General features: G+C 44.2%; 1 protein-coding gene and 1 pseudogene across 3 annotated transcripts; both read left to right on the top strand.

The window, feature by feature from the left end:
- Positions 1–34,670: 34,670 nt before the first annotated feature.
- MRL1 (Pentatricopeptide repeat (PPR) superfamily protein) lies at positions 34,671–53,806 on the top strand. Of its 2 annotated transcripts, XM_048717773.2 has the most exons (19): positions 34,673–35,081; positions 38,023–38,704; positions 38,795–39,017; positions 39,150–39,213; positions 39,287–39,431; positions 39,513–39,628; positions 46,086–46,214; positions 46,538–46,729; positions 46,826–46,990; positions 47,087–47,227; positions 47,428–47,527; positions 48,011–48,119; positions 48,194–48,285; positions 48,455–48,545; positions 49,695–49,926; positions 50,006–50,098; positions 52,444–52,492; positions 53,068–53,161; positions 53,387–53,806. In XM_048717773.2, exons 1-19 carry the CDS (start codon positions 34,764–34,766, stop codon positions 53,613–53,615), a joined length of 3,264 nt encoding a protein of 1,087 aa, XP_048573730.1. In that variant the 5' UTR covers positions 34,673–34,763; the 3' UTR covers positions 53,616–53,806. The 2 variants fall into 2 exon arrangements, with proteins under 2 accessions (XP_048573742.1, XP_048573730.1); XM_048717785.2 differs by lacking the exon at positions 52,444–52,492 and having other exon boundaries at positions 34,671–35,081; positions 53,387–53,722.
- A 156-nt stretch (positions 53,807–53,962) lies between these two features.
- LOC125554199 (uncharacterized) lies at positions 53,963–56,389 on the top strand (annotated as a pseudogene). The gene is made up of 3 exons (XR_015599817.1): positions 53,963–54,910; positions 55,016–55,151; positions 55,581–56,389. The product of XR_015599817.1 is annotated as an uncharacterized LOC125554199 (transcript).
- Positions 56,390–72,089: the final 15,700 nt, after the last annotated feature.

Below are 72,089 nucleotides of genomic sequence, written 5' to 3'. Positions count from 1 at the left end.
CCTCCCCTCCCCAACACCTCTCCTCCTCCGCGTGAGCTTGGCGAAGCCCTGTCGGAGAACTGCCACTCCATCACCACCATGCCGTCGTGCTGCTGTTGGAGCTCTCTTCCTCAACCTCTCCCTCCTCCTTGCTGGATCAAGGCACGGGAGATGTCTCCATTCAGTACGTGTGTTGAACGTGGAGGTGCCGTCCGTTCGGCGCTAGGATCATCGGTGATTTGGATCACGACGAGTGCGACTCCATCAACCCCGTTCTCTTGAACGCTTCCGCTTAGCGATCTTCAAGGGTATGAAGATGCACTCCCTCTCTATCGTTGCTAGTATCTCCTAGATTGATCTTGGTGACATGTAGGAAAATTTTGAATTATTGCTACGTTCCCCAAGAGTGGCATCATGAGCCAGGTCTATGCGTAGATTCTATGCACGAGTAGAATACAAAGCAGTTGTGGGCGATGATTTGTTCAATTTGCTTACCGTTACTAGTCTTATCTTGATCCGGCGGCATTGTGGGATGAAGCGGCCCGGACCGACCTTACACGTACGCTTACGTGAGACTGGTTCCACCGACTGACATGCACTTGATGCATAAGGTGGCTGGCGGGTGTCTGTCTCTCCCACTTTAGTCGGATCGGATTCGATGAAAAGGGTCCTTATGAAGGGTAAATAGCAATTGGCATATCACTGTTGTGGTTTTGCGTAGGTAAGAAACGTTCTTGCTAGAAACCCATAGCAGCCACGTAAAACATGCAACAACAATTAGAGGGCGTCTAACTTGTTTTTGCAGGGTTTGCTTTGTGATGTGATATGGCCAAAAGGATGTGATGAATGATATATGTGATGTATGAGATTGATCATGTTCTTGTAATAGGAATCACGACTTGCATATCGATGAGTATGACAACCGGCAGGAGCCATAGGAGTTGTCTTAATTTATTTATGACCTGCGTGTCAATGAAAATGCCTTGTAATTACTTTACTTTATTGCTAACCATTAGCCATAATAGTAGAAGTAATAGTTGGCGAGGCAACTTCATGAAGACACGATGATGGAGATCATGATGATGGAGATCATGGTGTCATGCCGGTGACGATGGTGTTCATGCCGCGCCTCGAAGATGGAGATCAAAGGCGCAAGATGATATTGGCCATATCATGTCACTTTATGATTTGCATGTGATGTTTGTCATGTTTTCACATCTTATTTGCTTAGAACGACGGTAGCATAAATAAGATGATCCCTCATTAAAATATCAAGAATTGTGTTCCCCCTAACTGTGCACCGTTGCTAAGGTCCGTTGTTCCAAAGCACCACGTGATGATCGGGTGTGATAGGTTCTAACGTTCGCATACAACGGGTGTAAGCCAGATTTACACACGCAATACACTTAGGTTAACTTGATGAGCCTAGCATGTACAGACATGGCCTCGGAACACGGAAGACCGAAAGGTCGAACATGAGTCGTATAGTGGATACGATCAACATGAAGATGTTAACCGATGATGACTAGTCCGTCTCACGTGATGATCGGACACGGCCTAGTTGACTCGGATCATGTATCGCTTAGATGACTAGAGGGATGTCTATCTAAGTGGGAGTTCATTGAATAATTTGATTAGATGAACTTAATTATCATGAACATAGTCAAAAGGTCTTTGCAAATTATGTCGTAGCTCATGCTTTGGTTCTATTGTTTTAGATATGTTCCTAGAGAAAATTTAGTTGAGAGTTGACAGTAGCAATTATGCGGACTGGGTCCATAAACTGAGGATTGTCCTCATTGCTGCACAGAAGGATTATGTCCTTAATGCACTGCTCAGTGTGCGGAACCTTGAGCGTCGTCTGTAGATGTTGGGAAACATCTGACATACACGTTTTGATGACTACGTGATAGTTCAGTGCGTAATGCTAACGGTTTAGAATTGTGGCACCAAAGACATTTTTTTAAACATCGCAGAACATATGAGATGTTCCAAAGACTGAAATTGGGATTTCAGACTAGTGCCCACGTCAAGAGGTGTGAGACCTCTGACAAGTTTCTTAAGCCTACAAACTAAGGGAGAAAAGCTCAATCATTGAGCATGTGCTCAGATTGTCTGAGTACTACAATCGCTTGAATCGAGTGGGAGTTAATATTCCAGATGAGATAGTGATGGTTCTCCATGGTCACTGCCACCGAGCTATTAGAGCTTCGTGATGAACTATAACATATCAGGGATAGACATGATGATCCTTGAGCAACTCGCGATGTTTGACACCGCGAAAGTAGAAATCGAGTAGGAGCATCAATTGTTGATGGTTAAACCACTAGTTTCAAGAAGGGCAAGGGAAAGAAGGGATACTTCATGAAACGGCAAATCAGTTGCCGCTCTAGTGAAGAAACCCAAGGTTGAACCCAAACCCGAGACTAAGTGCTTCGGTAATGAGGGAAACGGTCACTGAAGCAGAACTACCCTAGATACTTGGTAGATGAGAAGGCTGGCAAGGTCGACAGAAGTATTTTGAATATACGTTATATTATTGTGTACTTTACTAGTACTCCTAGTAGCACCAGGGTAATAAATACCGATTCAGTTGCTAAGTGTTAGTAACTCAATACAAAAGGCTGCGGAGACTAGCTAAAGGTGAGATGATGATATGTTGGAAGTGTTTCCAAGGTTGATGTGATCAAACATCGCACGCTCCCTCTACCATCGGGATTGGTGTTAAACCGAAATAATTGTTATTTGGTGTTTGCATTGAGCATAGACATGATTGGATTATGTTTATCGCCATACGGTTATCCATTTAAGGAGAATACTGGTTACTCTATTTATTTGAATAATACCTTCAATGGTCTTGCTCCTAAAATGAATGGTTTATTGAATCTCGATCGTAGTGATACACATTTTCATGCCAAAAGATATAAGATAGTAATGATAGTACCACATACTTGTGGCACTGCCATTTGAGTCATGTTGGTATAAAACGCATGAAGAAGCTCCATGTTGATGGATCTTTGGACTCACTCGTTTTTGAAAAGATTGAGACATGCGAACCATGTCTATTGGTAGACATGCATGAAGAAACTCCATACATATGGATCGTTTGGACTCACTTGATTTTGAATCACTTGAGACATGCAAATCATACCACATGGGCAAGATGACTGAAAGACCTCGTTTTCAGTAAGATGGAACAAGAAAGCAACTTGTTGGAAGTAATGCATTTTGATGTGTGCAGTCCAATGAGTGTTGAGGCGCGCAATGGATATCGTTATGTTCTTACTTCACAGATGATTTGAGTAGATGCTGAGTATATTTACTTGATGAAACACAAGTCTGAATTATTGAAAGGTTCAAGTAATTTCAAAGTGAAGTTGAAGATCGTCGTGAAAAGATGATAAAATGTCTATGATATGATCATAGAGATGAATATCTGAGTTACGAGTTTGGCACATAATTAAGACATTGTGGAAATTGTTTCACAACTAATACCGCCTGGAACACCATAGTGTGTTGGTGTGTCCGAACATCGTAACTGCACCCTATTGGATATGGTGCATACCATGATGTCTCTTATCGAATTACCACTGTCGTTTATGGGTTAGGCATTATAGACAACCACATTCACTTTAAATAGGGCACCACACAATTCCGTTGAGACGACACCGTATGAACTATGGTTTAGAGAAACCTAAGTTGTCGTTTCTTAAAAGTTTGGGGCTGTAACGCTTATGTGAAAAAGTTTCAGGCTGATAAGCTCGAACCCAAAGCGGATAAATGCATCTTCACAGAATACCCAAAAATAGTTGGGTATACCTCCTATTTCAAATCCGGAAGCAAAAGTGATTGTTTCTAGAAATAGGTCCTTTCTCGAGGAAAAGTTTCTCTCGAAAGAATTGAGTGGGAGGATGGTGGAGACTTGATGAGGTTATTGAACCGTAACTTCAACTAGTGTGTAGCAGGGCACAGGAAGTTGTTCCTGTGGCACCTACACCAATTGAAGTGGAAGCTTATGATAGTGATCATGAAACTTCGGATCAAGTCACTACCAAACCTCATAGGTCGACAAGGATGTGTACTACTTCAGAGTGGTACGTAATCCTGTCTTGGAAGTCATGTTGCTAGACAACAATGAACCTACGAGCTATGGAGAAGCGATGGTGGGCCCGGATTCTGACGAATGGCTCGAGGCCATAAATTCCGAGAGAGGATCCATGTATAAAACAAAGTATAGACTTTGAAAGAACTACTTGATGGTCGTAAGGCTGTTAGGTGCAGATGGATTTTAAAAGGAAGACGGACAATGATGGTAAGTGTCACCGTTAAGAAAGCTCGACTTGTCGTTAAGATGTTTCCTGACAAGTTCAAGGAGTTGACTACGGTGAGACTTTCTCACTAGTATCGATGCTAAGAGTCTGTTGGAATTATGTTAGCAGTTACTGCATTATTTATGAAATCTTGCAGATAGGATGTCAAAACATTGTTTCCTCGACGATTTTCTTGAGGAAAGGTTGTATGTGATACAACTAGAAGGTTTTGTCAATCCTGAAAGATGCTAACAAGTATGCAAAGCTCCAGCAATCCTTCTAAGGACTGGAGTAAGCATCTCGGAATTGGAATGTACGCTTTGATGAGATGATCAAAGATTTTGGGTTTATACAAAGTTTATGAGAAACTTGTATTTTCAAAGAAGTGAGTGGGAGCACTATAGAATTTTTTGATGAGTATATGTTGTTAACATATTGTTGATCAGAAATGATGTAGAATCTCTGGAAAGCATGCAGGGTTATTTGAAAAGTGTTTTTCAATGGAAAACCTGGATTAAGCTACTTGAACATTGAGCATCAAGATCTATAAGGATAGATCAAAAATGCTTAATAGTACTTTCAAATGAATACATACCATGATAAGATTTTGAAGGAGTTCAAAATAGATCAGCAAAGAAGGAGTTCTTAGCTGTGTTACAAGGTGTGAACATTGAGTAAGACTCAAGACCTGACCACAGCAGAAGAGAGAGAAAGGACGAAGGTCGTCCCCTATTCTTTAGACGTAGGCTCTACAGTATGCTATGCTGTGTACCGCACCTGAAGTGTGCCTTGCCATGAGTCAGTCAAGGGTTACAAGAGTGATCCAGGAATGGATCACATGACAGCGGTCGAACTTATCCTTAGTAACTAGTGGACTAAGGAATTTTCTCGATTATGGAGGTGTTAAAAGAGTTCGTCGTAAAGGGTTACGTCGATACAAACTTTGACACTAATTCGGATGACTCTGAGTAGTAGACCGGATTCGTATAGTAGAGCAGTTATTTGGAATAGCTCAAAGTAGCGCGTGGTAGCTGCATCTACAAGATGACATAGAGATTTGCAAAGCACACATGGATCTGAAAGGTTCAGACCCATTGACTAATAAACCTCTCTCACAAGCAAGATATGAACAAACCCTATGGGTGTTGGATTCATTACAATCACATAGTGGTGTGAACTAGATTATTGACTCTAGTGCAAGTGGGAGACTGTTCGAAATATGCCCTAGAGGCAATAATAAAATGGTTATTATTGTATTTCCTTGTTCATGATAATCGTTTATTATCCATGCTAGAATTGTATTGATAGGAAACTCAGATACATGTGTGGATACATAGACAACACCATGTCCCTAGTAAGCCTCTAGTTGACTAGCTCATTGATCAATAGATGGTTACGGTTTCCTGACCATGGACATTGGATGTCGTTGATAATGGGGTCACATCATTAGGAGAATGATGTGATGGACAAGACCCAATCCTAAGCCTAGCACAAGATCATGTAGTTCGTATGCTAAAGATTTTCTAATGTCAAGTATCTTTCCTTAGACCATGAGATTGTGCAACTCCCGGATACTGTAGGAATACTTTGGGTGTGCCAAACGTCACAACGTAACTAGGTGACTATAAAGGTGCACTACGGGTATCTCCGAAAGTGTCTGTTGGGTTGGCACGAATCGAGACTGGGATTTGTCACTCTATATGACGGAGAGGTATCTCTGGGCCCACTCGGTAAGACATCATCGTAATGAGCTCAATGTGACTAAGGGTTGGTCATGGGATGATGTGTTACGGAACGAGTAAAGTGACTTGCCGGTAACGAGATTGAACGAGGTATTGGGATACCGACGATCAAATCTCGGGCAAGTAACGTACCGATTGACAAAGGGAATCGTATACGGGATTGCTTGAATCCTCGACATCGTGGTTCATCCGATGAGATCATCGTGGAACATGTGGGAGCCAACATGGGTATCCAGATCCCGCTGTTGGTTATTGGCCGGAGAGTTGTCTCGGTCATGTCTGCATGGTTCCCGAACCCGTAGGGTCTACACACTTAAGGTTCGATGATGCTAGGGTTATTAGGAAGACTTGTTTGTGATTACCGAATGTTGTTCGGAGTCCGGGGATGAGATCCCGGACATCACGAGGAGTTCCGGAATGGTCCGGAGGTGAAGATTTATATGTGGGAAGTTGTCATACGGTCACTGTAAAGGTTCGGGGGCATATCGGTATTGTACCGGGGCCACCGGAGGGGTTTCAGGGGTCCACCGGGAGGGTCCACCTCTCCCGGAGGGCCTTATGGGCTGTAAGGGGAAGGGAACCAGCCCCAAGTGGGCTGGGGCGCCAACCCCCCAAGGGCCCATGCGCCTAGGGTTGGGGGGAACCCTAAAGCCCCCCCCCCCCTTGGCTTGGGAGGCAAGCCCCCTCCCCCTTGCCCCCCCTCTAGATCTCATCTAGAGGGGGCCGGCCCCCTTCCCCCTTCCCCTATAAATAGAGGGGCAAAGGGAGGGCTGCACCACCACATCCAAGGCGCAGCCCCTCCCCTCCCCAACACCTCTCCTCCTCCGCGTGAGCTTGGCGAAGCCCTGCCGGAGAACTGCCACTCCATCACCACCACGCCGTCGTGCTGCTGTTGGAGCTCTCTTCCTCAACCTCTCCCTCCTCCTTGCTAGATCAAGGCGCGGGAGACGTCTCCGTTCCGTACGTGTGTTGAACGCGGAGGTGCCATCCGTTCGGCGCTAGGATCATCGGTGATTTGGATCACGACGAGTACGACTCCATCAACCCCGTTCTCTTGAACGCTTCCGCTTAGCGATCTTCAAGGGTATGAAGATGCACTCCCTCTCTCTCATTGCTAGTATCTCCTAGATTGATCTTGGTGACACGTAGGAAAATTTTGAATTATTGCTACGTTCCCCAACATCTCACACTCGCAAGATCAAGACTATTTAAGCTTATGGGTAGGAAAGGTAGTGAGGTGGAGCTGCAGCAAGCACTAGCATATATGGTGGCTAACTTACGCAAATGAGAGCGAGAAGGGAAGCAAAGCACGGTTGAGAAGCTATAAGATCAAGAAGTGATCCTGAAACTACTTACATTCAAGCATAACACAAGAACCGTGTTCACTTCCCGGACTTCACCGAGAAGAGACCATCATGGCTACACACGCGGTTGATGCATTTTAATTAAGTTAAGTTTCAAATTCTCTACAACCGGACATTAACAAATTCCCATCTGCCCATAACCGCGGGCACGGCTTTCAAAAGTTCAAAACCATGCAGGGGTGTGCCAACTTAGCCCATCAGAAGCTCTCACGGTCAACGAAGGATATTCCTTCTCCCAGGAAGACCCGATCAGACTCGGAATCCCGATTACAAGACACTTCGACAATGGTAAAACAAGACCAACAAAGCCACCCGAATGTGCCGACAAATCCCGATAGGAGCTGCACATATCTCGTTCTCAGGGCACACCGAATGAGCAAGACGTCGGGTTGGCATAGACCCTGGTTGCTTAGGGGGCGCCGGACATCGCTCAGGTTGGACCAACACTTAGAGAAGCACTGGCCCGGGGGGGTTAAAATAAAGATGACCCTTGAGTCTGCAGAACCCAAGGGAAGGTGATAGGTTGTTAGTGCAAATGTAAAACCAAGGTTGGGCCTTACTGGAGGAATTTTATTCAAAGCGAACTATCAAGGGATTACCATAACACCCAACCGTGTAAGGAACGCAAAATCAAGGAACATAACACCGGTATGACGGAAACTAGGGCGGCAAGAGTGGAACAAAACACCAGGCATAAGGCCGAGCCTTCCATCCTTTACCAAGTATATAGATGCATTAAATAAATAAGATATATTGTGATATCCCAACAATAACCATGTTTCAACATGGAACAAACTTCAGCTTCACCTGCAACTAACAACGCTATAAGAGGGGCTGAGCAAAAGCGGTAACATAGCCAAACAACGGTTTGCTAGGAAAGGTGTGTTAGAGTCTAACATGGCAAAATGAGAGGCATGATATAGCAAGTGGTAGGTATCACGTCATAGCAATATAGAGCGAGCAACTAGCAAGCAAAGACAGAAGTGATTTCGAGGGTATGGTCATCTTGCCTGAGATCCCGCAAGGAAGAAGAATGAGTCCGTGAAGAAGACAAACAGATGGAGTCGAACGGATCCTCACAACTCCGGAACGAAACCGAAGCTAACGGAGAAGTAACCCGGAAAGAAGCAAACAACAAAGTAAACAACCATCACATAAGCATGGCATGATGCACAACCAAGTATGATGCATGTCCGGTTTAATGAGGCATGGCATGACAAAATACACAAACAATCCTACAAATTAAGTGGAGCTCAATATGCAACTCCGTTGCATATTGACAAAACACCACGTGACTTATTTAGTACTCTCTCGTTTATGTACTCGACAATATTAAATGTTGGTTAGCATGGCAAGAGGTGAAGCATATGAAAACTACCTATCTAGGCAAGTTTAAATGAGGCCGGAACAACAAACAACAAGTACGGAAACTCCTCATGTGCATATATTAGGTTTGGTACTGCTCTGCCCTAAACCATATTTTAGAGTTGTTAAACATGCAAAGTAAGGTCACCATGATAAACTAGGAATTTTTCTACCCCAATTACATATAAAGTTTATTAAATTTGGAGCTACGGTTATTTAGTTATGAAATAAAACATTTTAACAAGTTATTTAAGCAAATTTAATCAAACATCAGTTTAAACATTTTAAACATAGATGAAAGTTGCAAATTATTACTCTACACAAAATTCTAAGCATTTTACATATATAATTTTTTTATATGATGCAGCGTTTGTGAGTTATTATATCCATGTTGTCTAGGGACTTCTCCGTAAAACTGGTAAACTCTGGATAAAAGACAAATTCACACCGCGGGGAAAAAATACATGGGCCGGAACTGAGATCTGGCCTAGGTCGCTCACCCTAGCTGGGCCTTGGCATTGAAACTGGGCCGTGAGGTGGGGAAGCAGGCGTGGCCCAAGATGGCACTAGGCGAGCGCGCGATCGCTGGATCGGTCAACGCGGGGCGGGGCGACGCTGCGAGCGGTTCGAGATCTTCTGAACGAAGCAGAGCAAGCAGAGGCCGGCGGCGAGGCATGGAGGTTGACAGCGAGGGGGAAACGCGGCGGCGCAACAGATCCAGGCGAAAGGCGAGGATCTCCGACGAGGCAGGGCTTGGCGCGGGCTCGGCGGGGTCCACGCAGAGGCTTCTCCTCAGCGCTGCATGCTGGGCACAGAGCAGGCAAGGCGGCGGCGAGGTTCAGCGAGGGGCGCAGCACAGGCGAGGCTCCACGCGATGGTCGGCAAGGCATGAAGCAGGGCGGCGGCTCCAGGGGCTTGGCGGGACTCCATGAAGAAGATGGCGGCGGTAACACTGAAGGAGGCGTGGGCGAGCTATTCAGAGGATCGATGGAGGCTGGCTCCGAGGCGGATGGGTGCGGTCAACGAGGACGGCAGGAGCGGGAGGCTCGGCCCTGACCTTGTTCGAGGGAGTTGCAGCGGCGAGGGACTCCGTCCGAAAGGGGAGGTCGCGGAGGAGGCTAATGTGGCGCGAATCCGAAGGGCGGCGACGAGGACAAATAGCGGCCATGGCAATCTCTTGCTACAGCAAGTACAGGGACAGAGAGAGATATGAGCCGACTCAAGAGAATGTAAGAGAGGGACGGGAAGAAGCGGAGGAACGGAGAGAGGAGGCGCGGCAGGTGCTCAACTTGTTGGCTGCTGGTGCTCCGGCGCCATCGGAAGGCCTCCGGCAAGCTCGAGGACGGGAGGAAGGAGGTACCCAGGGACGAGCGCTGGCTCATGTGGCTGCTGGAGCTGCTGGTTGGATGGATGGATCGATGAAGAATAGTGGGGATTGGCCGGCGTTGAAAACAAGGAGAGTGGCGGCGGATCAGGGTGATGGGATGGAATGTAGTGGCGGCGGCTGGGGAGGATCCCTAGGGAATAGGGTTAGGTCCAAAATAGACTAGGGGTAGACTAAATATATACGGGAAAAGAGGGAAGTTGGATCATCCGATCAAAATCCGACGGACGAGAACAAATATGTTAGGGAGTGCAATTAATAAAACGGGAATCTTTTGTAGATGTTTGGGGATGTTCTGGACCCATCGGTCACGACTGCTCGGGTCAGGTCCGGGATAATTTTCGGACGCGCGCGCGAGAAGGGCCGCGGGCTGACGAGAGAGGTTAGGTTGGGCCTGGCGGTAGGTAGTGGACTGTGTAGACAGTCTAGGGAGGAAAGAGAGGTGAAAGCCTGGCAACAGTTTTCGGAGACCGAAAACGTCCGACGTTTGACCGACTATAATGTCGCTGTAGTTATCCGTTGGGGCGTCAAACGAACTCCAAATGCGATGAAATTTGATAGGCGGTCTATCTACACTATAATAAGACCGCATGCCAACTTTCATCCCATTCCAAGAACATTTTACTGCCACTTATAAAATAATATTTCGGACATGCCACGGGCGCGTGCAAGTGTGGTTGGGCTCAGAACGGACAACGGGGAGAACTGGAGACCTGGACGGATGCAAGTTTTGAAAACATGATGATGCAATGCACATGATGACATGGAAAGATGCAACACACAAGCGAATGGCAAGGCGACAACAGTGAATAACTGGAAGACACCTGGCGCGTCGGATTCGGGGCGTCACAGCGCGCTCGGGAGAGGAGAGGCTGCCAGAAGTAGCACAAAGCCCCTCCGTGGTAGTAGTAGTATTTAGGGGCTATTTTGTTCAGTTCATCTTAGGGACATTTACATCTATGCCCTTAACTCGAACCCACTACTCAGTTTTGCCCCTAATTTTTAGGTATGCTCAGTTTTGCCCCTCCGCCGTTAGTTTCACTTATAGAAATGCCCTTCTCTGCCGTTACCGTCCGGTCAAAGGTCTTTGACCGTCCTGAAAAAATAGCAAAAAAATCAAAAAAATATGAAATTTGGTGGGATCAAAGATAGTCATGTCTACAAGGCGCGTGCACATTTTCATGCCGTTCGGACACTCCGGGAGCTCGTGTCAAAGGAAAACATAAATTTTGTACGCATGCGAGCAGTAAATTCAAAAAAAATAGAAAAAAATCAAAAAAATATGAAATTTCGTGGGACTCAAGATATTCAGGTGCGCAAGATGTGTGCACGTTTTTGTTGTGTTTGGACATTGTAGGAGCTCGTGGAGAAAAAAACAAATTTTAGCTCAAAAAAACTTTGAAAAAATGCACTATTTTGTTTTTTTTTCTCTAGAGCGCCCCGTACGTCATTTGATCACCAAAACTTGCAAGCACTTTGTGCACTCAAGCCTCTTTGACGCCAAATAAATTCAAATTTTTTTGAACTTTTTTGCTATTTTTTTTGAATTTACTATTCATAGGCATAAATTATTTTTGTTTTCCTTTGCCACGAGCTCCCGGAGTGTCCAACCAACACAAAAATGTGCACGTGCCTTGCGGACATGACTATCTTCGATCCCACCAAATTTCATATTTTTTTGATTTTTTTGCTATTTTTTCTGGATGGTCAAAGTACTTTGACCGGACGGTAACGGCGCAAAAGGGCATTTCTATAAGTGACACTAACGGCGGAGGGGCAAAACTGAGCATACCTGAAAATTAGGGGCAAAACTGAGTAGTGGGTTCGAGTTAGGGGCAGAACTGGAATTGGCCCTTCATCTTACTATAGATGTGTGGTCGAACTATACAACATACTTAAAATTAGCTAGTGTATATAGTTGAACTAGCTATTTTAGTACGTGGTTGGCAACAATTGGGGAGAAGTTTGGTTGGTTCAGCTGTCGAGTTGAACTGTTTGTATAAATTAAGAACGACTGCTTAATCTATGAATGAAATTTATGCTTAATTACTGAATTTTAGTTGCAAATATTAGATAGTGCTAATGATTTCTAGCTGCATATTTTGACAAATCGCAGTATTACAAGGATTAACAAATGGCAACGTTACTAGATCAACAAATGTAAATTTTTCCAGTTTGACAAATGGCAACATACCCAATAATTGTTTGTACATGGTTGCACATGGGTCATCCAAAACAACTGTTTGCGTTGAAGGGATGCACAAATCATGCGCTGCTCTCACTTTGCATACGGGTGTTCTATCTAAAACGTTTGCGATCAAGAGCTGCACAAATCCTGCTCGGCACATTTTCTCTTGGCTTCCTGGGAAAGTTGTCGGTTTGCATACGGGTGTTCTAACTAAAACGTTTGCGATGAGTGTTTTATATTTAAAAACTGAATTAAACTGGGGAAACCGAATTAAACCTGGGGAAGCTGACAAAATTTTTACCACGGCATGTTGATGCCCCTCCATGATAGCATGCCAAGTTTCATGAATTTCAGACGAGTTTTGGATTTACTAGAATTTAAGAACCAGGTATCTCAATGTTTGCGGCCGAGTGACGGTGGTAGGGTGTTTGAAATTCATTCCCATTTCTTACATGGGACCTAAGCATGCACCCAAGGACACATATTTGATTTTTCAACCAGTTTATATGCACTGGAGAATGTGCATGTAGTTCAAATTTGAATTATGCGCATAAAATGCCTCGAAAACCCAGTTAATGTAGAAAAATGTCCAAACGAACCCCAAAAATTCCAAAACTGAACCCAACACTCTTGCTGTTCTATGTTGACACTCTTTTTTTTTAAACCAATAAGAGGCAATGGATATCGTTTCGTCCCCAAAGGTGGCACGTTCCCTATCAAAACCATCACGCTTGTTGTAAGAAGCTCTGGTTTGTGAGAAGCTTATACCCAAACATGCCCCAAATTGGACAAAATTTTTACCACGGCATGTTGATGTCGTTCCATGATAGCAGGCCAAGTTTCATGAATTTCAGACGAGTTTTGGATTTACTAGAATTTAAAAACCATGTATCTCAATTTTTGCGGCCGAGTGACGGTGGCAGGGTGTTTGAAATTCATTCCCATTTCTTGCATGGGACCTAAGCATGCAACCAAGGACACATATTTGATTTTTCAGCCAATTTATATGCACTGGAGAATGTGCATGTAGTTCAAATTTGAATTATGCACATAAAATGCCTGAAAACCCCAGTTAATGTATGAAAATGTCCAAACGAACCCCGAAAAATTCCAAAATTGAACACAACACTCTTGTTGTTCTATGTTGACACTTGAAATTTTTTGAAAACAATAAGAGGCAATGGATATCGTTTCGTCCCCAAAGGTGGCACGTTCCCTACCGAAACCATCACACTTGTTGTGAGAAGCTCTGGTTTGTGAGAAGATGATGCCCAAACCTGCCCCAAATGGGACAAAAATTTTACCACGGCATGTTGATGCCGCTCCATGATAGCATGCCAAATTTCATGAATTTCAGACGAGTTTTGGATTTACTAGAATTTAAAAACCAGATATCTCAATGTTTGCGGCCGAGTGACGGTAGCAGGGTGTTTGAAATTCATTCCCATTTCTTGCATGGGACCTAAGTATGCAACCAAGGACACATATTTGATTTCTCAACCAGTTTATATGCACTGGAGTATGTGCATGTAGTTCAAATTTGAATTATGCGCATAAAATGCCTGGAAAACCCAGTTAATGTATAAATATGTCCAAACGAACCCCGAAAAATTCCAAAATTGAACACAACACTCTTGTTGTTCTATGTTGACACTCTAAAAATTTTGAAAGCAATAAGAGGCAACAGATATCGTTTCGTCCCCAAAGGTGGCACGTTCCCTACCGAAACCATCACGCTTGTTGTGAGAAGCTCTGGTTTGTGAGAAGCTTATACCCAAACCTACCCCAAATGGGACAAAAAATTTACCACGGCATGTTGATGCCGCTCCATGATAGCATGCCAAGTTTCATAAATTTCAGATGAGTTTTGGATTTACTAGAATTTAAAAGCAATGTATCTCAATGTTTCCGACCGTGTGATGGTGGCAGGGTGTTTGAAATTCATTCTCATTTCTTGCATGGGACCTAAGCATGCAATCAAGGACACATATTTGATTTTTCAACTAGTTTATATGCATTGGAGCATGTGCATGTAGTTTAAATTTGAATTATGCGCATAAAATGCCTCGAAAACCCAGTTAATGTATAAAAATGTCCAAACGAACCCCAAAAAATTCCAAAATTGAACACAACACTCCTGTTGTTCTATGTTGACACTCTAAATTTCTCGAAAGCAATAAGAGGCAACGGATATCGTTTCGTCCCCAAAGGTGGCATGTACCCTACCGAAACCATCACGCTTGTTGTGAGAAGCTCTGGTTTGTGAGAAGCTTATACCCAAACCTTCCCCAAATGGGACAATTTTTTACCATGGCATGTTGATGCCGCTCCATGATGGCATGCCAAGTTTCATGAATTTCAGATGAGTTTTGGATTTACTATAATTTAAAAATCGGGTATCTCAATGTTTGCGGCCGAGTGACGGTGGCAGGGTGTGTGACATTCATTCCCATTTCTTGCATGGGACCTAAGCATGCAACCAAGGAGACATATTTGATTTTTCAACCAGTTTATATGCACTGGAGCATGTGCATGTAGTTCAAATTTGAATTATGCGCATAAAATGCCTGGAAAACCCAGTTAATCTATAAAAATGTCCAAACGAACCCTGAAAATTTCCAAAATTGAACACAACACTCATGTTGTCCTATGTTGACACTCGAAAAAATTTGAAAGCAATAAGAGGCAGCGGATATCATTTCGTCCCCAAAGGTGGCACGTTCCCTACCAAAACCATCACGCTTGTTGTGAGAAGTTTATACCCAAACCTGCCCCAAATGGGACAAAAAATTTACCACGTCATGTTGATGCCGCTCCATGATAGCATGCCAAGTTTCATGAATTTCAAATGAGTTTTGGATTTACTAGAATTTAAAAACCAGGCATCTCAATGTTTGCAGCCGAGTGACGATGGCAGGGCGTGTGACATTCATTCTCATTTCTTGCATGGGACCTAAGCATGCAACCAATGACACATATTTGATTTTTCAACCCGTTTATATGCACTGGAGAATGTGCATGTAGTTCAAATTTGAATTATGCACCTGAAATGCCTACAAAACCCAGTTAATGTATAAAAACGTCCAAATGAACCCCCAAAAATTCCAATTTTTTGACGACCACCTATAGTTGCATGTTCACTGCAGATAAAAGTTCTAACAATTCAAACACCATCCTTTGTAGCTATGACCCCATTACGTAATTCAAATCAAGACGATAGATCAAGTAGATCGCACACAGTTTATTATCACCAACCGTGTGAGATGTAGCACAAAATATCTTGAAGCACCGTCGGTGTATAGTACGCCTATGGCTTACGAGAGAAGGTGCGTCGGCTACAGTCCACAGCCTCCTCGCCGATGACCCTCCTTCACATATCGTACATAGTTCTGAATGAGGGACTGTATCTGATGACACTTTGCGCGCCAGTTTTTTCGCTGAAGCGATTCCAAATTTTCGACTTTCACGGAAATATCTACCTCCCCGCCCCATCCCCCTTACCAAAAGCCACATTTCCCCTGTTTTCGCCTTCCTTTCCAAGTTGGAACCTTCACTCCTTGCTTGCAGCGTCGCCGCCTCCTCGCCGACGACCCTCCTTCACGCTGCTCGGCCTCGCCTATCCAGGTAGGTAATCCACACCCGACCCCCATCCTCCTCCTCCTTCCACATCCCACATGCCTCGACCGCCTGCGCAAGCGCGACACCTTCCACCCAAATCACCGACCCCTCCACCAAATAAGCGCCACCCTAAGCCATGGTGCACATAGTACAGCCAGGATCTCAAGGAGCATTTGGCAGTGGAGAAGCAAATCGTGGCCGCACACGCGGATGAGATCGTGAGGGCTGCCATTCGTGCCGACCCCCAGATCTTGAAGGAGCACCTTGCCATTTGCTAGCTACGCCGGTTAAGCATGCTCGGTTTACCCGTTGCGTGTGCTGCTCCTGCCTTTCCTTCACAAATTCTAGTGAATTTTGCTATCTAATTTTACCATGCAATCTGTTGCTCTAGTGTATATGTTATATATGTCGTGCAGTGTGGTGCTCACTTATTAACTGTTTTGTTAATTAGTTCTCGTCTTCAGTTAACTGTTTGGTTCAATGATGCAAATGTGATGTTCAATTCTTCAGGCTGCAATTTTGTATTGCCTTTCATGTGAGAAATAAATCGAATTTATCTTTACAAAATACATGAGAAACGAATACAATTGCTATATTTCCAAGTTGTGAAGCATGTTTGGTTTGGTTATACATTGTGCAATATGGTGCTCAGTTAACGTTTGGTTCATTTGTGTCATGGTGTTTAGTTAACTGTTTGGTTCAATTCTGCAATGCGATGTTCAATAGTTGTGGGTGCATTCTGTTATTGTATACCATGTGAGGAATAAATTGAATTTGGCTGTAGTAAATCTTAACCTGATGATTAACTACCTTATATGTGTTGCAGGAAAACAATGGGAAGCACTGAGGTTTACAATCAAGCTTAGCACGTGCATGGTCCGTTGTCTAATAGCACATTATTGTGCAATTGCAGGAACCATTCTAATATTTTGGTTTTTAATAATTTGGTCTTGCATATGTAGGTCCTGCTGTCAGAGGTTTTGACCCACTGTTCGACCCTTTTTGCATATGGGGAAATGAGTTGTCCATGAATATCAGTCAAGTCAAGAAACTCAGAGAGATTGTTAGGATAAATAAATTAGCGACAAAAAACAACAAGATCTTTGTCTGCACAATGAAGAAGACATCAGTTCACTACAAGATGGTACTAACTATTATACCTTGCCTTTTTATTCCTTTGCCCCATTTCCAATATAGAGAAGATATTTATGCACATCCTTGTTTTCAGGCCTTTTCAAAGCAGTTCACTGATGATTACCTCTCAAACCACATGTATGGTCAGGAGGCGAGGAAGGTATTCATACAACACCCACGGTTCAATATTGAAGTGTTCCTAAAGAGGACGAAGGATGGACGGTCAATCATCCACAGGCACTGGCCTAAAGTTACAAAGACCTTCAACATCAATGAAGGCTCAATATTCACCTTCTGCTTCAGCAGTTTTCCAGATGAGATACATCTGTCTATGTACCGTCTATGATGCTAATTTCAAAAGGTTATAGATGTTGCACGTGAAACTTGGTCCTGGTGTAGTTGTGTAATGGGGTAGCTGAGTGTTGAAGCAATATGATGTTGTACTCTGATGTATTTCAATTATGAAAATGAAATATATTGTGTGCTTAATATGAAATGTCAATTAGATTAATAAATGAATTATGAATAATCGGATAATTAGCCTGCTAATGGCGAATTAGCCTACTAATTGGGTTTTGCTATTGCAAACGGTTGTTGAAAAAATACCATGGGAGATGACCTTAGGCAACGCACACAGTTTATAGGAATAAATCGTGTTGGATCAATGAACAATCATACACGACTTTCTCTTGAAAATTGTTTGCGTTAGGCCACCTTGCACAAACGTTTACCACATAAAAACTGTGTGTGATGGACAGTATTTGCCACACAGTTTCTTCTACGGACCGTGTGTGATACATTCAATAACGCAAACGATTTAACGGGAAAAATTGTGTGTGATGTACCTGTGAACGGAAACATTTTCCTTGGAGCGACTGTGTGGGATGTACATATGAACGGAAACATTTAGCGGGGACTAACCGTGTGGGATGTACTTGCGACCGGAAACAATTTCACCGTATAATTGTATTTTTTAGCTCTACTGTACGTATTTCCATATTTGAGCGCTCGCTGGTCGCACACGACCTCATTTTGCCGAGCGTGTGTGCCAGGAGGGCATATCCCCGACGGTTTCTGGGTCGTGTGGGAAGGACCCCCCTATCGCCCACACTCACTTGGCGACGATTCCAAATGCCGTCGCGGAAAGGGGTTAAAACCGTTTGTTTAGCAGCTCACTGTACTAGTGTAAGTTCGGCGCAACTGATGTTGGAAGCGAGTTGTATGCTATGGAGCAGTTCCATGATTACAAAATGGTTGATAAACGTTCTATATTGGACCAGGCCCATGAGATACAATGCATCTCTAAGGAGCTGGAGCTCCTGAAGTGTGAGTTACCGGACAAGTTTGTCGCGGGTTGCATTATTGCAAACTCCCTCCTAGTTGAAGGAACTTTGCTACTTCTCTCAAGCACTTGAGACGTGAATTGTCTGTTGAGGATGCCATTGGTCATCTAAGTGTTGAGAAGAACTCGAGAGCAAAGGAATCGCATGTGAAAGGGGCAGAGGGTTCTTCTACCGCCAATGTGGTGCAGAAGAACTTCCATAAGTTCAAGGGAAAGAACTCTGTCCAGCAGAATACTACCTTTAAGAAGAAGGGTAAGAAGAAAGACAAAAAGAGAGATGTTTGCTTTACTTGTGCTTCAAAGGAACATTGGGAAAACAAGTGCCCAAACAAGTACAAGAAGCCAGGACAGGATGCCAAGTCTGTCAACGTCACTCTGAGCAACAATGATGGGGCATCTGGGTATGGTAATCTATTTACCGTACTTTCAGTTTGTCAGTCCACCGATTGGTGGGTTGACACTGGGGCCAATATTCATGTGTGTGCTGATGTGTCTTTGGTCTCTTCTTACCAGGTCGCACGAGATTGTTCCGTCCTGATGGGGAACGGCTCGCATGCTTCTGCTCATGGTGTTGGCACGGTAGATCTGAAGTTTACTTCAGGAAAGATCGTGCAACTGAAGAATGTGCAGCATGTCCCCGCCATCAAGAAGAATCTCGTTAGTGGCTCCCTTCTATGTAAAGAAGGGTTTAAGTTAGTATTTGAGTCTAACAAAGTAGTCGTATCTCGTTATGGACTATTTGTTGGAAAAGGATATGATTGTGGTGGTTTGTTCCGCCTTTCCCTGGAGGATTTCTGTAATAAATTCGTGAACCAAATTCATTCTAATGTAAACGAATGTGAGGTTTGACATTCACGTCTTTGTCACATAAATTTTGGTTGTATGACGCGGTTAGCTAAGATGAATCTAATCCCAAGTTTCACTTTCACCAAAGGCTCTAAGCGCCACGCGGGTGTGCAAGCAAAGCAACCTCGTAAGCCTCACAAGCCTGCAAAGGAGAGACACCTAGCACCACTAGAGCTCATACATTCAGATCTCTGTGAGATGAATGGTGTGTTGACTAAAGGTGGAAAGAAATACTTCATGACTTTGATTGATGATTCCACTATATTCTATTATGTGTATTTGTTAAATACAAAGGATGAGGCTCTACACAACTTTAAAATCTATAAGGCTGAAGTTGAGAACCAACTTGAGATGAAAATAAAACGAGTCTGGTCTGATCGTGGTGGAGAGTACTTTTCTAGTGAGTTTGATTTATTCTATGCGGAACATGGTATTATTCATGAGAGGATGCCTCCCTATTCACCCCAGTCAAACGGGGTTGCCGAACGAAAAAACCGTACTCTAATAGATTTGGCTAATGCCATGCTAGATACATCGAGTTTATCCAAGGCATGGTGGGGAGGCTGTATTGATATCATGTCATGTCCTGAATAAAGCTCCCGCGAAGGATAATGAGACTACTCCCTATGAGAAATGGGAAAAGAAAAGAACTACAATCTCTTACTTGTGCACTTGGGGCTGTTTGGCGAAAGTCAATGTGTCGATCGCCAAAAAGCATAAGCTTGGACCAAAGACCGTGGACTGTGTTAATTTGGGCTACGCTAAGAATAGCGTTGGCTATAGATTTCTACTAGTGAAATCTGAGGTACCTGACCAGAAGGTCGGTACCATTATAGAGTCTAAGGATGCTGCATTCTTTGGGGATATTTTCCCCATGAGAGATATGCAAAGCACTTCTAGACTGGAATCTGATGAGACTCCTGAACCTGCCATTCCGATGGAATATTATGAACACAAAAGTGATGAAAGTTCATCGGAGGATGACGAGGAAGCTCCTATTAGGAGCAAGAGATAAAGGACTGCAAAGTCTTTTGGTGATGATTTCCTCATGTACCTCGTGGATGACGACACTCCCAGTTCCATTTCGGAAGTTTATGCATCTCCGGATGCTGACTACTGGAAGGATGCGGTCCATAGCGAGATGGATTCCATCATGGCCAACGGGACATGGGAGATCACTGATCGTCCTTATGGTTGCCAACCATTGGGATGTAAGTGGGTGTTCAAGAGGAAGCTTAGGCCCGATGGTACTGTTGAGAAGTACAAGGCTAGGCTTGTGGCCAAGGGTTATACCCAAAAGGAAGAAGAGGATTTCTTCGACACTTACTCACCTGTGGCTAGGCTGACAACCATTCGAGTGTTACTCGCTTTGGCTGCCTCGCATGGTCTTCTCGTTCATCAGATGGACATTAAGACAGCTTTCCTTGACGGAGAGCTAGACGAGGAAATTTACATGCAACAGCTAGATGGCTTTGTAGTAAATGGTCAGGAAAGAAAGGTGTGTAAGCTAGTGAAATCTTTGTATGGCCTGAAACAAGCACCTAAGCAATGGCATGAGAAGTTTAATACAACTTTGATATCTGCTGGCTTTATTGTTAACAAAGCTGACAAATGTGTATACTATCGCTATGGTGGGGGAGTTATACTGTCTGTGTATGTCGATGACATACTGATATTTGGGACCCACCTCAAAGTCATTGAGGAGGTCAAGGCTTTTCTGTCTCATAACTTTGAGATGAAAAACCTGAGTGTGGCTGATGTTATCTTCAACACCAAGCTACTGAGAAATACTGGGGTGGAATTACACTTTTGCAATCCCACTATGTTGAGAAGATTTTGAGCCGTTTTGGATATTCGGACTGCAAACCTTCTGCAACACCATATGATCCTAGCGTGCAGATTCAAAAGTTCGAAGGCACGACTGTAGATCAATTAAAATATTCTGAAGTGGTTGGTTCACTGATGTACCTAGCTTGTGCTACTCGTCCTGACATCTCATTTGCTGTGTGCAAACTGAGCTAGTTTGTTTCCAATCCGAGATGTGCATTGGCATGCTGTTGAGCGAGTGATGCGTTATTTGCAAGGTACTGTGAACTACGGAATTCACTATTCTAGATACCCGACGATACTTGAGGGGTATAGTGATTCTAATTGGATATCTAATGCCGATGAGATGAAAGCCACAAGTGGATATATCTTCACACTTCGTGGTGGTGGTGTTTCCTGGAAGTCTTGCAAGCAGACGATCTTTACGAGATCGACTATGGAAGCAGAACTCACAACATTAGAAATATCATGCGTCGAAGTAGAATGGCTGTAAGAGCTTTTGATGGATTTGCTGGTGGTTGGTAAAACAGTCTCGGCTGTCCTTATGAACTATGACAATCAAACTATGATTGCCAAGGCTAAGAGTTCAAAGGACAACATGAAATCCACAAAGCACATAAGAAGAAGATTAGAATCTGTTAGAAAATCAAGAAACTCCGGAGTGATAGCATCGGATTATATCCAGACGGCTAAGAATCTGGCAGACCCTTTTACGAAAGGGCTATCACGGATTGTGATAGAAAATGCATCGAGGGATATGGGTATGAGACCCACGTAAGTTGCCATGGGGGTAACCCAACCCATGGGATCGGAGATCCCGTGAATTAGGACCTGGGAAAACATGAAGGAAATATGCCTTAGAGGCAATAATAAAGTTTTTATTTATATTTCCTTATATCATGATAAATGTTTATTATTCATGCTAGAATTGTATTAACCGGAAACTTGATACATGTGTGAATACATAGACAAACGGAGTGTCCCTAGTATGCCTTTACTTGACTAGCTCGTTAATCAAAGATGGTTAAGTTTCCTGACCATAGACATGTGTTGTCATTTGATCAACGGGATCACATCATTAGAGAATAATGTGATGGACAAGACCCATCCGTTAGCTTAGCATAATGATCATTTAGTTTTATTGCTATTGCTTTCTTCATGACTTATACATGTTCCTCTAACTATGAGATTACGCAACTCCTGAATACCGGAGCAACACCTTGTGTGCTATCAAACATCACAACGTAACTGGGTGATTATAAAGATGCTCTACAGGTGTGATGCGGAGCATCCCAAGGTCATCCCCATGGACCTACCATCATCTCACCAAGTGCCTACCGGGCCTATGACTCGATCACGTGCAAGAGCCCTTGAAACCGAGGTGACATCTCTCCTCTCACAATTCCACTCCGATGCACATGAAGCATGGCTACTACCTCATATGGATACATTATGCATACTCAGGTACAATGGAGAATCTAAGGAGCAAGGACAAGAAGAAGAGGAAGATGGACGAGAAGACGGAGAAGAAGAAGAGCTGCAGGAAATTTCCCAGCCACCGGGCGACCGGCCGGGACCAGACGTCCGGCGCCTCAAGTGTCAGCCGAGCTCCAGCCAGCGGATGTCTGGCCCGAACCGGACGACCGGTGCCCCTGCACCCGAAGCGAACAAGCGGACGTCCGGTCCGGACCGGACTACCGGTGCACCAGCACCCGAGGCAACATCAGCGGAAGTCCGGAGCCTCCGGACGTCCGGCGCCCCCATCACAGAGCAGAACCAGCGGACGACCGGAGGACACCGGACGTCCGGCAGCTCCTGAGACACCGGACGACCGGTCCCCAACGGACGTCCGGTACCTGGCTGCGTCCAGATTCGGGCCCGAGGCCCATGTACCCCTTCACTTCGCCCCTTTTGCACTTAGACTATAAATAGACCCCCCATTTATCCTAGCTAGGGTTAGCGTTGGTTTAGCTCATATTTCGAGATAGAGCTTCGCTCATCCATACCGATCTCCTCCTCGAGAGAGACTGCGGCCCCTCTTCGGAGAAGATCAACTTGGATTCAAGACCCCCTCTTGGGCGGCCCCATCAAGACCTCCTTCTAGGAGAAGAACCGGTTACTTGTATCATCCTTTGTTGACCTTGGATCATCGTGTATCTGTTTGTGTTTCGGGAATCTAGCACATGTGTGATCTATTTCTTGTTGGTTGAGTGTTTCTCTTGTGTTTCCCCTCGTTTTCCCCCTCGTGTTCTTCGTGTTCCTCGTAGGGATCCGCTCCTTTCGTGAAAGATCGGCCATCTAGGGTTCCACCCTACATCATCTTGGTATCATGAGCAAGGTTGATCACGATTTTGGAGCCCCATCTTCGTTTTTCTAGCTTGATTTTGTTGTTTTTCGTCCTAATCCGAAAATCCCCACAAAATAGCCCCAAAAAAATTTCTTGTGTTTTGTGAGTTTTGATGATGTTTTGTTGGTTTTGATCCGTGAATTTGTTGCGTTGCAAGTAGATCTAGCCTTCCCCCACCATCTCCACCTCGAAATCCCTCCCAAATCCCCCATATTCCCCCCAAAATCACCTCCCGGATCTAAAATCTCACGTTCACCCCGACCACCGGACGACCGTCACATCACCGGACGTCCGGCGACCCAGGAAGCACCGGACGTCCGACATTACCGGACGGCCGGCGACCGGACATCCGTTCGCGCCCGGACGACCGCTACTTCCACAACATCATCCGCTACACCACCTCCAACTTCCGCAAAACCGTCCCAATATCCCTACCCGCACCACCACCTAACCGCCACCTACTCCGACGATTTTGGTCGCCTTTGGTTTTGAGAATTTGAGTTGCGGTACCGTATCCTTTTGTGTTTCGGCTATCTAGGTACGGTTCGACGTCGACATCACCGCCGCTCATTTTCGCCACGGACGCGTCATCAAAACCGGTCAACAACAATGACCACCTCGACTATGACTTGGTATTCGTGCCACCATTTTGACACCATACCGGAAGCAAGACCGGTAACCCCATCTTGGTATTGGACATATCATTCTTGCCATCACATTGTTAGCCATCATCGCCTGACTCCTTTGCGTTGCTTACCCATCGAGACTAGCCATTGAGTATTGCCGGCAACGAGACTTGTGCACTTTAGTGATCATACTTCCCCATAGCATACATACATGCATCATTGTTGATTATATTGTTATCATCTCTTGTGTCACAAAGTTGTCATCGCATACTCACTTGCTATCTTGGTTCATCAAGCGTCGCATAAGAAAAGAGCTCAAACATCAAAGAGCCAACCAAGCTTTTAAGCAAAGAGGAAAGATAAGCAAAGAGCTTTTAAGCAAGAACCATAGCATCATACAACATTAAGATTGTCATACTCGATCATCTTGGATCATATCATAGCAACACCTTGCATAAAACATATTTGGGATAGAAGCCGTTGCATTTTTGCTAAGTAGGTTGTGCATAAGTTCTTGTATCCGCCTATCGTGCAATCGTGCTAGCGTCTCTCTAGTGTTGTGCAACAAGAGCATTTTTGTGGATTCCACATTTTGGCTAACCCTTGGTTGTTCAACCCCACTTATCTTTTTGCGTGTGTGTTTCCGTGTACCGTATATGCTTGGTCTACTTGTTACATTGCATCTTGCGAATCTTTTCCAACATTCTTGAATCTTGCTTACATTCACATTAAAAATTGTGCCACCATCCTAACCAAGATCCACCAAAAGCTTTTACTTGTGTAGGTGTGAGAACCGACAAGAATTGGTACCAATTGTGCTATTTCCTTGTTACACATTGGAGTCATCTTTGATCCATTGTCAACATCGGTCAAGGTACATTTGATATTGGTTCTTCCCTTTCTTCCACTCACACTTGTCTTGGAATGATGGATAGGCCAAGTACTTCTACCAACCCACTCTTCATGGAGCAAGACAACGACATGAACTCCTTCGTCACCAAGAGTCACCTCTTTGGTGCACAACGTGCTTTGCATCAAGAGCAACAAGCTATGAGTGAACGCATCGACAACCTTGCCGCCGACTTGCGACTTTCCGAGCAACGTACAAGGGACTACTTTGACAACAAGCTCGACTATCACAAGCAAGAGAATGACGCAAGGATGGATGAGATTCGCGCTTTGTTGCTCAACCGCTCTTCTTCCACTTCAAGAAGGAGCCGTTCAAGTCGACACTCCGACGACACCATCTCCGGTTCAAGTACACCGACATCGAACACTCTTCGACGAGCCGCGCGCAACGAGCGTCAAGCAAACCTCAATCCACTTCAAGACACCGACTCGCAATAACATCGACGACGTCAAGCCGAACAAGCCTTTGTGCTAGCCCGAGAACGGCATCGCCAACGTCAACACGAACAAGAGGAGCGAGCGCGACAACATCAAGATGCACAAGACGCCGAGGCAGAACGCCAAGAACAACAACTACGTGAAGCTCAAGCACTTGAAGCGCAACGGGCCCTTCATGAATCAAGTCGTGCCGTAACCGACCAAGGCCGACAAGCTCGACTACATCGAAAAGCACTTCGCGATGAAGCTCGAGAAAGAATTTACCAAAGACGTGTGCGTCAACAAGCTCCTCGTCAAGATAGACAAGATCCCCCTCAAGCTCGCCAATACCATCAAGTTCACCAAGAGCATGAAAACAATGGGAATCCTCTGCGGAAAGAGCAACACGAGGTTGACAACCCTCCGCGTCAAGAGTACCACGAGTTGGACAATCATCTACAACATGGGCGTCATCATCCCTGACCCCAACACAATGAAGAGCAACGCTACGGCAAGCTCAAGTTCACCATGCCCAAGTTCAATGGAAGCAACGATCCCAAAGAATACCTTTCATGGGCATTGAAAGTTGACAAGATCTTCCATTTGCACAATTATGAAGAAGAGAAGAAGATCGCGATGGCATCCCTTGAGTTCCAAGATTATGTCCTCATTTGGTGGGAACAAGTCATTAAGCGCCGCGAGGCAAGAGGTGATCCACCCATCACTACATGGGCACAAATGAAGGATGTCATGAGAGCACGCTTCGTGCCTACCTACTACAACCGCGACCTCTTCAAGAAACTCCAACAACTCAAGCAAGGAATCAAGAGTGTTGAAGAGTACTACAAGGAAATGGAGATTGCCATGATACGAGCCAATGTCAAAGAAGATGTTGAGCAAACTATGGCAAGGTTCTTGAATGGACTCAATCATCCTATCAAGAAGATCGCCGACTTCCAACCATACTCGAACCTCATCGAACTAGTGCATCAAGCTACCAAAGCGGAACGGCAAGTACAAGACGACTTCAAGTATGCCAAGTTCTCATCCAAGTCCTATGGCCTCTCCAACAATCAAGCTTCGACGACTCCAACACCTTCTACCTCAACCAAGCCTTCTAAAAGCAACGGCGACAAGTCAAGCTACAAGAAAGCTTCGACAAGCTCAAGTCGTCCTCCTACTACAAGCAACTTCAAGAAAGCTCCATCATCATCTACTCCACCCGATGAGACCGTCAAAACAAGTTCTATAAAATGCTTCACATGCGGTGGCCGAGGCCACAAGTCCTTCAAGTGCACCAACAAAAGCACAATGATCTTCAACGACGATGGTACTTATGATTCCATGAGCGAAGGAGAAATGGAAGCCCTTGAGCAAGTGGCCATGCACCGCCAAGTGAACAATGAAGAAGAACAAGTCTTTTGTGATGAAGACTCAAGTCCCGCACTTGTTGTCTCAAAAGTCTTGACTCTCCAACATCAACAAGAAGAAGACCAAAGATGCACCATATTCCACACAAAGGCCGGCATCAATGGACGATCCGTCAAGGTCATCATCGATGGAGGGAGTTGCCACAACTTAGCAAGTGAAGAACTATGCTCCAAGCTCCAATTGGTCAAGATGAAGCACCCTCACCCCTACAAGGTTCAATGGCTAAGCGGCACCGGCACCATACAAGTCGAGCATAGAGTACAAGTCTCTTTCAAGATCGGCGCCTATGAAGACACATTGGAATGTGATGTCCTTCCGATGACCGTTTTCCACCTCCTCCTTGGACGGCCATGGCAATTTGACCGAGGTGTCATTCACAATGGGCGTACAAATCACTATAGCTTCAAGATGAAAGGGAAAGAGTTCGTGCTACGTCCTATGTCTCCAAGCCAAGTGCTCGCCGACAAGCAAGCCACCCATCATGGAGGAAACAGTGAGAGAGTGATCCACCCAAAAGAGAGTGAGGGCCACAAGCCCAAATTGAGTGACTCCACGATGAGCGACAAGAAAAACTTAGTTCTCTTTGCCACCAAACGTGAGATGAGAGAAGTGTGTGAGAACCCATCAAGTGTCCTACAATATGTCCTATTGTGCAAGGACAAGGCCACAACAACTAACAACTCTCACGATCTACCTTTGGTGTTATGTTCTCTCTTGCAGGAATTCCAAGATGTTTTCCCCGATGAGCTACCTCCGGGTCTACCTCCACTACAAGGCATTGAGCACCGAATTGATCTCATCCCCGGAGTGCCACTTCCCAACAAAGCTCCATACCACGTCAACCCCGAAGAAACCAAAGAAATACAAAGGCAAGTAAAGCATCTCATAGACCATGGTCATGTGCGTGAAAGTTTGAGTCCGTGTGCCGTACCGGTCATTCTTGTGCCAAAACGTGACGGTAGCTTTCGCATGTGCTCCGATTGTAGACCTATCAATGCTATCACCGTTAGATATAGGTACCCCATTCCACGCCTTGATGATATGCTTGATGAACTTAGCGGTGCCACTATATTTTCCCAAATTGATCTTAAGAGTGGTTACTATCAAATCCGCATACAAGAGGGTGATGAATGGAAAACCGCCTTCAAAACCAAGTTTGGTTTGTATGAGTGGTTAGTCATGCCTATGGGTCTCTCGGAAGCATCGGGCACTTTTATGCGCCTTATGAATCATGTCTTTCGCCCTTACATTGGTATATTTGTTGTGGTTTACTTCGATGACATTCTTGTGTTTAGCAAATCTATCCAAGAACATGTCACCCATGTCCGCACCGTATTGCAAACTCTTAGAAAAGAGCGTCTCTATGCTAATATGGAGAAATGCCTATTTGGTGTTGATAAGCTCGTTTTCTTGGGTTTTGTGGTCTCTTCTAAGGGTGTTCATGTTGATGAATCTAAGATCAATGCTATTAAAACTTGGCCCCAACCAACCAATTTGCAACAAGTGCGTAGTTTTCTTGGTTTAGCCGGTTTCTACCGTAGATTTGTGAAGGATTTTAGCACCATTGCTTCACCTTTACATGCTTTGAGTAAGAAAAATGCACCGTTTGTTTGGGGAACACCTCAAGATATTGCTTTCAATGAGCTTAAGAACTTGCTTACTCATGCTCCCGTCCTTGCATTACCCAACTTCGACAAACCTTTTGAGATTCATTGCGATGCTAGCGGTAATGGCATAGGAGGTGTGTTAACGCAAGAGAAGCGCCCCATAGCTTACTTTAGTGAGAAATTATCCGACGCGCAACTCAATTACCCCATCTATGACAAAGAGCTATATGCTTTAGTGCGAGTTTTGCATGAATGGGAACATTACCTTCGCCCACATGAGTTCATCATCCATACCGACCATGAAACACTTAAATACCTTAAGGGTCAAACTAAGTTGAACAAGCGTCATGCTAAATGGAGTGAATTTATTGAGTCTTTTCCTTATGTCATCAAGTACATTAAGGGTAAAGAAAATGTTGTGGCGGATTCGCTTTCCCGTATATGCATGCTTGTCACTAACCTTGAGTTGAATGTCATTGGTTTTGAGCATATCAAAGACTTGTATGAACATGATCCTACATTCGCCATACCTTATGCCAAGTGTTTGATGCATACTTCTTGGGATCGATACTACATCAAAGATGGATATCTTCTGAGAGCTAACAAACTTTGCATCCCCGAGTCCTCTTTTCGTTTGTTGCTTTTGCAGGAATCTCATGGAGGCGGACTCATGGGACACTTTGGACGCGACAAAACATTTGCTACGCTCTCCAAGAACTACTTTTGGCCCAAGATGCATCACGACGTCAATCGCTTCACCAACCGTTGTTCTACATGTCGCAAAGCTAAGTCTAAAGCCCAATCTCATGGCCTCTATATGCCACTTCCAATTCCATATCAACCATGGGAAGATATTAGCATGGACTTTGTGCTTGGTTTGCCTAAAACTCGAAATGGAAAGGATTCCGTTTTTGTTGTCGTGGACCGTTTCTCCAAAATGGCTCATTTCATTCCATGCAACAAGATAGACGATGCTTCACATATTGCAAATTTGTTTTGTAGGGAAATCTTGCGCCTTCATGGAGTACCAAAGACTATCGTCCCGGACCGCGACGTCAAGTTCCTTAGCTACTTTTGGAAGACTCTATGCGCAAAAATCGGAATCAAGCTACTCTTCTCCACGGCATACCATCCTCAAACCGACGGTCAAACGGAGGTGACAAACCGCACACTCTCCGCTTTACTTTGAGTACTCATCAAGAGGAACATCAAGGAGTGGGAGGAGTGCCTACCTATCGCCGAGTTCGCCTACAACCGAGCAAGACACTCAACAACCGGCAAGTCGCCTTTCGAGGTCGTTTATGGATTCAACCCATTGTCACCATTGGACATTCTTCCCCTACCACTACAAGAGCGCATCAATTTGGATGCAAGTGCGCGTGTGACACATCTCAAGAAGATGCATGAAGATACAAGAAACACCATCGAGCGCCAAGTTCAACGCCTTGCGACCAAGCTCAACTTGAACAAGCAACCTATGGTCTTCAACATTGGTGATCAAGTGTGGCTACACCTTCGCAAGGACCGCTTCCCACAAGAACGCAAATCCAAGCTTAGTCCACGAGCGGATGGACCCTTCAAGGTGCTTGCACGCTACAATGACAACGCTTACAAGATCGAACTTCCACGCGACAAGTACAACGTGAGTGACATCTTCAACGTCAAAGATCTCTCTCCTTTCCATGGTGATGAAGATTTTGATCCGAGGACGGATCTTCCCCAAGGGAGGGGAGATGATGCGGAGCATCCCAAGGTCATCCCCATGGACCTACCATCGTCTCACCAAGTGCCTACCGGGCCATGACTCGATCACGTGCAAGAGCCCTTGAAACCGAGGTGACATCTCTCCTCTCACAATTCCACTCCGATGCGCATGAAGCATGGCTACTACCTCATATGGATACATTATGCATACTCAGGCACAATGGAGAATCTAAGGAGCAAGGACAAGAAGAAGAGGAAGATGGACGAGAAGACGGAGAAGAAGAGCTGCAGGAAATTTCCCAGCCATCGGACGACCGGCCGGGACCGGACGTCCGGCGCCTGAAGCGTCAGCCGAGCTCCAGCCAGCGGACGTCCGGCCCGGACCGGACGACCGGTGCCCCTGCACCCGAAGCGAACGAGCGGACGTCCGGTCCGGACCGGACGACCGGTGCACCAGCACCCGAGGCAACATCAGCGGAAGTCCGGAGCCTCCGGACGTCCGGTGCCCCCATCACAGAGCAGAACCAGCGGACGACCGGAGGACACCGGACGTCTGGCAGCTCCTCAGACACCGGACGACCGGTCCCCAACGGACGTCCGGTACCTGGCTGCATCCAGATTCGGGCCCGAGGCCCATGTACCCCTTCACTTTGCCCCTTTTGCACTTAGACTATAAATAGACCCCCCATTTATCCTAGCCAGGGTTAGCGTTGGTTTAGCTCATATTTTGAGATAGAGCTTCGCTCATCCATACCGATCTCCTCCTCGAGAGAGACTGCGGCCCCTCTTCGGAGAAGATCAACTTGGATTCAAGACCCCCTCTTGGGCGGCCCCATCAAGACCTCCTTCTAGGAGAAGAACCGGTTACTTGTATCGTCCTTTGTTGACCTTGGATCATCGTGTATCTGTTTGTGTTTCGGGAATCTAGCACATGTATGATCTATTTCTTGTTGGTTGAGTGTTTCTCTTGTGTTTCCCCTCGTTTTCCCCCTCGTGTTCTTCGTGTTCCTCGTAGGGATCCGCTCCTTTCGTGAAAGATCGGCCATCTAGGGTTCCACTCTACATCAAGGTGTCTCCGAAGGTGTTTGTTGAGTTGGCATTGATCAAGATCAGGATTTGTCACTCTGTGTATCGGAGAGGTATCTCTGGGCCCTCTCGATAATGCACATCACTATAAGCCTTGCAAGCAATGTGACTAATGAGTTAGTTGCGAGATGATGCATTACGGAACAAGTAAAGAGACTTGCCGGTAACGAGATTGAACTAGGTATGATGATACCGACGATCGAATCGCGGGCAAGTAACATACCGATGACAAAGGGAATGACGTATATTGTTATGCGGTTTGACCGACAAAGATCTTTATAGAATATGTAGGAGACAATATGAGCATACAGGTTCCGCTATTGGTTATTGACCGGAGATGTGTCTCGGTCATGTCTACATAGTTCTCGAACCCGTAGGGTCCGCGCGCGCTTAACGTTCGATGATGATTTGTATTATGAGTTATGTGTTTTGGTGACCGGAGTTTGTTCGGAGTCCCGGATGAGATCACGGACATGACGAGGAGTCTCGAAATGGTCGAGAGGTAAAGATTCATATATTAGAAGGTTATATTCGGACATTGGAATGGTTCCAAGTTATTTGAGTATTTTTCCGGAGTACCGGGGGGTTACCGGAACCCCCGGGGAAGTATTGGGCCAACATGGGCCTAAGGGAGAGAGAGGGAAGCCCGCGTGGGGTGGCCGCGCGCCCCCCTCCTTGGGAGTCCAAATAGGACAAGGAGGAGGGGCGGCGCCCCCTTCCCTTTCCCTCTCCCTCTCCTTCCTATTCCCTCCGGTGGAACAAAGGAAAAGGAGGGAGCCGAAACCTACTTGGACTGGGAGTCCAAGGTGGACTCCCCCCTGGCATGCCCCTCCTAGATGTCGGCCTCTCTCCCCCCTCCTTTATATATGTGGCCAGGGGGCATCCCAAAGGCACATCAATTGTTTCTTAGCCATGTGTGGTGCCCCCCTCCACAGTTTACCACCTCGCTCATTTTGTCGTAGTGCTTAGACGAAGCCCTGCGCGGATCACATTATCAACACCGTCACCACGCCGTCGTGCTGATGAAACTCTCCCTCAACCCTCTACTGGATCAAGAGCTCGAGGGACGTCATCGTGCTGAACGTGTGCTGAACAAGGAGGTGTCGTACGTTCGGTATTTGGATCAGTTGGATCGTGAAGACGTTCAACTACATCAACCGCGTTAACCTAACGCTTCTGTTTTCGGTCTACGAGGGTACGTGGACACACTCTCCCCTTTAGTTTCTATGCATCTCCTATATAGATCTTGCGTGACCGTAGGAATTTTTTTGAAATTGCATACTACGTTCCCCAACAAAACAATCCAACGGTCAACTGAGGAGAGTGTCCTCAATTAACCCACTTCGTTGGAGATGCAATAATACTCTCAATTCTGTAAGGCAGGCTGACTTTTGTCTTAATGTGTTCCAAAGCTTATGTAAGCAAGATGCTAACCAACATAGCATTCTTTAAAGGAACACACCTATGTGAGCCCGACTGCTGGTCACAGTCTATGAGATTGGGTGATCTCTAGGAAGTTCATGAGAAGGCACGAAGTATGACTAATAAGCTTTACCCGTGGGGTTTAGCCTTCGGCAACCTCGTACCAGCTCACAATGGGCGAACCTTCTATACGCCAAACTGACAATTTAAGACATAGTCCATTGTCCAGTTCTGAATAAATCTAATCCCATTGCTCTAGATGGAAGTTCAACTTAACAGTCTTCACTGAAAATTCTGATATATCAAAGATTGTTTGGAACAATTGACAAACTTATGTGCCTCGAAATCTGGTGGGGGATTGTTGGATTATGGATGGTCTTAGTCCCATATAAGACAATAATCCCTGGTTAATCTCTAAGGCCCATGCATGTGTATGTCAAGTGGTGGGAAGTGTGGAAAGTTTAGTACCATACTGCTACAGTAAGAAGAGTGAGACTTCTTTATAAAGGGCCGCTCCATCACTTGCTATTAGGAGCTTGGGAATAGGAGTTGTACATGCACGCTCCTCCTCCTTCGTCGCTCGCCTCGCCTCGCCTCGTCACGACGTGCGCGCTGCGAGTTGTGGAAATGAGCCGAGCCGAAGCATATTTTTTCCGGTCAGAAATGGTTAATTAATCTCAGATTAATTAACGAGTCGCTTACGAAAGTACCACTGTCCGAGACGTTGAACCGTGGGCTGTTCACAGACTCGGTCGTGGGCCTGAGCCCGGGCCCATCTACCCGACGGCCTATATAAGAAGACGCTGGCCAGTGGAGTGAACCCTAACTCAGTTCACTCACTGCCTCTCGCACAACCCTAGCCGTCATCTACTGTTCCTCTCACTATGTTGCTTCCCGCGATCCCATCCCGACGAGCGCGTGCATGGTTGGTCGAGAGAGCAGGTGCCTCCGAAACCCTGTCGTTCGAGATCCTGCCCGGGAGAACGGCAATAATGTTTTTGGGGAGCGTCTCGGCGCAACTGCTCCCGATCCATCCCCAGCTCTATTCGCCTTTGCTTCCACTATTTCTCCTACATCGACACCATGGTCGATGACGCCGCCACCAAGAAGAAGGCCATGGACGACGCCGAGGCCGCCGCCGCCGCCGCCGCGTTGGCCTGGTCAACCGAAGGGTATGATCTGTCCATCCCTCGTTTACTCGTACTTATGCTAGCCGTATATGTGCTGCTCATAGATGGTTCGCTTCTATGTTCTGTATGTGCTAGTATGTTTAGGTATCACTATGAGATGTATACCGTTTATGCCATGCTTACTGTTTACTCGTGGATTAGTCTAATCGGAAAAGTGCTAATATTTCCAACACTTCGTACCACACACGTCATTACTGTACTTACACGCCAGTCCTCACTAAGGTGGACGCGGCCTCGCCAAGAGTTATTTATTATTCTCCTATTAATCACAAAGCCAGTGTTCACTATGGTAGACGCAGCCTCGTCAAGAGTTCATTATTATTCTCCTATTAATTACAAAGAGGTGAAATTGAGGCTTTTATCGTCAGCTCTAATTACCTTGAGTAGCCTTTATAACGATAGTAAATATATTTTGTGGACGGCGGATACTGAGACTAGCCACAATGGGAGTAATTTCAGCAGTAACTTCAAGTCCAACTCAGCAAATTTGTCTGTGTGGCAATGAGTTAATGAAGAGAGAGGTAGTTCTAGTAACTTAGCTAGTTACTGTAACATCACATGTCCCAATGCAGTATGAGTCTATAACCTAACAAATGGAGCTTTGCATGACACCACACCTATGTTACTGTCCACTATGAAGATAGTAACATATTCTAGGAATATATGTATGTACTAGTGTATGTTACTCTTCATTGTGGCTATTCTGAGTGGGGCCTTCACACTCATGGAGGCTATTAATAAACCAACAAATTCAACAAAGAATGTCGTTGTTAAAAAGAAAAATGGGTCGCCTTGGACTAATTTGAAGGACTTCCTCCGCACCACAGACGCGGAGCGCCTCGCAAACTCCGGATAAAACTCATCATCTCATCATCATCCTCGATCCTAAACCCCGCCATTCTCCTCTGCTCCTTCCCCGTTCCCCATGGAGGTCTCCGCCTCCGCCTCTACGCCTCAAGCTCTCACCCTACTCACTCCCCCCCCTTGCTTCCTCTCTCTTTACCCTTCCGCCCGCCGGCACGGCCGCGCCGGCGGGGGAGGGCTCCTGCTGCGGCCTCCGCCTCAACGGAGGCTGGAGCTGGGGTACCGTGCCCGCCGCCCGGTGGCATGCTCTCTCAGCGGCTCGTCCTCCACTGCGCTGGACGTGTTAGGCGGCTCGGTGGTCGCCGCGGCCGCTCTCCTCGCCGCCTTACAGCTGGTTTGGCTCAGGTGGCGCGGCGCAATGCATAGGGAATCTCCGGAGGTGTGCTTCTTCTTGATACTAGTTTTATCCCTCTTACCTTAGTTCTGCTCTTTGAAGAATGATTTGAATTGAACTCAGGCTCCTCTTTAGTATATATGCATATGCACCGTAACTTAGATTATCGCGCATGCACATTAAATAAGACGGATTTGCTAATTCTCCAAAGCATTCAGAGACTAGAGCATCAAAGTGCATGTAAATTTTTGTACAAAGACACGATCATACAAGAAAGAGAAAAGATTGTACCCATTTTTTCTAATATAAGTGTGTTTTCTGTACAGTACACAAGTGGTCGTATTTTTTAACAGAATAAATAGAATTTTCTTGACTTTAAAACCAATCACATCCATATTAGAAAGATGCCAGTTCTGGGCCATCTAAGTGCAATTCGAGAAATTTTAGTTTTCCGATGTTTACTCCTCGAAGACAGGAAAGTTTATTGGGGACAAGTGTTGGTGATGTCAATGCTATCGGTAATGTCTTAAGTCCAAAGGCTGGATCCAAATTTGCCAGTGCTGATTCCTTTTTCTATAGATATTGGTAATTCTGAGGTTAAGGCATTAGAGCAGTTGCTATCCCTTGATTGAAGACTTAGGGATATTTTTGGAGATAATGGAAGCTTTATTACCCCGACCTCTACATCCGATATGCATACAGCCCAATTATTACATGTTTATTATAAATTTACCAAACAATGGCCTCGCCAGAAACGGTAAAACCAAGACAATGAAACATCCCAACTACAGTTGGTAGAAACATGTAAATCAAGACAACTCTAAAGACTAAGGAGCCTATCAGTCGCATGCCATCCGAACCGGGACATAAACTCCCTGGTAATCTATGTGAGCTGCTTGACGTGAAGCCACATCAGCTCCTTATGTTGCACCTTCTATAACAACGCCCATGACTGTAGCCAACTGGTACACGAGAGTAGCACCTGCATACAACATTGAACTTTCTTTTTGTCAAAAATAAAATCAATTCTGCATAGCCAAATAGACCAAAACACCATTGTAACCCCCGGCCACAATTAGTGTTCCTAGAGATTTGTCACCCCCCTGTAACCAAGAGCCAAATATATTAGAAATACTACTACAATGTGGTGTGATATTAAAGGCTCACTACACAGCATGCCGTGCAATTTGTGCCAAACTGCGATCAAGTAAAAAATGTTGTATACTTTTCTATTTGTAATAAAAACTACAATGAGTGCCCCCTTGTCATTTGCGCTTAACCAATTTGTCCTTCATAAGGACTACTTGTCTGCAAAGAAACCAGATGAATACTTTGATTTCCGTTTTCATCGGAACCTGACCACATATCCATTAGTGCCGCATATATGAAGTGTACAGAAAACACCCTTGTCTGTCTGAAGAAGATCCCACCTAAAGGGTCCTGTTCCAGAGTTAGTTGCATCCCTAGAACTCTCAGTACGATCTCATTTCAGTTTATTAAATTTTGGCGAATGAGAGCCTGACGGAAATCAATCAGCGGATTAGGCACTCCAATGACAGAGGCAACTGTGCGGAATAGCTGTGGGTACATATCTGAAAACTGCATGTCCCCGATACGTTTATCCTCCCCAAATCTCAATTATTCACTATTCTCCACACTAAACGAGCCCAGTTGTATAGAAGTGTCTTTTACTCCCATTAAGCCCTTCCATAACGAGAGTCCGTTAGTTAAGCTTAGGGATATTAGAGTCATTGGTAAGATTTACAATTGGCAAGACTATCCTCATCACGCTTCTCGAATCGGCATAGGCTTATAAAATTACTGAAAGCCTAATCACTTGCATTATCCATCATTCAGCGTTGTCGGATAGCGAGTAATCAGCATGAGGAGTTTTGGGCCGTGGTGTGGTCATCGTGTTGCTTGCAAAATGACGATGTAGCCATCTTGGCATTTCTCTTCTATGTTACTGATACGTCTACCATAGATGTATCCTTGAAAATTAGCATTGCTTGCTATTTCTCACAAATAAAATGAAATTGTGTTCATTGATTGAATGAGGTCAGCTTTGAGCCCTTATCTTTTTTGCTTTGGTGATGGATGCTTCACAAGGGATATACAAGGAGATATCCCATGGTGTATGCTCTTTGCGGATGATGTGGTGCTAGTCGATGATAGTCGGACGGGGGTTAATAGAAAGTTAGAGCTATGGAGACAAACCTTGGAATGGAAAAGTTTTAGGCTTAGTAGAACTAAAACTGAGTACATGAGGTGCGGTTTCAGTACTACTAGGCACGAGGAGGAGGTTAACCTTGATGGGCAGGTGGTACCTCAGGAGGATACCTTTCGATATTTGGGGTCAATGCTGCAGAAGGATGGTGATATCGATAAAGATGTGAGCCATCAAATGAAAGCCGGGTGGATGAAGTGGTGCCAAGCTTCTGGGCGATTCAACCCGCCATGTTGTATGACACTGAGTGTTGGCCGACTAAAAGGCGACATGTTCAACAGTTAGGTGTAGCGGAGATGCGCATGTTGAGATGGATGTGTGGCCACACAAGAAAGGATTGGGTCTGGAATGATGATATACAGGATAGAGTTGGGGTAGCACCGATTGAAGAGAAGCTTCCAACATCGTCTGAGATGGTTTGGGCATATTCAGCATAGGCCTCCAGAAGCTCCAGTGCATAGCGGACGGCTAAAGCGTGATGATAATGTCAAGAGAGGTCAGGGTAGACCAAACTTGACATGGGAGGAGTCCATAAAGAGTGATCTAAAGGACTGGAATATCACCAAAGAACTAGCCATGGACAGTGGTGCGTAAAAGTTAGCTATCCACGTGCCAGAACCATAACTAGGTTTCGAGATCTTGTTGTTGTTGTTGTTGTTGTTGTTGTTGTTGTTGTTAGTCTTAATTTGACGAATGAAATGTGATTCGCTGTGTCTGGTAGTTGTTTTCTAACTTGCAGTCATCTTCAATATTTGTCAGGTTTTACATACACAGGTCAAAAGCAATGTAAACAAGGCCCTCGGAACAACAACCCAATCCGTACATGATAGTAATGATGCATGTTGTGCAACTCATGAAAATAGCTTTTCAGAGCTATCTATTTCTGAAGGAATGACTATTAATGAATTGGAGTGCCGGGCTAGTATTTCGTGCATATATCCTGTAAATAAGACAACACAGGCGGTTTCTGTAACTAATCCAGGGGCAATGTTACACACATTAGTTGATGTATCTCGGCAAGAAGAAGTTGGTTGCTCAACTTCAGCAGAAAAAAGAAATTCTACAAAAAAAGTTATGGATGTTCTTGCAACGTCTTATTCCGGTCCACCAGGACAACATAAAAGCAAGTATGTCTCTAACAGAATTGGCTGGCAAGGTGGGCTCTCATACCAATTTTTATCCCTTTCAGAACTACAGAAAGATGCTCAAAATGGCAATGGTCTTGGTGACAGCCAAACAAACAGCAACAATGCTCATTTACTTCGATGCCATCAGAGTAATGATGATGAAAATATTGATTTGACATCTCTTTCATCCTTCAAAAGAACAGTGGAATGCCCTCTCAATTTTGTTCCGCAAGCCAGTATTGGAAATTTGTTCAGACCAAGAAAAGCAATTGAGTTTGCTGATTCATATGTAGGGGGCTCTCATCTGACACCAGGTTTAACTTTGGAATTTAAGCACTCTTCTTGGCACTTCTGCTGATATCCGTGATTTCTTCCCTTTCCTTATGAGCATACTCTATATTCAGGGAAATTAGCTCTATTTGCATGCTTAAGGGAGGGTCCTGCCAGCAAACAACAGAAAGCAGTGAAAGACCATGATGATGCAAAAACTATTGGCTGGAGTATTTCTGATATACTGAACAAAGAGAATCTAGATAAATTCATTCCAGCGACAACAGCTGGAATAAACGGCACAGTGGATACATCAGATTACATGAGGCGATACAAGAGTTCTTTAACAGATGGAAGGTATAATATTTGGTAGATGATTTTAACATATTGTCCCAGAGCAGGCCTTAAGTTACTGTATGTTATATCCATTCAAATGTAATCTTTCCACATATCAGTTTTTCAGTTGACACATCAATTTGGTATTGTCAGGTTGAAGGACTGTGTGGATTTGTTGGAAAGCATGGAGCAGAAGGGATTGCTTGATACGAAGAAGGTGATTAATTACCTGTTATGGTTTAGCTTTTGTAATGTACTCTTCAAATTTCTCATTTACATCTGTTTCTTAGATCCACCATGCCAGCTTTTTGAGTGCATGTAAAAAACAAAGGGCTGTTATGGAAGCTGTTCGCTTCTGCCGATTGATTGAAAATCCGAAAATGAGCACCTTCAATATGCTTTTATCGGTTTGTGCTAATTCAAAAGATTTTGAAGGTAACTCATCAGCTTTTCTTGTCAGATGTGCTCGAGTAGAAGATGAGAATTGAGTATGACCAAATGGTTTTACCTTTACAGGGGCCCTCCAAGTTATGGTGCTCCTAAAGGAGGCTGGGCTAAAACCCGATTGTAAACTTTACACCACATTGATATCAACTTGTGCAAAGTGTGGAAAAGTTGATGCGATGTTTGAGGTAAGCACATAAGACAATCAAATTCTCACCCTTATTAACAGTGCCAGCTCCTGTTTGTGACCATGAGGGGAAGGCGGCCATCATTTGCTCTACCTTTTCCAACCTCATGGGGATTACTATTATTTTGATCTTAGCACCATTGTTCAGCAGATTGATGATCTTGAGGCTCTCTCTGTCTCTTTCTCGTTTGAGGAAACTTATTGTGCGGTTTGCTAGCAATCCAGTTGATGGTTGTAACGGTCTCTTCACCAAAAAATATTGGGATATTATAAAAAATGACTTTAATAAACTAGTCCAAGACTTCTTTGATGGGTCGGTCAACCTGCAAAGTATTGATGATTCCTTCATCACCCTTGTTCCAAAAAATTCCAACTCTGAGGGTCGTGGTGTTTATCTCCCTATCTCCCTCCTGAATTCTTGTATTAAGCTTATCACTAAAATTTGTTCCAATTGCCTTTAGAAAGTCATTCTCTCTCTGGTTTCATTAAATGTTGCATGATCAAAGACTGCCTCGCGCGGAGCTTCGAATTCCTTCACAAGTGTCATCAGTCTAAGACATACATTTGTTAAGCTTCATGCATTAGCCAACGCAACCAAAAGTCTGAACTGATAGAAAGGGCTAGGCAATCCACATATACACGTCAACACCCCCTCTCACGTGTGACGCGGGAAGTCAACACGTGGATAGATTCAAGAGGTATGGCTCAAGAGGCCTATACGTGGACACGAAGGGGGGCAGCAGCAATTTTTAGATAAATTGCGAAAGCCAGGACTTGAACTCAAGACCTTAGCTCTGATACCATGTTAAGCTTCATGCACTAGCCAACACAACAGTCCGAACTGATGGAAAGGCTAGGCAATCCACATGTACACGTCAACAACATTGTCGTTTTTAAGCTCGACTTTGAAAAATCTTTTGACACGGTGGAACACTACACGATCATCTCCATGCTTAACAACTATGGCTTTGAGGATTGGATGGATCAACTCTCTCCTCGGCTCTTGCACTTTTGCTGTGCTTCTTAATGGTGTTGCCAGCAAGAAATTTTGCCAGCATGGCTTTAGGTAAGGGGGGACCTCTTTCTCCCCTCGTCTTCGTGTGCTGCTGATCTTCTGCAAGCAATTACCAGCAAGGCTTTGTACCTCGATCTTCTGCATTTCGGTGAGGACTTCCCTATTGTTTTGTGATGCAAACATGTTCTGTTCAACTTCTATGTCTCAAATGCCTTCTGGAAAGCTTTGGTCGATCTGTTGGCTTCGGGTTAATTTTCACAAGTCCTTCATCCTTCACATCAATTCCGGAGGACAAATTGGCCAATTTAGCTGGCCTGATTTTCTGTAAAGGGGGTTGTCGGTCAACCGCCCACCAGAAGAAGTGTGGTCGGTTTCAGACACAAAATTTTCCCGTTTTAGCAACTTTCTACATTTGGCACTTTCTGTATATTGCAACTTTCTTGTTCTGGTAACTTCCAGAAAATGCATGTTTAACCTTTCAGAAAAGTTATCTCTTAAACCATTAAGCCGATTGATGATCCTCCCATGTCAGCATGTTTTGACAACTTTTTTTCGTTAGTACTTGCCAGATTCTTGTCACTTAGGTACTTGCCAGGTTATTGCCACTTAGTTGCGAGTACTTGCCAGGTTAGTAAAACTTCAATACACACCTGTATAGATATTGCTTCATGGTACTTGTGTGGGTTGATGCCGCCCTCTTTTGTTGGTAACACCTGAAAACTAACTCTCTTGCTATGCGTAAACATTGCATTGTATAAAAACACACACAACTATTGCCTGGTAAATGTACATAATTATCGTGACAACTGTTCACTGCTAACATGCCAACTATGTTGACATACCCTGAGAACTAGTGCCGACTAATTTTTTCCACCGAAACATGACAACTGTTACAGTATATGTGGATTGCACTAGCCCTTTCCATCAGTTCAGACTTTTGGTTGCGTTGGCTAGTGCATGAAGCTTAACATGGTATCAGAGCTAAGGTCTTGAGTTCAAGTCCTGGCTTTCGCAATTTATTAAAAATTGCTGGTAGCCCCCCTTTGTGTCCATGAAGAGGCCTCTTAAGTCATACATGAGTTTCGCGCGCCGTCGCTCTCTTCCGGTTGCATGTGTTGACTTGCCTTCCCTGTCACACGTGAGAGGGGGTGTTACAGTATATGTGGATTGCACTAGCCCTTCCCATCAGTTCGGACTTTTGGTTGCGTTGGCTAGTGCATGAAGCTTAACAACAACATGGGACCTTGTTTTGATGGCCTCGTCGAGATGAACTCACTGGTGAAGAAGGCTAACCAGATTAACAATTTGTGAGATAAATGATCTTGAAAATTGGAACTTAGCAATTAATGCAATGATGTAAGTGTTAGGTGGGAGATTAATGCATGCATGCCTTTGCTCTCTATTAGGAAAAAATGCCAATGGGATGCCGCAACATGGGAAGACAAGGATGCATAAGTAAAATTGAACTTGATGCTGCCCTTAGATTTTCCGTTCAGAAAAATCTGGACTCAACTTTCGGGATTTTAAACTTTCAGAAATTTCAAATTTGAACTTCTGAAAAAAATGAATTTTCAGAATTTTTGAACTTCCAAAATTCAGAAATCATTAACTTTTGAATTTGGGGGGCTTACCTACTTAATAAAACTCATCCAATTTCAAATTTGGAAAGAACTTTCAATGCACAAGGAGAAAACGTTAAGAAAAAAGCCACAATGTGTGGGCCCCACTCTAGGAAAAGAGGGGTTGAGAGAGATAGAAATTGGTGCCCTCGTGCGCGTCCCGAAAGGGGAGCGGTCCACCTCAGCGCATGCGCAAGGCAGGCTTTTTGGGATGTAAGGGTAGACAGTTTATTTTTGCAGAACAATAAGGGTAGACAGCTAGGCGGGCGCCGACCATCCACGCTAGCACTCAAAATTGCCCCAGAGTGCAACATCTTCAATATAAATTAGATGTTCAACATTACATTTGGCAGACAAATAGATAGACTAGAACCAATCAATGATCACCATGGCCGGAGCCCTGGAGGATACCTACCTTGGACACATCGAAGAGGACATCCTCGAATGCGGCTGCTGGTACGGCTGGTGCGGATGGGGCGACGGCTTCCTCTCTAGCATAAAACATGTGTCGTGTTGGTTCTTCCTAGTGATTGCCTACTGCTGCTCCGCTCGATCGTGAGCATCACAGGCCTTGCACTTCTCGTACTTGGCTCTGGCAAAGTGACGGGCAACGAGCACCTCCTCCTTTGCATGGGCGCCGTGATTGGCGGAGTGCACCTCTGCTTGGTGTGGAGCGGCGAGCGCCTCCTCCTGCTTGGCTTGGGCTGCAGTGGCCTTCTCTCCCTTGGTAGCGGTGGCTTGCTCTTGGCGGCGGCATGACAAACACCTGATGATATAGACATCGCGATGGTTGCTCCACGCCATTGCTGATTTTGATCCAAAGTGCATTAGGTGGCTAGGGGAGGTGATCAGCATCGGATCAAAGTAGAGGGGAAGGGGCTGGTGGGGAACATCTTTGGGAAGGCGAGGCGGCTGGAGGGAAATCCCATTGGGTGGCGATGTGGTTGTCCGCGGTCAAAATGGGTGGGTCCAGGCTGTCAGAGTCCCTACTCTGCCCCTCGATTTGGAGACGGCCTTGGAGCGGACGTCCAGACGCATCTGACCCAAAGTAGAGGTCTGCATTGGAGGCCTAAAAGTGTTTGAGTAGGGATCCGTCGATTTGCCCTAAAATTGCCTACTTTCCTTTCACCTACCCGGGGCTTCATTCCAGGTGGGCTATCTGAGCATCTCCAAATGGCCCATGGGCTCCAAGAGAGGCTGGTGGTGCGGCAGCAGGCCCAAGCGCAGGTCCGGCCCAACAACAGAGGCGGAAGCTGGGGGCCCACTAAGAGTCAGCATCAGCCGAGACCAGAGAGGGTGCAAGTTTTGCGGACATCGGTGAGCTCGCCATGTGTGACTGGTGTGAAGAGGCCGAGCCCGGCGACTAAAGCTGGTGTGCGCTCCATGAAAGCAGCCACCTGACACATCCATTCTCGCATGGTGGAGGATTCCTCCAGGAGAGGCACGATAGCCACGTCGAGGTTTGTGTGCAACTCGCTGCGCCTAGTCACAACTGCCTGCTGAAAGCTAGTGTCAGTGACAACTAGACGGTTGGCCGCATCAGCTTCATGTGCCTGAACATGGGCGTTAGAGGCGGGGTCCCGGGTAGAGGGGAGTGTGACGTGAGAGGCAGCGACGGAGATGGGCGTTGACTGTGCCCACCAAAATTGCCATCCGGTCGGCTCGAAGACCGGGTGAGGTCCCACAGCATGTCCCCGTTGCCGGAGGCCTAGTCATGACCGTTGTGAACTCTACCGCCAGTGTGAAACCCATTCTCACGGTGGTCCCTATCATGGTGGTGCTGCGGAATGTAGCGAGGATGTACGTTGCCGTCGGGACCTTGATGACCTGAACCACTCACGCGGGAGGAGGCGGCGGTCACAGCTGTCAATCCAAGAGGCGGTGGAACACCATCAACCGACCCCAAATGTCGGACAAATGGGGCCGCCGACAGGATGAACGGGGCAGTGCCAACACTGGTCGTGTAGCAAGTCAAGCGATGTGTTGGATAAATCCTCCTCCTAGATCATGAGGGATCTGCAATAGCTGAGATAGCGTTTGGGAGGAGTGTGGCTGTTGAGTGGTTGGCTCGGCTCGGCGGTGGTGGGGATTGGCTGGAAGGAGTAGAAGTTTCGGTGGTGTATTTCTTCCTATTGGAGGAGAAACTCGGCCAGGACGGCGTGGAAATGGAAGGCTAGCTCATTTAGCTGGGCAACATAGAAGTCATGAGCTTTACCGTTGCATGAAGCTTGAAGAAGAGCAGCGATGGGGGCAGAGTCCAGTCGTATTTTGGATGCGGAGAAGGAGATACATAGGGGGTATGATGTAGGGTAGGGACCCTAGATGGCCTAATCTTTCACAACTTGGAGGGGGATTCAATAGGAGCACACAAATCACACGAGGAAACACTCAAAGACAAGTCCAAATCACACATCCACTAGATCAACAATCACACAAGATCTACAAGAGTACAAACCAACAAAGGGAATTTGGAACAAGAGTATGGTTCATCTCAAATCCAAGACGAGATGAGGGTTTGACAATCCTACGATGGGGATTCTTCTCCACAAGAGGAGGTCTTGATGATCCACTAGGGATTCTTCTCCAAGGGAGGCCTTGATCTCCAAAGGAGAGGGGTAGATATGAGCAAAGTTCTCTCTAGTTCTTCATCTATGCTTTGCTAACCCTAAAACGGACATAGAAGACGAGTATTTATAGTCTAGGTTGGCGGAAGGGGTACATGGGCCGTGGTCCTACTCACTGCGCATAGGTAGGCCGGAAGTTTCGGGCTATCCAGAGAGTTGGCACGCCTTGGGGTCATCGAGGCGGGAAGTTCCATGGCAGGCCCGAAGTTCCGGGGAGGTTCCGGACTATCCATAGAGTTTGCATGTTCTGGTGTTGCTTCGGGCTGGAAGTTCCAGGGGCTTCAGATGCCTTCTTCTTGGAGTTTGCCAGCATCTCCTCGTCCGCTCCTTCTCCTTCAACTATCTGTTGTTGCGGTGTTGGAGGTTGCTGGTGGTGGCTTGTCTGAGTCATGAGGGGGGTGGGTTGTTGCACCAATGATGGACGTCGGAGCTGATGAGCTGTGTGTGTGTGTGTGTGGGGGGGGGGGGCGCTTGGCCATGGCAGGGGCCGGGCAGGAAGGCGCCGGCGATGGTGCGGGGGCTGGGTCTGGAGGGGTGAGAGGAGAGGGGCCCACCCAACAACCCTCGGTGTTGAGTGTCATTGTTATTTAGGAAACGTAGGATAGCGTATGATTTATTCTACCTTGCCTTGTACTCCAAGATGACTTTGTACTCCTATATATATATATATATATATATATATATATATATATATATATATATATATGCCCACGAGGCTCAAGCAATACAACGAACTATTCCATCAAATCCCTCTCTCCCTTCTAACATGGTATCAGAGCCAAGAGGTCTTGAGTTCAAGACCCGGCTGACGCAATTAAATTGCAGCCCACTTTCGGTCCATGTTTAGGCCCGAGGGAGCCACACGTGAGGGGGAGTGTTGACGTATAATGTGCTGCCTAGTCTCTTCCATCAGATCGGTCTTTTGGTTGCATTGGCTAGAGCATGCACTTCTACACTCGGGTTTAAGCTTTTCTTCTGGCCTCTCTTGTTCAATGTAGCATGTAGCACTGGGAGGTGGGAGCCGTTATTTTCTTGCCGTGTATACATCCTAGTAAATATTCTCTATTTTCATGAAATTTTACTGTCGGGGCCTCCCCTACAGTTTTTGCTCATAACAAAAAACAAATTCATATGTGGGGGTTCCATTTATATCTTGATACTGTACCTCATGTTATCCATTATTCTGCACTTATATTTTAGGTCTTCCATGAGATGGTTAGTGCTGGAATAGAGCCAAATGTTAACACATACGGTGCACTAATTGATGGCTGTGCTAAAGCTGGGCAAATAGCAAAAGCATTTGGTGCTTACGGGATCATGAGTTCAAAGGTGAATTGTTCTATCTCATGAATTTTTATGTTTTCATAAAGGGAAGTGGTAAGGGAGGCCCATACAGTTTTTTTTTTTTGAAATAATAAGAGCCCGAACTCCCATCTGTGAGGACTTGAACCTGGGTTGCTGGGTTCACTCTCCTAGCCAAGTGAGCTAGGCTCACTCAGGAATTTTTATGCTAGATGTGCTTCATTTCACTTGTGCTGTAGATGTTTTTTTTTTCGAGTCGTTGTGCTGTAGATGTGAAGAAATTGTTCAATTAATAAGCCTCTGCAAGCATCTTCATGCTTGATGAACTTACTCGGTCGTACTTGCAGTAGAAGGTGAAGCCAGATCGAGTTGTCTTCAACGCTTTGATCAGTGCATGTGGTGAATCTGGAGCTGTTGCTCGAGCTTTTGATGTTTTATCAGAAATGACAGCAGAATCCTCAGAATCGAAAGGATGCAAGCCAATTCTTCCTGATCATGTCACAGTTGGAGCACTCATGAAGACATGTATTCAGGCTGGCCAGGTGTTTTTTACAGACTAATTTCTTTTCAGAAATGCAAAGCAGAAAATATGCTTCCTATATTGAAAATCAAGTTCTCGAAACCATTCTGTTGTGTAGGCCGATCGAGCTCGTGAGGTTTACAAAATGCTTCAGGAGTACAGTATAAAAGGTACTCCAGAAGTTTACACAATTGCACTGAGAAGCTGTAGCTTGACTGGCGATTTAGGGTTTGCATTGAAGATCTATGAAGATATGAACAAGATCGGAGTTCAACCTGATGAGGTGTTAATGTTTAGTGGAAACATTAAGGGATATGTAATGTGCTCCCCCCCTACAGCCTATTTGACTTTTCTCTTTGCTTAATGCCATGTACTACAGATGTTTCTGAGTGCTCTAGTTGATGTGGCCGGCCACGCTAGGAGGGCTGATGCTGCTTTTGAAATAATCAAAGATGTAAGAGCAAAGGGATTTCATGTTGGAATCATGGCATACAGTTCCTGTATGGGTGCTTGCTGCAATGTAAGTTCTTTGGCAGATTGTTTGATGGAAAATTACCTAAAGGATTGAATTTTGACTTTTGTGTCTATAGTAGTCCTAGAAGTTGCACATTACATACTTAGCTCTGTATTCAGCTTGCATCCATGTACTTTTGATCTGAAACCATTTCTATTATCAGAGTTTTTCTTTTGCTCATCCTGATCTGATCGCCATTGTATCAGGCCAAGGACTGGAAAAAGGCGCTGCAGCTATTTGAGGAGATCAAGGCTATCAAATTAATTCCAACAGTCCCGATGATGAATGCTTTAATTACTTCCCTCTGTATGTGTACTCTTAGAAGGAAATGCAAAATATTTGTTCACTTACTACCTATTATTTTCTTAAAGAGAGAGTTGCACCAGATGACCCTACACTTCTAGCAGCTTGTTACCACTAAACTTGAATGTGAACTTGGTATGGTCCCAAATATGTCAACTGTCACATACACTATCTTATTTAAGTGTTATATGTCAACTGTGACAAGATCAATTCACAAGTTTAGCTGAATCAGAATTTCTTAAATGATTCAATTTGAAAATTTAGGCATGCTAGTGGCACTCCACAATGAGTTTGCAAACCTGCCAAGTTAATTTTCGAATTAAGGGACCTAATGTATTATACTTCAAATATAGGTTCTTCATGCAATTCTTTCCTTGAACATGCATGTATTTCATTTCCTCCAACTTCTTATTTTGTTACTCCTATCTTTGAACTTGGAAAGAACAATGATTTCAGGCTTTAGTTAACTACATGATGAAATTGCAGGTGACGGCGATCAAGTTTTAAAAGCTGCTGAGGTCCTTAATGAGATGAAGGAACTACGTGTCCGTCCAAATGAGATAACCTATTCGGTCTTATGTGTGGCTTGCGAAAGGTAAAGTATAGCAAGCACTGGTCGTTTCAGACTATTCTCATGATATTCTTGAGATACTAACAGTTGACCTGCAGAAATGGTGAAGCACAACTAGCTCTTGATTTATTTGAGCAACTAAAAGTAGATGGTACTGGCCTCAATCCCACCATTGTCGGTTGTCTTACTGGTAAGTTTTGTTGGTTGGTACTGTATGGAAGAACTGGAATTTTCATTTTGTGCTGAACTGACCTGTTTTTACCTTTCTTGTGTCTACTGCTGCTAGCAGTTATTTTTCATCTGTGTACTGTTTTTCCTTTTGGTGGCAATCGTTCATAATGGAATACCTTTTTCTTCAGGTTTATGTCTACAAATGTTTTCCTATGATCTTTCACTTGGCAACATCATTGTCAGATTCAACCAAGGGAAGCCACAGATTGACAATAAATGGTACACGCATTGCTGGACTCTATAAATTCAAATAAATTTGCATGCCAAGATTCTTGTTAATATGTAGTTTATGTTGTAACTTTAGTCAATTCATTGTTATTAAGTAGTATTCTATAGCTCATGTTTACAGATACACGTAAAATTGCAACTTAGCAATACATTCAGATCTTATAGATGCAAGCTTTACCATAGGAATCCACTACTAGGAAAGACTGCGTTTTTTTAAAACGTGAACTGAATTGCAAGGTACATCTTAGATTATTTTGTTAGTCATGCTTTAGTTTGAGTATATTGATCTCCTACCTTTACCCATGAGGTAAAGTGTTGAGAAGTTATTATTGGTTACTGGTATTAGTATTACCCGAGCCCATTAAGTGTCTGGTTTGTTGTTTAGAAGGAGTCTGAGTTGGTACAGTTCTAAACTCGTAATCTTGGTGGTTGACATTATAAATAAGCGGTGTGGGGTCCTAAGGGCACACTGTTTACCCTAATCTTTATCAAAGCCTCGTTCATATTTGTTAGAGTTGTATATATTTGCCGTGTAATATCCAGCTGTATACGGGGTTTCTGCATATATTCCACACCTGTACATGTGTATATATCAGGCCACCTGGAAATACAAGTTGCTTATTTCCTAACATGGTATTACCGCCCTAGGTATTTTTTCTGCACCTGCAACTCGTGCTCCCAATCGAATTTTTTTAGGTCCCCGATCTCAGCAAACTGCTCATTGTCTGCTCTATCCCATAGCTAACCTCCAGCTCGCATCCAAGCCATATTGTCCCCTCGTACTATCACCCTAGATATTTCCCCGCATGTGGGCAACTGTTTGCGAGCATGGAGTTCTGCTTCACTGACAAGATACTGGAGAGGAACACGGAGAAATATGGGTTGCCGCCGAGTCTCAGTCACTGGACTGCTGTTCTACTACTGGTTAGGCCTATGCGTGCTATGGTATGGAGGGAACATAGAGGACAATCTACGGCTTGAATCCATATCCAATCAGGAAAGAGGCATCATGCTATGGAGTACAATTGGGTTCTAATATGGAATCAATAGATATAAACTTCAATTATTACTGGTACCATATATATAATCAGTTCTGTAGTTTTCTTTGTCAGAAGCTTATATTTGTTGATTCCTTTGTAGGACATCCTCAGCAATTATGGTTTTCCGTCAGGCAATCACCGCTGGTCTGCTACCCTCAAGCGATGTTTTATCTCAAGTGCTGGGTTGTTTGAGGTTTCCTCATGACAGTTCATTGAAAACCACTTTCATTGATAATATGGGAATAAGTTGTGATATGCCACATCACCCCAATACAAATTCACTGTTGGAAGGATTCGGTGAATATGATATTCGTGCTTTTTCAGTATTGGAGGTAGAGATGCTATCTTTCTATGAAACCATGATTCCATTTCAGTATTCTTTAGGTATTAAAGCAGCATTTATTGTCACAGGAAGGTGGCTTGTTAGGAGCAGTTGCAAGCACTTCCACAAAATATAGTCAAATTGTCATTGATGCAAGAAAGTCAAACATCTACACAGCCGAGGTTTCTTTTTTCTTATTGCATGTTACTTTCATGAAAACTACTTTAGCACTCTTGTTTGAATTTATGCGATTAGGCCATTGCGGAAAGTAGACGGAGAAGCGATGTTTGATAACGAGGTTCAACAATTAATTTTTACATCCCCAGGACATGACTATGAGTGCTCCTTTCCATGTGCTAAATCTACAACCATTAGACGCATCTCGACCATCCCACCACGGCCGGTCCAGTCCCCCTACCATGGACACTCGGAGCATCCCCTTCATGATCTTGTGTCTAGCTTACTAGTTTTGTCTAGTTTACTTTGGCTACCCCAGAGTGCCTTTATATATTATTAGGCCAGTGTTACACCTGTTCGATTCAACACCTAACCTTTGAAATATTGAGCTGTGGTGTGCGTGTATAATTTTAGCACTGGGATTATGTGTACATACTTACTACTTAGTGCTTGTGGTAGAAACAACCATAAATATTAAGTGCGTCGTACGTACATAGTTGATTCGGAAGCATAGTATAATCCTTTTTTCTAGGCACTAGAGTATGTAGAATATACAGATATTTCTGGGATGGAGATTTTTGCAAACATTATGGATAACGTCATATGCATGGAGTATGTTTATATGACAAATATAAATATATACTCCCTCCGTCCGAAAAAGTTTGCCCCAAGCTTGTCCCTCAAATGTATGTATCTAGCACTAACTTGATGCTAGATACATTCATTTGAGGGACAAGCTTTTTCGGACGGAGGGAGTACGTATGTGCTGCATATGTGATGTCATACATGCATCATAGGGGGGTTAGCAATCATCGATCTATGGATGTTTCCATGTAGCTCACCAATATGGAGTATATATACTACTCCCTCTGTCCGGAAATTACTTGTCACTCAAACGGATGTATCTAGCACTGAAATACATCTAGATACATCCATTTTAGCGACAACTAACTCTGGACAGAGGTAGTACTATTCTTATAAAAGGTACTACGGTGTATAGCAGTACGCTTATGAAGTATATATACTTTGAATTGTGATATTAAGTAGGGAGTACATGTACTTCTAATTGAAGCTAGTAAGGAGTATATATAACTATATAAGCACTTTTAATTGCTGTATCAGACTATCTGTATTTAGACAAATCTAAGACAAGAATTTTGGGACAGAGGGAGTATATGTTAATATTCTTATAGATAGCCAGGAAAAAGATGGCCATGATGTCAGCCAATGCATCATGCATAGTTCATATTCATACATTCTACATATTATATTACGTCTCAGCAAGTAGACGATGGAAACGAAGCAATATGTTCTTCCGGCCGCATATCGCTTGTCGAAGGCGCAATTGACAAGCGTTGGATTATTGTGATATGTAATACAACCTTTTTTTATACTTCTTCCGTCCGGAATTAGTTGACAGTCAAACGGATGTATCTAGCACGTCTAGATACATCCGTTTGAGCGTCATCTAATTCCAGATGGAGGTAGTATATGGTAGGAGCTCTGCGCATTCTTTTAGAGAGGGAGAGTATATGGTGAGAAAGAGAGGGGGGAGGGAGGGGAGGCTCTTGGCACAGTGGTTTTCTTGACTAAGCCAACCCCTCTCCGACAGCCTGCCCATGAAGAGAATTCGCCTCCTGGCGAGAAGCCACAGAAAGAACCGGCATTTATTCTCCGACAGCCTTCAAGATGGCATCCAAACATATTGGGACCGGAGAAAAGGAGCCCTGAAACTGGATGGCGTATGCGGAGCTAGCCGTGTACTCCCTCCGTTCCAAATTACTTGTCTTAGATTTGTCTAGATACGGAGGTATCTAGCACTAAAATGAGTCTAGATACATTCGTATCTAGACAAATCCAAGACAAGTAATTCGGAGCGGAGGGAGTATGTGTCATCCTCTGTCCACCGCCACGTGACCATGTCCTTACCCTCAGGTGAAAGGGGTATGTCCCGACTTCCCGAGTCAACATCCAAAGATGGATAAACTCGTGAACCTGCTGAGCCGTGCAAATGCTCCTGAGTGGATACCCTGAAGCACCCAGGGAAGAGAGATGCTTTTGTGCCGCAGCATCTCAAAGAAGCTGGGAGCGATCTCAGCTGGTGTCATGTCATTGAGCCACCTAGACATTATTGAAGCATGCACATGCAACAATAATTTGGAAGGTTGCCAATTGTTGCCTGGAGAGGCTTGCTAACGGGTTATAGAAACCAACAACCCAATATGAATTGGATGGATCATGGATTGATCCAACGTCTGGCGCTCCGGGTGCCCAGGCACCTAAGTGCCCAAAATATTTTACCTATATAATACTTACTATATAGTACATACTTATACTTCACATTTGTCAGGTTTCTCTTCTATCGACATTTAAGTCTTTGAAGCATCGACTAGCTGCAGGTGAATCCGAAAGTATTCCTTGATGCCTAAAATAGTTTATTACTTTGTCTACAATAAATTTGTTGTAGAACTGTCTGAAGAATAATAAATACACATTATATTTCTAATATTTGTTGTTAAATCGGCCAAAGCAGACATGTAGAATCTGAAACTGTTTTACACAACATTATTGGTAAACTAAGATATTTATTCTGACATAGTCCAATTTATCCCAATCTTTTTGTCTGGTTCCGAGTTGCTGCGGCTTAGATGACTTGTGCTGAATCAAATCTATCTAGGGAATTATAAGGAACTTGCAACTTATTGATAAACTTTGTATTCCCCCCATCCGGAATTACTTGTCGCTCAAACGGATGTATCTAGCACTGAAATACGTCTAGATACATCCATTTCAGCGATAACTAATTTGGGACGGAGGTAGTATTAATCACCAGTTTCTAGTTCTAGGAGGAACCCTCCAAGCAACTACCAAATAGTAGTGTGATTTCCATGTGCAAATAGAAGAAGACTTCAAAAAATTATAGTGTAATTCACATCTTGCTCCCTTAGTTCTAATTACACGTTATGACATGCAGGTGCAAGGTTACCAAATGTTACAATTCTATTACCCACCGAAAAGAAACAAGTTGATCTTGATGAAAGGGAGAAAACACTTAAACTTGCTGGAAGGTGAAAATCACATTTCATTTCTTGAATACTTGTCCTATACTATATCAGAAATTTTCGTTTAATAATTATTAAGTTAGTCTCAGCTCTGATTAGTTCATTTGCTTGAAAAGCTACTGTGCCAACATCTACAAATATCATAATCTGCTGAGTCAAATAGAATTTCTCTTTTGTGCCTTGCACTTGTCCAATAAGTCTGAAGAGACTAATTTGGATTGTGACATACAGAGTCGGGCAAGCAGTTGGCTCCCTGCTGAGAAGATTAGGAATTAAATATCAAGGCGAGGAGTCCCACGGGAGGATGAGGATCAACGGCCTCACATTAAGAAGGTGGTTTAACCCAAAATTTACAAGCGCACCCTCCACAGGAGCTCCAGTTGAGTTGCTTCCACTGCCCTCGCGGTTAGCGAAAGGGATTGCTGATCAGCAGCGTGATATCAGAAGCCTTTCTCTATAGTGCAGGTCTTACCTTTTCTGTGTCCCGATTTTTGTGTATGCCAAGAAGGCAATTACTCTTTTTTTAGAACGTTGACACTTTATTAATTAAGCAACAAAATTACTACACGTAGTCTTCCGGATACAGTCCGGAGCGCATAATGAAAAAGGGTGTGTCTAGGGCACATCTAGATGTGCTCTAGTTATTGTATATCTAAGTGAGTGAATCAAGCATAAAGCGGAAAAGAAAAAAAGAAAAAGAAAATATCCACACTGATCTCAATGTAAGATCAATGATATAGGACTTAGATGTGTAATACTTATGGCACATCTAGACGTGCTTTAGCAAAACTGAATGAAAAATACAAAGACTAACTCAGTTTATCCAAGACTTGTACATGAGCCAGAAAATTAAGGTGTCGGCGAACGTGCTTGGAGGCCGCTGAAGAGAAATCCCTTGCTGCAAACTCGATATCAGCAATAACAGAACCAGCAGACGAGTGATCCCGGGTCACGGAGTTGAGCCGATGCACAAGAGATAGCCAATCAGAAGCAAAGACCACGTTCGATTTTATCTTTTCATCATGAGCCAAATAGACTGCCCAGCGGAGTGCAAGGGCTTCAGCCAATTCAGGTTCCAATGCAGCAGCGAGGTGCTCAGAACAAGCCGCAACACATTGGCCAATACGATCAAGCGCCATGACCCCCACGCCTTTTTTGAGAAAAACTTTCGGTCTACTTATCAACTGTCAAGGTACTGTCAACGTAGTACAAAGAATACCGGAAGTAAAAGAAAGACATCAAGTTTCATAGGACTACCTAGCAATGACTAAGCACTGGAGCAAGCTGAAGGCACCGTCATCGCTCCTCCTTGATCGGAGCCTGGCAAACCTTGGAGTGAAAAGCAGAAAACCACCACATTTGAGGTTTCATCTGCGGAAAACCATCAGGTCGCTAATTTTTTTTTTTTTTGCAAAATGCACCGCGGATTCAGTAAACATTTTGCAGATAGCACCGAACAGGTGATTTGGCGTGGTTGAGGACGTTTCCGACAGGTGGGGCCCAAAATCTTTCGACGTGGCCTAACGGTCGCGCAAACGGCGTCGTTCGCTTAAGAGAACGCGGTCGGCTCGTGTCGGACAGACCGACTGCGCCCTATCAGATCGACCTCGCGTTGTGTTCTCTCATGCTCACTCGCTCCCTCCTGCTCCTCTTCCTCTCCAGTCGCCGCCGGCCGCCATGGTGTCCTGGAGCGAGAGCGAGAGCACTGAGGGCTCCGCCGCGTAGTACATCTCCACTCCCGACTCCCCTCTCAAGGTCAGTTCCTTCTCTGGTTCTCTGTTTGTCTGGCCGCCGCTCATTTGTGTTCTAGGGTTCTACTAGTTCTGCTCGATTTGAACAAGTTTGTGTTGGATTGCCCAGATCCCAGCTACAATTGTTGTTCGAGGGTGCTGCTAATGACTTGATGGTGATGTGCGAGCATGGGAATCCAGGGAGGAAATGTGTTGCATTTGAGGGGATAAGCACTGGGAGAAGGTTCATTGCATGTGCCACTGAAGTAAGTATGAAGTTGTAGCTTTACAGCATTCCAATTCATCTAGGGTTCATAGTTACTGTTCATGTTCTAGGGTTCATAGTTACTGTTCATGGTTCTAGGGTTCAGAGCTACTGTTCAAAGTTGTAGGCTTCATAATAACTCTTCATCAACCGAAGCTGCTAGATTAACTTAACTGAATCTGGTAACTTAATTGAATATGGTAGATTAACTTAACTGAATTTGATGGATTAACTTAACTGAATTTGATGGATTGACTGAACTGAATTTTTCTGTAACTAATTTAGTCTGTAACTTCATTGCATATGGTACATTAACTGAATCTGTAACATATAAGAATGATGATGTGTGTTATATACTTAACTAAATCTGTAACATATAACTGAATCTGGAACTTCATTGCATATACTGAACTGAATTTTTCTGTTGCAGGGTGCTAATAATTGTGGATTAGTGCAGTGGGTAGATGAGGAGTGGCCAGATCATCTGCAGAATGCTCTTCACAAGCTGTGGCTTATGTATGAGGATAGCCAGCATAACAATAGGATGGCATGCCTGGAGCATTCATGTACTGTACACAATCTCACACAACAGAAAAAAGAGTTGCAGGAGACATATGAGAAGCTTGTTGAAGATGTGAACAACCTCCTGGATTCATAGGATAACCTGCCTGAGGTAAATCAGATGAATGATGCTGAGAACATTACATTCAGTGTGGAAAGCAGCATGGCAAAGGATGCTGAGATCAAAAAATGGAAGGCTGCTCATGACCAGTTAAAGTTAATTCATGTAGCTCAATCCACTGTCATTAGGAATTGAAGTTCAATCATCTTAAAGAGAAGGAAAAGATGAGCTCTGATAAGAGGACTTTGGAGATTTGTTATGCTGACCTAAAGAAAGAGAAGGATGACCTAAAGAAAGAGAAGGGTCAGGTGGATAGTTGCATTGCTGAGCTGATAAAAGAGAAGGAGAAGTTGACCATGGAGAAGAGTACTCTTGCTTCCTGCATTGTTGAGCTCAAGACAGCAGGTGATAGTAACAAGAGGAATCTTCACCAGATTAAGTTTATTTGTGATGAAGACTAAGTTGAGTTGTTGTCTGACCATGTGGGTCATTTGTCTTTTGTAATAGCTTTGGACTAAAGCTTTAAATGTGTTAACTTTGACGGTGTTGAACTCTAGTTTTGTAGCACTGAACCTTGGTTTGTATGCTGTTTGTTGAATCTTTTAATTAAGATCAGTTTGCAGTGGTATTTAAGTGTTATTTAGGGGTTGGTTTGTGAGGAATTATCATGGTCTCATCATTTAGGGTTTGTCGACGCCGAGGCACCCTAAAAGCTAAGTTTTCATCATTTAGGGTTTATCGACGCCGAGGCACCCTAAAAGCTAAGGTTTTATCATTTAGGGTTTGTCGACGCCGAGGCACCCTAAAAGCTAAGTTTTCACCATTTAGGGTTTCTCGACGTCACGACACCCTAAAAGCCATGGTATCATCATTTAGGGTTTGTCGACGCCGAGGCACCCTAAAAGCCAATGTTTTATAATTTAGGGTTTGTCAACGCCGATGCACCCTAAAAGCTAAGTTTTTATCATTTAGGGTTTGTCAACGCCGAGGCACCCTAAAAGCCAAGGGTTTATCATTTAGGGTTTGTCAACGCCGAGGCACCCTAAAAGCCATGGTTTTATCATTTAGGGTTTGTCAACACCGATGCACCCTAACAACCATGGTATCATCATTTGGGGTTTCTCGACGTCGCGGCACCCTAAAAGCCATGGTATCATCATTTAGGGTTTATCGACGCCGAGGCACCCTAAAAGCCATGGTATCATCATTTAGGGTTTGTCGACGCCGAGGCACCCTAAAAGCCAATGTTTTATAATTTAGGGTTTGTCAACGCCGATGCACCCTAAAAGCTAAGCTTTTATCATTTAGGGTTTGTCGACGCCGAGGCACCCTAAAAGCTAAGGGTTTATCATTTAGGGTTTGTTGACGCCGAGGCACCCTAAAAGCCATGGTTTTATCATTTAGGGTTTGTCGATGCCGAGGCACCCTAACAGCCATGGTATCATCATTTAGGGTTTCTCGACGCCGAGGCACCCTAAAAGGCATGGTATCATCATTTAGGGTCTATCATCGTATCATCATAACATCATGAAAACTTCTTGAAAACATAATAACAACTAAGTTCATCATCATATCATCATAAGAACTAAGTTCAATATCATATCATCGTAACATAGTGCATCATAGCCATAATCAGGTACATTACATAGTCCATCACATGCATCAAACTGGTTTCAACATGACATGCATCAAAGTATGGTTTCAACATGACATGCATCAAACTAGCCAAAATAGGCTGAATTAAATTGGTTTCAACATCACATCACTTCTTGCCACCCTGAGAACAATTGAACCACTCAGACATCTTGTATGATGGCTTTCTCAATCTTCCAGTACCTGATACTCTTGGTGGTATGAAGTTTTTCTTTGCCCTTGGCCTAGCAGCAGTAGCAGAAGATGAACTAGGCCTATCAGTAGCAGTAGAAGATGAACTTGGCCTTGTTGCAGCAGGAGCTGAAGGAGCTGCCCTTGGTGCCCTTGGTGGTGCCCTAGTTGCAGCAGGAGCTGTTGGAGCTGCCCTTGGTGCTGGTGGTGCCCTAGTTGCAGCAGGAGCTGATGGAGCTGATGGAGTTCGAGTTGGTGCATCAACCCTTCTGTTTTCCTGCAGTGACAACATAGACAGATTAGAACATAATATTAAATAAGTAAGCAAAATATGTAGTTTTGCAAGTTTTAACCTGGTGTTGGTTCCTTCTCATTGCTAGGGCTGGCTTCAGATTTTTGTGGCAGCTAGTGTACCTATGCCCAGTCAAGTTACAATTGCTACAAGTTATTGTTGCCATCCTAGAAGTATCCTTGGGAGCTGTCTTCTCAAACTGATTCTTTCTCCTCTTTGTCTGCTTTTTTCCTGGCTTGTCTCTGAAAACAGGTGGCTCTATGTCAGGGGTCCCAGTCTTTGGCCATAAAATCAGGCCCAGGCATAGGATAGACAATTGGATTGTAGACTGCTTGGTACATTGGTTTCTTGAAGAAATCACTAACAAAATCTTCTGGATGCAGTTTTGCCTTGTTAATTGCAGAAACACCATGCTTGCAAGGAACCCCAGTCATGTCCCATTGGCTACACCCACATGTATGCAGTTGCAGATTTACTGCATAAGTGCTTTCTCCACTGCTAACTTGGTATAGATCAGGTCCTGCTTTGATGGACTGACAGTATCTGGCATTATGTTTTGCTTCTTCTAGCTTTTCAGCATATGTTGGGCATATCTGCCACTTTGTTGTCTCAGTCTTGGTCCTATTGGCATTGAACTTAACTAACAATTTAGTTCTGATGCCATCAACCATGGTTTTAATTGGTTTCCCTCTCACATCAAGTATCATTTTGTTGAAAACTTCACTAATATTGTTAACAACCAAATCAGTTTTACAATTTTTGTCCATGGCATGTCTAGCCCATGTATGCTTGGGTATCTTTCTAAGCCATTTCCAAGCTGCCTCACACTCTCTTTTCACGCCATCCATTGCTTGATCAAAACCATGCTCAGTATATGCATAACTAGCCTGATCCATGTACTTCTTTAACTCTTCACCTCTAAAGCCAGCTGTTTGAAAGTTCTGATAAATATGTCTAAGGCAGAATCTTTGAGGGCAATTTTGGAAGATATTGTTTATGGCTTTAAGAAGGCCCTGTTTAAATAACTAGTGTTTAAAAATAATATAACAACATACTATTTGACAGTACTAAGCATGGTGAAACTTTAGTGCATATAAGAATGATGATGGGTGAGTTACCTTTTGTCTATCAGAAATGATAGTGTATGGGCCATACTTCCCCGACTCACCACCAAGAGCATACTTGAGCTGGGTTAGAAACCATGACCAGCTGGCAGTGTCTTCTTTGTCAACAATTGCAAATGCAATGGGAAAGATGTTGTTATTACCATCTCTTCCAGTTGCAGCCAATATTTGCTGCCCAGTTGTCAACTTAACAAAGCAACCATCAACACCTAAATCAGAACATAACACATTAGTACCAGGACATCATAAAAGATACAAACTACACAAGGTAATGCAAGTACCTATGAAGGGTTTGCAACCATTTAGGAAGCCCTCTTTGCAAGCATTGAGGCACATGAACAAGCCATGACATCTAGGATTTATGCTAGGATGGGCCTTCAATTGCTTTGTTGTAACAATGCATCTACTTCCAGGATTGGTATCTAGCACAACTTGGAGGTAATCCCTTATCCTTGTGTATTGTGCCCTCTGATCTCCTTGTACAACATTCTATTCCATGTTTTTTGTAAAAATTCTCCATTATTGCCTGGACTGGTGTGTTTATGTATGACCTCAATTGTTCCTCACACTCATGTGCCAACCACCTTGCAGTCACTTTGGTGATCTCTCCTACAGTAGGACAATTGTGGTACAAGTTCAATTTATTTATGCAAAATGTCCTCTCATGTGCAATTTGGGAAGCAGTTATGAAAAAAGGACAGTCATCTGTACTGCAAACTACAATAACTCTATCTAAGCAGTTCATATGAAATGAGTAGTTTCTGTTTTGTGAGATGTGAAATGTAAGAAGTTCCCTCCTGAACTGATGGACATCTAGGAAACAAAGTTTCCTAACAAATTGTTCTTGTGGGTTTTCCCTCTTCTCATCATACCAAACCCTAATTTTATTCTTTTTGGCTCCACTCTTCCTACCATTTGGTAGCTTAAATGGTGGAAGCTGAGCCCCATCATTCTCTTCCCGACTTAAGTCACCTGGGTTGCTCTCCTCATCAGATGAAGGTGCCCATTCTTGCTCTATGATTTGATCCAAGCTTGCACGAGATCTAGTTATTGGCCCCTTCCCCCTCCTCTGACTTCCTCTTGTGCTGCTACCTCTTACACTGCTTCCTCCTCTCCTGCCCTCATCTACTGGCTCCTCCTGTCCTGCCTCTTCCTCTCTTGCTTCATCCTCCCCCTCCTCCTCATCTGGTCCATAAAGCTCTTCTACATCAATGTCTCCTTCAAAGTGATATAGTGGATCTTCTCTATGCCTATTCATTGCCTCCAACCTAGCTAATATGTCCTTATCTACTAGATCTTCATCCTCACTTTCACTATCAGTGAACTCTTCAGCAAGCAGTTGTGGGAGTTTCCTTTTTGTTGCCTTGTACTTCTCTCTTTGTATCTTATTACTCTTGAACTTCTGAATCTCTTCATTTCTCTTCTGCTCCATCATCTTCTCAATGTACTCTTGCTCTTGGTTTGTCTCCATGAAATACTCATGCCTCTCATTACCATAGTCCAATGCAAACTCAGGTTCACTTGGGCCCTTTAGCTTCAACAAACAAGAGCTCTCCTATGTCTTCATGACTTGGACAGGCTGTGGTTGGGGCTTCACTGGATTGGGGAAAAGAACTCCTGAAGTGTCTACCTCATAAACAAGTGGTACACTTATTTCAGACAAAGAAACCTGTGAAAGTGCGTTATATCGACTAGAGGGGGGTGAATAGGCGATTTTTATTAAATTCTTCATTGAGGAATTTGCCGGTGAGGAAATTCCTTAGCGAAGAACTACTAGCAGCAGAATAAGTACTCAAAAGTAAACATAACAGAATACAAGCATAGTCATCATGATGAAATGAAGACAGGCACAGAGTACAGGAAGCGTAAGCACAAGATAACACAGGATGAAGACAAACAGACTAAAGAAATTGAACTGAGGAAATTGAGAAAGTCTTCAGTGAAAGTCTTCAAACACAGATATGAACAAACACACAACACAGTTGTGAGGAAATGAACGTGTTGAGGGAATAGAACCAGTAAGCTTGGTGAAGACAATGATTTGGTAGACCAGTTCCAACTGCTGTCTCAGTTGTACGTCTGGTTGGAGCGGCTGAGTATTTAAACTCGAGGACACACAGTCCCGGACACCCAGTCCTGAACACGCAGCTTAGGACACCCGGTCCTCACCATATTCTCCTTGAACTAAGGTCACACAGACCTCGTCCAATCACTCGTGGTAAGTCTTCAGGCGACTTCCAAACCTTCACAAACTTGGTCACTCGGCGATCCACAATTCCTCTTGGATGCTCTAGACCATGACGCCTAACCGTTTGGAAGAAGCACAGTCTTCAAAGGTAACAAGCGTCGGGTCCATGCAGGATCAATCTCTTCAGTGATGCTCAATCACTCGGGGTTTGTAGGTGTTTGGGTTTTGGGTCTTTCCTCACTTGATGATTTTCGCTCAGTCCTCGGAGGATGGGTTGCTCTCAAATGACAAGTGTCAGTTTCTCTCGGAGCAGCCAACCAGCTAGTGGTTGTAGGGGGCGGCTATTTATAGCCTAGGGAGCAGCCCGACATGATAAGACATAAATGCCCTTCAATGATATGACCGTTAGGTGGATAGATATTGTGGGACAGCTGGCGCATAGCACAGCAACGATCGGAATTTTCAGTAGCAAAATCCTCAGGGCTATCATGTTCCTCACTGTGTAGGCAATCCGCACTGGCGAATTCCTAACTCCTCAGTCAGAACAAATTCCTCAGAGACCAGAAGAACTTCGTCTCTGTCACTGAAGAATATGACTGGACTGTATGAGATTTCCAATGGCTTCACTCGAAGGGATTGGTAGGTGTAGGATTTTGAGTTGAGCATCACATGGAAATTTTTCCTTAGTATTTCCTCGACCCCCTTTAACAGTACGGTGTTTCCTATGACTCAAGAAAGAGAAAATGAAACTACGAAAACAAAAGTCTTCAAGCTTCATGCTCCTCGAATGAATACCAAGTCTTCAAGGTCACACCAATTTCTTCACTTTCAAAGTCTTCAGAAGGCCAAAGTCTTCAGTCGAAGAACTTCATTTTTAGGGGTCGACTTTCTCTGTAAATTTCAAACTCCTCATAGACTTATAGACCTGTGTACACTCACAAACGCATTAGTCCCTTAACCTATAAGTCTTCAATACACCAAAATCACTAAGGGGCACTAGATGCACTTACAATCTCCCCCTTTTTGGTGATTGATGACAATATAGGTTAAGTTTTCAACGGGGATAAACATATGAAGTGTAAATACTGATATTGAGGAATTTGATTGCAAGATATAGAAGAACTCCCCCTGAAGATGTGCATAGTGAGGAATTTGCTTTTGAAGCAATGCACACTTGAAGAGTTGAATCATGGAGATCCCCCCCCTATATCTTGTAATCCATACACGCATTTGACATATAACAGTGAATAATTTGGAATGCATGATGAAATATGGTGACTGATGTAATTCAGCATGCGTGCAATAATATTAACGAGGAATAAGCATGCAGAAAAATGTATCAAGAGTATCAGAGAACCATCGGGTTTAAGTTTACAACTCGATCCAATAAAGTCTCAGAAGAACGAGAGTTGTAACTTGAAAAAAATGCCCATATAGAAAGACCCGCTTGAAGACTAACTCAAAATTCTCCCCCTTTGTCATCAAATGACCAAAATGATCGAATATGAGGACTAACACCCCTGAAGAATATCAAGTTGATGAAGGAGCGCCAGCGTTGTTGGGGTCGTTTGTTGTAGTAGGGCCTGCCGCAGTGTCGTCCAAGTCTTCATTTTCATCGGTGTCACACGATGAAGAAAATGAGCTGGCCACCAGAGAAGGAACCTTGACCTTCTTGAATTTCTTCGGTGGAGGTGCAGACCAGTCAAAATCTTCTTTGAGACCCATTTTCTTCAGATCGTCTTCACCATACAGATGTGACAGGATGGCCCAGGTGCGACCGAAGACTTCATGGAGGTAGTAATGGTTTTTCTTCACTGCATTGTGTGTAGCAGTCATGTTGTGAAGAAATGAACCAAACTGACGCTTAACCCATTTGTGATTTCGATCCACCTTCTTGTGAAGACTAAGTAGAAGTTCACGGTCAGTCATCACACGCGGAGCAGTGGCTTGAGGAGTGGACTTGGGTGCATTGGCAGAGTCAGTGTGACAGAGTCATCATTGGTGGAATAAGAAGCAGCTTTGCGAAATTGACCATCCAATGGACGAATGCCTTCATCTATTACAGCTGGTGCCTTGCCCTTTCCATCAATTGAGGAATAGGTCTGCTTGAGGACTTCAATTGGGGGCAAGTAGCTGAGTTGATTCTGAAAATCAGCTTTGTAGTTGAGTGAAGACCTTGACCTGAGGAATCTCATAATCCAAGGTGCATAAGGCTTCAGCTCAAACGGAGACAGTGCAACATTTGCTAGAGTCCTCATGAAGAAATCGTGATAATTGACAGGAATGCCATGAACGATGTTGAATACCAGATTCTTCATGATGCCAACAATTTCCTCATCAGATGAGTCGTGGCCTTTGATATGACTCATTGTCCTTGTAAGAATACGATAGACAGTTCTGGGCACATAAAGCAATTCCTTCACGAGGAATTTGGTTCTTGGTGCCTAACCTGACTTCAAAGGTTTCATCTGAACCTGCATGTAGTGATTTGTAAGCTCAGGTTCACTGTAGATGCAACGAGCTTCTTCAATGGGAGGACTGAGTGGTAAGGCACGAAGCAATTCAGAAGCTGGTGCAGTGTAGTGAGTGTTTTCAGACATCCAGTCCAGCACCCATGAATTCACATCTTCAGAATCTCCTGTGATGTGCAGCGTTGCATAAAATTGAAGAATCAGTTCTTCATTCCAATCGCATATGTCAGAGCAAAAGTTTAACAGTCCAGCATCGTGAAGAACACTGAGGACTGGTGCGAAGCACGACAGAGATTCCATATCCATGTGAGGAATATGCTCATGGTAGAAGATTTTCTCTTTGTTGAACAACACTGAGGAATAGAAATATGCTTGACTAGCAGTCCAGAAACGCCTCTTCCTAATGCGAGCAGAGTTATAAGGGTTGTAGTCTTCGAAGAATACATGCTCGCCAAAGAAATCATCAACCTTGAACTTTTGCTTGCGTGAGAATGGATCCTTTGGCTTGGGCAGAGGAGTGTCAGTGAGTTGCATCACGACCTCAGGAATCGCAATCTCAGGTTCTTCAGGCTAAGGAATTTCTGATTCCTCTTTAGTGGCAGTCTGCGTCTTCAGATGTTCAGCAGCAGCAGTTTCTTCAGCACTAGTGACTGGAATTTCCTCATGTGCAGATGAAGTGGGGTGAGTTTCTTCAGAGCCCATTTGAACAGTTTGTGCAGGGGACTGAGGTATTTGCTGCAATGGTGTGAACATTGGAGAGTTTGGATGCTGAATTTCCCAGAATTCATCACTTATTATGGGTGTGGAGCAGCCAACGTCCACATCTTCATCTTCCATTTTTTCAACGCCGGCCTCTTCAGCTGTGAACTGAGGCACGGGCGAGGAGATGATAGGTGTTGAAGGGATCGTATCCACTTCAATTTCTTCATCAATCTGCTCTGACAAAGCAGCAGAATGATTTTCTTCATCAGATCCGCTAGGGATCTCATATTCTTCACCAAAAGGAACAAGGTCCTTTGATGACATGGTTGAGATGGGAACAACATCAATGGGATTAGAAAATGAACTTGTCATAGGCTTCATCTTCTTCGGAGCTGAAGAATCTGAAGCAGCTGATGCTTTCCTTTTCTTCACTGCTGCACGCTCCGCAGCCTTGGTCTTCTTCACATCTGATGCAGATGGAAGGATTGGAGTTGGTGTAGGCGGAGGAGGAGCAGAGGAATCTGGTTGATTTTCTTCATTTTCTTCAGGCGCATCACTAGTGGATGCCCTGGCAATTTCTTCAGCGGCTGGAATGCAGTCATCAGCCCTGCAACTCACATTTTCTTCAGCAGCCTGATTGTCATCAGCGGTGCTGGCATTTTCTTTAGTAGGCTGAGCAGATGCTTCAGCCTGAGGAATTTCCTGTTGCGTTGGGGCTGCAACATTGGAGGTGAACTGTTCTGTTATCTTTACAAATCTGACTTTGGCTCCCAGCCAGTCAGCATAATAGCGATCAAATTCATCACTCAGTTTCTTGATTTCTGATTGGAGAGCAACAAGTTCTTCAGGTGAAAGCTTCAGAATGTTTTGCTTCAGAAAGTGCTCTTTATTGTACTGAGCTTTCTTCACCCTCCTCCCCTTTTCAAATTTCCATTTCTCTTCTTGTATGAAGTGAGTCAGCATGTGACTTTGGCCAGGAGTCAGCTTGAAATCAGGCATGGGAGTGTTGGGGTCCTTGTGCCAAACATCAATGTATTCAAGGATCAACTTCGGATCCAAAAGTAGTGGCACATCTGTTCCCTTGGCTCTAGCGGCCCTGACTTGCCTATCTCTGATGATTTTTGCAAGTTCATCATCATCAGCTTCGTCTTCATCAGACGGCACTTGTAAGGCGACTTGCTTCTTCTGAGGAATAGGGCGAGGACCTCGTCCAGCAGTGGCCTTTGTCTTCAGTAGAGAGGGTCCCGTTGAGGAAGTTGGTGCAGCTGAGGAACTAGCTGAGACACTTGAGGCAATGGACATGCCTGCATTCCTTTGGCACGAGGCAAGATGCACAGGTGCTGAGGACTTTGTTGGAACAGCTGAGGACTTTGGAGGAGCTGAGGATTTTGAGGGAGCAGGAGCAGCATGAGGAGTTGGCCGTGAGGGCTTTGAGGATTCTGGCCGTGAGGGCATTGCTGAGAAGCTTGGCCTTGAGGGCATTGTTGGTGAAGCACTTGGCTTGCGCGCATGCTTCTTTGACATAGCCTTCTTCGGCTTAACAGCAGAGGCAGCAGCAGCAGCAGAGTCTTCATTGAATTTCCTCACTGCTTCTCTGGCTTGCTTAGCCAACTTGGCTTGGCGCTTGGCCCATTCGTCAGGATAGTCCTCACCGCGCTTGAGGCTGGTGGGATCAGCTATTTGGCCAGGTGCCAATGGAGGTCTTGGGCATGGAGGATTGAGTGCGAATTTCTTCATGTACTTAGGAGTGACATATCTGTACTCCCTCAACTCTCTAGCCCATCTCCTCTATCTTCTGAATGCGCACCTTGCGCTCATTCTTGGTTTCCTCAGTAGGTGTGCAGTACCCAACATATATTTCATCAGGGATCTGAAACGATGTATTGACCTCAGGCCTCTTTCCTCCTTTCTGTGGCTTCTTACCGTCAGCCATTTTCTTCAGTTGAGGAATTTGGACAATTGAATTCTATGAAGAAGTATGCAACTTTTCTTCGAGGAACGCTGCAAATGAGTTAAGTTGATGAGAACCTAGTGATTCAGCAGCTGACATGAGTACCTGTGAACAGAGTATAGTTGCAAGGAATTTGGAGAGGTCATATGCGTTCTCAGAAGGTTTTAAAAAAACAAGTTTGAGGAATTTGACCAGATGAGTCTTGAAGAATTTCACTAAGCGTTCTTTGTCTTAGGTTCCAGAGTTGTATAGATCGAAGATCCACACAATTGAGGAATCTTGAGGAAAAATGATGCTTAGAGAAACGAATCAAGAACAGATGACTTGTGAGGTGTTTAGTGTGTGAAGATATGAAGAAAAACACCTTTGAAGATTTTGTAGATAATCATTCGAATCAACGAGGGCAGTAAAAGTAACTTTTAATTACCCTGGATGAAGAACACGACGAATAGTGAAGTGGAGAGGTGAAGTTCGTCTGTGTAGATCTTCCACGCCCTAACTCGGCGGAGGAAGACGGCTACGACGGCGGCGGAGTGAATATTTCCACGGTCGGCGCGAGTACGTCGGCGACGAGGTCGAGGCAGTGAAGCTCTTCCTCACTGGCGACGATGAAGTAGCGGCGGTGCTAGGGTTTGAGAAGCTCGAGCTGGAGAGAGGTCGAGCGGAGTAAAAGAAGTGAGGAAGGGAAGGAGGGGTATTTATAGCCACGGTGAAAAACTATTCGCCCGAAGAAATTGGACGAACGTGCCCCTGAACCTTCTCATTCGCTTGACATGTGTCACCCACGTACTGAGAGGTGTAGATCGTGTGCGATCGTGGGTGAATGGATAAGTGTATCGTGGGATGCGGAACGGTTTGAGCGGCAAAGCCGAAAATTTAGATAAGATAGGTTTTAAAGTTCCGTTCGCAATTAGTTCAGCTGACAAGGACACAGTGAAGATTTTGAACGAGTTTCAAATAGAACGCACATGAAGAATTTGTGAACAGATTGGGTTGAGTATAGCATAGAGGGGAAGGGTCCGATCACATTCACTTAGTAGAAAAACCAACTTGAAGAATTAGCAATAAGTGAATGTTGTAGAGGACATAAACTTATATATATATAGCCAATGAAGAAAAACGACAGAAACAGTGAAGACAGTGCAAAGTTGAAGGATATGATCAATTGAGGAATTTCAACTTTTGGTGGTGGCGTGACCCATCGTATAAGAATGATGATTTCAGACACCGCGTACAATTATCGTAGGGTTCTGAGAATCAAATTCTTCGTTAATTTCTTCACACGAAGAGTGTTTTTCTTTATTGATTGAAGAAAAACGTTTCTTCATGTGTTGCACATCTAAGTCATCAATTTTGCAAAAGTTTTAGGATGAGTGTCCTTTTCAAAGAACATTCGAAGATTATAGGATATTTAACTCACACCGCAACTTGCTAAATCTCTTCTCATCCAAGGGCTTTGTGAAGATATCGGCTAGCTGTTCTTCGGTCTTCACATGCTCAATAGAAATGTCGCCCTTCATCACATGATCACGAAGAAAATGATGACGAATCTGAATGTGCTTAGTCTTCGAGTGCTGAACTGGGTTGTGAGCAATCTTCATGGCACTCTCATTGTCACAGAAGAGAGGCACATTCTTCATGTTGACGCTGTAGTCCTTGAGAGTTTGCTTCATCCATAGCAATTGAGCACAGCAAGAACCAGTGGCAATGTACTCAGCTTCAGCAGTAGATAGTGATACGCAGTTCTGTTTCTTCGAGGACCAGCAGACCAAAGATCCTCCGAGGAAATGACATGTACCAGATGTTGACTTGCGGTCCACACGATCACCAGCATAATCAGAGTCAGAATATCCAATGAGATCAAAAGCCGAGCCCTTGGGGTACCATAATCCAAGTGTTGGTGTGTGAGCTAGATATTGAAGAATATGCTTCACAGCCTTATGGTGTGATTCCTTCGATGTAGCTTGAAATCGGGCACACATGCAAACACTAAGCATTATGTCTAGCCTAGATGCACATAGGTACAATAAAGAGCCAATCATGGAGTGGTATACCTTATGATCGAAGTCAATACCATTTTCATCAGTGCACAAATGGCCATTTGTGGGCATAGGAATTTTGACGCCTTTGCAATCTTGCACGCCAAATTTCCTCAGTACATCCTTGAGGTATTTCTCCTGAGATATGAATATGCCATTGCGTTGTTGACGAATTTGAAGACCTAAGAAGAATTTCAACTCTCCCATCATAGACATTTGATATTCTTCACTCATCATATAGGCAAATTCATCACTATAACGTTGGTCAGTACAGCCAAAGATAATATCATCAACATATATTTGGCACACAAACAATTCACCATCATAATATTTAGTGAAAAGAGTAGGGTCAAGTGAACCGGGTTCGAAGCCTTTCTTCATGAAGAATTCCTTCAAGGTATCATACCATGCCCGTGGGGCCTGTTTGAGGCCATAGAGGGCCTTGTTGAGTCTGAAGACTTTGTCAGGATTCTTTGGATCTTCAAAACCTAGGGGTTGAGCAACATATACTTCTTCCTCAAGCTTACCATTGAGGAATGCACTTTTCACATCCATTTGATATAAAGTGATATCATGATGGTTAGCATAAGCAAGTAATATGCGAATAGCCTCAAGTCTAGCAACAGGTGCAAAAGTTTCATCGAAATCAATTCCTTCAACCTGTGTGTAGCCTTGAGCTATGAGCCGTGCCTTATTCCTCACCACAAGGCCATTTTCATCTTGCTTGTTGCGGTAGATCCACTTTGTGCCAATGATATTGTGCTTGCGAGGATCTGGACATTTGACCAGTTCCCAGACATTGTTGAGCTCGAACCGATGTAGTTCTTCTTGCATGGCCTGAATCCACTCAGGCTCCAAAAATGCTTCATCTACCTTAGTGGGCTCTGTAATAGAGACAAAAGCATAGTGCCCACAAAAGTTAGATAAATGTGAAGCTTTTGAGCGTGTGAGAGGACCTGGCGCTTTGATGTCATTGATGATCTTTTCAACTTGCACTTCTTTTGCAATGCGAGGATGAGCTGGTTGCCATTGAAGAATTTGATCAGCATTCTCTTCAGCACCATTTTCTTCAGTATTTTCTTCAGGTGCATTAGCTTGACGTTCTTCATGTTCTGGAATGAATTCTTTAGCAGATTCTTCAGTGGGAATGACATCCTCAGTAGCCTTGAACTTGATAGTTTCCTCAGGTGCTGGTTCATCTATCACAGTAGGTAGGTGCTCTCTTTGCGAGCCATTAGTTTCATCGAACCGCACATCTACAGTTTCAACAACCTTGTGAAGAACGTTGTTGAAGACTCTGTAGGTGTGCGAGTCCTTTCCGTAACCAAGCATAAAACCTGCATGTGCTTTTGGTGCAAATTTTGAGTTGTGATGAGAATCTCTTATCCAACATTTAGCACCGAAGACTTTGAAATAACTTACATTGGGTTTCTTATCAGTGAGGAGTTCATAGGCATTCTTCTTGAAGAATTTGTGAAGATATACTCTATTGATGATGTGGCACGCAGTATCAATTTCCTCAGTCCAGAAACGACGAGGCGTTTTGTATTCATCAAGCATAGTGCGAGCCATCTCAGCAAGAGTCATGTTCTTGCGCTCCACGACGTCGTTCTGCTGAGGAGTATAAGGAGCAGATGACTCATGAGCAATACCAGGTTCATCAAGATAGTCATCGAGACCAGAATTCTTGAACTCAGTGCCATTGTCACTTCTGATGTGCTTCATCTTCACACCAAAGTTGGTTGAAGCCCTCGAGGAAAATCGTTTGAAGACTTCCTGCACTTCATGTTTGTAAGTAACAAGGTGTACCCATGTATAACGAGAGTAATCATCAACAATAACAAAGCCATATTGAGATGCTTCATTTGAAACAGCAGAATAATGATTAGGACCGAAGAGATCCATGTGAAGCAATTCAAATGGGCGAGTAGTGGTCATGATAGTCTTCGCTGGATGCTTGGCCTTTGTCATCTTCCCAGCTTCACAGGCTCCGCACAGGTGATCCTTGAGGAATTTGACATTCTCGATGCCAATGACATGCTTCTTCTTCGCAATCGTGTGCAAATTCCTCATGCCTGCATGACCAAGTCATCGATGCGAGAGCCAGCCTTCTGAAGCTTTTGCAAGTAGGCACACGGCTGGTTGTGGTCCTGTAGAGAAATCAACAATATACAGGTCTCCTCTCCTAAAGCCTTCGAAGACCTTGGAATTGTCAGCTTCCATAACCACAACACAACGGTATTTGCCAAAGACAACAACCATATCAAGATCACAAAGCATTTAGACAGACATAAGGTTGTATCCTAAGGACTCAACAAGCATGGCTTTGTCCATGTGTCGATCCTTTGTGATCGCAACCTTACCTAGACCCAATACCTGACTTTTGTCTTTGTCAGCAAAGATGATATGCTTCAGATGCGACGGAGATAATGGAGCATCCATCAATAGATTCTTGTCACCAGTCATGTGATTTGTACATCCACTATCGAGGACCCACTTAGTGGCTTTGGGTTGATCATCCTGAAGATGAATTAGTGCAGCTTACAAACTCATATACTTCATCAGTGAAGAATATGACATCAATTCATCAGATCAATTTCATCAAGCAATAGAACAGATAAAGCAGTGCGAGGACGTGAGAAATGAAAGTTCATTTCTTCATGATTAGCCTGCGTCCTATCAGGCATGCTCAGGTCTCCAACATACTAAGTAAAAAGCTTTGGCTGAAAGTCTTCAGAGACTTCATACTAAGTATGACACCCTTCAAGATCAACATAACACTCTTTTATCTGATCATGAGAAGCTTTCTTATGAACTTCTTCAAAGAAAGCAAGATCTTGAAAAGCTAAGAGTGTGTTATGAAGATCTTCAGAAGGAGCGCGATTCATTACTTGCTCAACAAATCAGCACTTCTCGGGAAGAATTTGTTCCTCCATGTTTGAAATGCATTGAATGTGAATCTGCTAATTCTTCACCTGAATGTTCAAATGCTGCTAATGTTTCAAATTCTTCACATGCCTCTGCTATCACTAATTCCTCATCTGAGGACATTGCTAGTATCACTAATGATGCAGGGCTGAAGGAATTGTACATGACAGGCATGTACAAAAGCCTCAAAGGGCATCAGACTCTTTGTGATGTGCTTAAAAAGAAAATCCTCAACAGGAACCCTAGGAAAGAGGGTATTGCCTTTGAGAGGAAACTCAATACTAATGGTACATATTGGAAGCCTGAGCAGTACCCCAAAACTACATGGGTTGCTGCAAAGGGACCTCCAGTTGATCCATCTAACTTATCTGGATTTGCATGTGAATCTCCTCGTTCTGATGATGAGTCATTTGACTCCAACTATAAACTGTTCAAAAATCAGAATGGTGAAGTATTTGCTAGATATGTTGGCACTAACTGCAGGAACGGCTCCCCTATGAAGAAAATCTGGGTTCCCAAAATATGCCTTGAAAATCTTCAGGTGAATGTCATCATGACGCCACCTGTGAAGAATAGGAACCCCAGATCAAATTCCTCATATGGACCAAATTCTTCATATGGATCCAATTCCTCATACGGACCAAACTCCTCACATGGATCATATTCCTCAAAAGGATCAAAGTCCTCATATGAACATCATCGTGCTAACCCGTCTGTTTCGTAGGGAAGATTTAAGGATTATGGATATGAGCATTATTCTTCAAATCATTATGTCCATAAGTCCCCGAAGAATTTCTC

Source organism: Triticum urartu, chromosome 1A (genome assembly GCF_056163025.1).
Source record: "Triticum urartu cultivar PI428250 chromosome 1A, HENAU_Tu73, whole genome shotgun sequence".
NCBI classification, from domain to species: domain Eukaryota; kingdom Viridiplantae; phylum Streptophyta; class Magnoliopsida; order Poales; family Poaceae; genus Triticum; species Triticum urartu.
Note: the sequence above shows the minus strand (reverse complement) of the source record. Positions and strands in the feature narration are given on the sequence as shown.

What these genes read in the sequence shown, in the direction of transcription:
- MRL1 (XM_048717773.2), top strand. Translation starts at nt 34,764, where the DNA reads ATGGAGGTCTCCGCCTCCGCCTCTACGCCTCAAGCTCTCACCCTACTC. An exon ending in CATTGTCGGTTGTCTTACTG is followed by an intron (nt 48,286 to 48,454) that starts GTAAGTTTTGTT and finishes CTTTTTCTTCAG; the next exon opens with GTTTATGTCTACAAATGTTT. An exon ending in GAAGCATCGACTAGCTGCAG is followed by an intron (nt 52,493 to 53,067) that starts GTGAATCCGAAA and finishes TATGACATGCAG; the next exon opens with GTGCAAGGTTACCAAATGTT.